At 39.5% G+C, this 61043-nt stretch overlaps 1 protein-coding gene across 6 annotated transcripts; it reads left to right on the forward strand.

Annotated features, from left to right (window-relative positions):
* The first annotated feature begins 8591 nt into the window (after positions 1 to 8591).
* Positions 8592 to 42905, forward strand: PUP5 (purine permease 5). Of its 6 annotated transcripts, none has more exons than XM_087699079.1 (4): positions 8594 to 8913; positions 8996 to 9147; positions 41331 to 41561; positions 41679 to 42905. In XM_087699079.1, the coding sequence occupies exon 4, from the start codon at positions 41684 to 41686 to the stop codon at positions 42815 to 42817; it is 1134 nt and encodes a 377-aa protein (XP_087555205.1). In that variant the 5' UTR covers positions 8594 to 8913; positions 8996 to 9147; positions 41331 to 41561; positions 41679 to 41683; the 3' UTR covers positions 42818 to 42905. The 6 variants fall into 6 exon arrangements, with proteins under 6 accessions (XP_087555210.1, XP_087555206.1, XP_087555209.1 ...); XM_087699081.1 differs by having other exon boundaries at positions 9047 to 9147; XM_087699080.1 differs by lacking the exon at positions 41331 to 41561 and having other exon boundaries at positions 8593 to 8913.
* The last annotated feature ends 18138 nt before the right edge of the window (positions 42906 to 61043 follow it).

Genomic DNA, 61043 nt, shown 5'->3' on the forward strand with positions numbered 1-61043 from the left:
CACAATACATTGGTTGATATGATGCCTTTTGTTGTTCAAAATATGACTTCTCATTACTAGGAATATTGAACCAACTATTCTTATACTTGAACCTTTAGAGTCACCAAATTGTAGTAATGCTTGAAATGATCAAACTTTAGGAAATCCCATGATAGGTGGAGAACATATCAATAATGTTTCCGTGCTTTATCCCCAAAATGGAGGGTTTTGCTCCATCCTATATACTCTTGCCACAATGGTTATTCACTTGCAATGTCCACCACAACCATTGCATGATCTATTACATGGTGTGCATTCCAAAAGCAGAGAGTTTAAAAATAATATATGAGCTTATAATAGTACTCTTAAATTTGTGTCACTTGGTGCAAACATTGATACATTTTTATGTGGTATCAGCAATGCTGATAACTTTTAGAATAGATGGCTTAGTTTATCACCATAGTTTCTCTTCTACCAATATGCAATGTTAAGAAAGACCAAGATTTGCTTAGCTTTATGTTTATGATGCAGACAACAATGAGTTGTCTAATGGGCTAGGTTTTATGCAAGATCTCTTACTAGGCTTACTTAGAAAGCCTCGATATGTGATGCATCACCAGAGTGTGTATGCATAAGCTTTTAGATCTGTGGGTAAGCAATTACAACACAATCCTCTAATGGAATTAAGGATGACTATTTTTTATGTTCAATAGAGTAATAGAAAATCTTCGACTCTAGTGGAAACTAAGATGGCAACTATCATGCTGATGTCAAGGTGATGATGATACTCTCGATTATCGAGATATTCATGATTTGTGATGTTTGTTGTGTTGTTATTTCAGACTTGCATGGAGCTTATATGCTGGTGTTGTATGTCCTTTTTCCCAAAGGTGATGATGGCTAGCATACAAAAGTACCCTATAGTAATATCAATATTCCAATCGATGTATTTTAATTAGTCAATGAGAATTGTGTCACCCAATTGCAATTTTATGCATTTCACCTCCAAGTGTGAGAAGATACTATAAACCATGCATGTTGCATGGTGGTTGACTATTACATTAGTTTATTGTTGATGCTTACTGTAGCATAGAGCAATATAGATTGGCTTGGTGCCGTCAAAATCAAATAGTCCCATGTCCAAAGTTTTTTAATGCTTTGCAAATATGGTTGGAGCAATTGATAACAATCAACACAACTTACTACTGTCTCTATGGATAAAAGGGTGGTTCTACCATCTTCACTTTACTGGTGGGCCAAGACATTTGTATCAATTGTATCAAGCTACCATGACCATAGTGCGAAGTAGGGGAAAACATTATCTTTTTATAACAATGACATAAAATGCAAAGTGGGCTTAGATAGTTGATGCGTTGTTGCCTAGAGAGTTTGCTCATGATTGCCAATATTTAGTAGCTCGAGTGTTCCATAAAAAGGGGCGTGTTTTTTTTGTGTGACTTTCAGCTATGGGAATAGATAAGCGAGATTTTAGATCAACTGACTCTAAGACAATGCCAAGACAAGGGTATTCAAGGGCATATTTAAAACTACCCTTGTCATAAAAGAACTAGACCACACATTATACTTTTACCTTGAATTCAAACAATCTTTGTAAAAGTGGGATGAACACTCCATTCCTCACAAATATCAATCGCCCACTTTGGTGGACTCATACAGTAGGCTTTTGTTATACTTCTCCAACGCGTTGCGCTTTGCATTGAAGAGGGTTTGTAATACTTCCTCATCTTATCTCTCCTCATGAAGGGCAAATGATACTCCTTCCTTGAAAAGATTGCCATCCACACCTTAATAATACGAAATGGATTAATCATGGGTACATGCCATAGCATGCTATATGTTAAACTCAATATACAAGGATGTGTTTCATTCTTATTTTTCATTCTCATATATGTACCCATTCTCCAACCCCTAGGTCATGGTCTCTTAGGTCTCTTAACAAGGGTGAGAAACCTCGATATCTCTAAGCTTTGTTGGATCAAATGTCATTATGTGGTTGATGTATTCCTATGTGGGTATAGGTTGTTGTTATGTTGGACATAAACCTATGAATGGAATCTCCAAATCTATGCTCAAAAGAGTCTAGGATTAATGGCTAGAGTTTAGGTACCAAAATGCCATGAATTCAACCTTGAGCTAATGTGGGTCTAATCTTCAGGTAATAGGCTCAAGGTAATGATACATAATGTAATATCCTTTTGTATAAGGTCTCAAGAACAATTCAAGGCCGGCTAGCCTCAAACACTCTTCAAGGACAATGCTCCAAGGTTGGAAGTCTAGGTCTAGTAGGCCTAGGAACCCAAGTGATGTGAATGGTTACAAGTTTTTTGGCTTAAGTTATTATTGGAATATGCTCAAGGTTATAGAATAAAGGTAGAATTTGGAAAGAGGGAGGCCTCCATGATAAGAAAAAGACAAGGACGGAGTGTTATGCTCTAGAAACACTTACATACAAGATGTGAAAGATCTATCCGTTAAGGCTTGGGCAACCAAATGTTATGTAAGCATCAAATTCTTGGCTTCAATGTAATTATTTTCTTGAGGTAATTGGAGATAAGCTCATGTATTTGCAATCAAGATGATCTTTTGTATGCAATGGATTTCAAGTACAAGCATGTTCAAGGCAATGCCACTTACAAGCTTAAACAGGGCCAAGATTGGGATGTGTAAGATATATCCTCGAAAGCTCAAGCACCAAGTAATGGATCATATGGCTTGAGATGTAGATCCTTGTCTTGATGTAACCAAGATTGAGGTAAAAAGTGTGCGAGATGCAAAGTCACTGCATGTATGCAACTCTGAGACCCTCCTCTTCAAGTTAAGTCCTATCCAAAGCTACTAGTGCTCAAATGGAGGGTACTTTTGTTGATGATGCAAGGGGTTGTTTGAGTTTAGATATTTGACCTCAAGATATTCTTGTAGACTCAAGGTATTAGACATGAGGAAAAATGTATGTAGGGGCCTTATAATCAAACAACAAAGCACCAAAAGGATCTCTCCAACTTCAATAAGCACACCAAGGTGGAAAATGTTAATCTTTGGGAGGTGGGGGTTAGCCAAATAATCTCCAACACAAAAACTACAAGGGCAAAGAACGTAGTAGAATATGAACTAGTATATGTAGCTTGAATTTTGGTTAGAATGATAGCAATAGGCTTAGTATATGTACTCCACATAGAAATCCAGTTGCACGATCGTAATTTATTATGTCATCCATACTGTATAGTTATGGTGGGACCAACTTGAAACTGGAATTTGGGGCAAATCACAAACCTTCCACACTCCCCCCCATGCCAAGGAGTCTTTTGAAGGTAACTCCAATTTTTTTGGTGCTTATGCAAGGGAAAGGATGTTGAGAAATGACAAACGATGTATGCTCTAGGAAGAGTTGTCTTGAATCCCATATGCAAAATGAGGAGAGTGGAACAACCCAATTTCTATAAAGCATTGTACTTGACTATCACTTTCATATGGAATGAATACAATGTCATGATGCTTTGTAGGTGGCTCAAGAGATGAAAGATGAAGAAATGGTCACTATCCTTTTGGATGACGAAAGGTGCAACAAACATGTTCACATGGAACCAATAGCATTTTACACCAAGAAATGACTACTATCTAAGTGTTGACACTATAAGCATATTGGTCACACTATTGCTACAATAAGAAAGGAAAGCAACAAGACAAGCAACATGCCCAATATGCTACTGCTAATACCTTATCAGATAGTGACCTTGATGAGCCACATACTAGTTCTAACAAGGCCCTTAATGTATCTATTGAGCCATTGTCTCTTGGTACTTTCAGTTAAGTGTCTTATCTTTGTCAGTCCTACACAAGATTGTGTTTATGAGTCCAAGCTGCCATCTTGGAACCTAATTCACTTGTGTAACAGTTTGCCTCTACTTGTCTATGTCATCATGAGTTTGGTCTTCATCTTCCACCCGCCATAGCATTTGCCATGCTCTAGATCTGCGACTTTTGACAAAGGGGAGGAAACCCCAGCCCCTCTAAATAACTGTTTCACCTCTCACCCTAGAAAAAATGATAATCCCCCCTCACTCTTCACTCAATTCACTCACCTTTCCAACTCTAATATTCAACGAGAGGCCCCAAGCCACTTAATCATGCCCAAGCGTGATGCACTTCACCCCCATGATGGCGACGCACCTTGGAGAGCCAAGCCTCGAGTGAGGTACCTCATATATATTGCTTCTCTATCTCCTTGCAAGCCCATTCTTGCAGTCCATACAAGATAATCCCCCCCTCACGCTTCACTCAATTCACTCACCTTCCCCCCTCTAATATTCGACAGGATGCCCCGAGCCACTTAACCATGCCCAAGCGGGACACACTATAGCCCTATGTCGTGACGCATCTTGGCGAGCCAAGCCTCAAGTGAGGTATCTCTTATATACCCTTTCCCCCTATAAAAAACTCGAAGCCCACTTCAAGTGTTGCAAAACTAAAGTGATGATATTTACAAGGCTAATCCCAACACTCATAGTGAGATTCAAAAAGTTGATTATATATATAATGGTACCCCTACTTAGTTATGCTCTTAAAAGGGTTATGTACATTTTGTACAAGTGGGCCCGAGGGGTCCCCTTTTATTTGCTCATCGCCTCTAGTCTCACGTCCAAGACTTTAGCCCTTGCCAATGTATTCACTCGCCTTAGACTATTCTTGATCCCATTCTGGGCTCCTTCCTCACCATGTACCCTCTCTTCTTCTCGGGGTCTCTCCAATGCATTAGTCCCACATACTTTGCTCGTCAAGAATTCTTTCCCTATCTTAGGACTAGCTTTGACTATTCCTACTAGGGCCCATTGGTTCTTGTACTGCCTTAATGGATGAACCTTCCTCACACATTTGACCTTCTGTCAAATGGTGATCTATACTCTAGATGGATATAAATAGACCAAATATAAGCCATATCGACAAGCTCTTAGTTAGGAAGAGTACATGCCAATCATAGTGTCGCCTCTCCTGGCGAATCTACACTGACTATAGTGTTGGCTCTTGTGGCAAATCTACACTAACCATAATGCTGCCTCTTGTGGCAAATTTGCATAATCTATAGTGTTGCCTCTTGCAATGACTTTGCACCAATCATAGTGTTGCCTCTTTGCGACGAATCTGTACTACATCTTCACATCCTATTTTCTTGACTTTTGGCATACATATTTTCAAATAGATCCAAAATTAGCCATATTCATATGTAACTAGAAATGGCTTTAACTGGGCCAAAACATCTTTATCAAAGCAATAATACCACCTCTAGCCTTCACTCCAACCAAGGCACTTTCACTAAACAATAAATCCATAATAATCAGTTAATAACCAAATATTCCCTCTCAAGTAGAAGTTTATTGTACGCTGAGAAAGGAGATTTATACTTCTAATATGAATGTGCTTTTCAAATCCAAGCAATCATATCAAATCAAATAGAAATTCAACTATTCAGTCCACACATCCCTAGCTAGAATTACATGCCTTTACCAATATGTACATTCTATTAGGTGAAACCATCTCAATTTTTTGCCAGTTCCACCTAATGTGTGGTTTAGTTAATATTTGTAGGCTCTTTGGGTCTCATGATTTCTAATCATTGAATGGGTATAACCATTCTATTTTCTATGAGAGAATATTAAAGACGATAACAATTCAAGATATAAATTAAAGAATTCTTCTAATTGATTATGTATTATTTTTCATGCTTGGTGCATACCTTATGCAATCGCTAACATCTTGATTTTTCCCTTATTATTCCTAAGTTCAAGATGTGTATATGTGGTGACTTACCGATGTTTTCCTTTCTTTGATCATTAAAAAAATGCTATCAAAGATGCATCCTATTTATGGGTAATTCCTATGAATTTTTTCATTAGGATACTTTGCCAACATAATTAGGAAATCCAAATAGAATATCTATTATTTCATTTATACCTCTGGCTTGTTTAAGAACTTGGAATTTTACCCATTAAAGGTGTGGATAATCTTTTATTCTCTAAAATTTTCATGAATATTTAAGCATAAAATACTTTGTTTTGGGTGTTAGAATTGATAGCATAGTTGGCTGTGATTTCCCCTGTGCTAAGTCTCGCTAAAGATGCACCTACCACATTGAAGGTCTTGCCTTGTTAGACATTTTAACCTTTTTGCAGAGGGGCATGATGGATAAGAAAAAAAGCAAGTAGATTGGACGAGACAAAAGGGTTCCCCACTTTGGCAAAGTGCTTCAAGAATTTTGGTCTTTGCCTTCTCTCTCTCTCTCTCTCTCTCTCTCTCTCTCTCTCTCTCTCTCTCTCTCTCTCTCTCTCTCTCTCTCTTAAACACTCATGTTTTATCACTCTATATCAGCCATCGTCCTGCTATCACTTGCCTCCCATGCCATTTACTCACAATCGGACTTCCTTTTATATTTGAGAAGAGGGGAGGTGGGAATCCTGCTTACATAATGGGGTCTTTGTCGGGTCAGCATGTGGCCAAAGAGAAAAAAATCTAAATGTCTTTAATGTAAAAATCCATGTGTCAAAAATGTCTTAATGTCAATTATCCAAGTGTCAAATAGGGGGGGGGTACCTTCGATTGAATGGTCATTTATGAATTTTATGGGGGAGAACACACACACACACACACACACACACACACACACACACACACACACACACATTTTAAAAATAAAAATGATGAGGCAGGGGTTGCTGATAACTTGATGAGGGGGATTTAATAGCAAGAGAACTAGAATTAAAGGGGAGTGATTTTTTTAATGTGAATTGGGAGGCACCTCGTAGGAGGGGGATGAGGTGATGATGACGATGATGATAAGTGAACACATTTTATTGCTACCATCAAGAAATAAAAAAATTACAATTTTCTTTGAAGAGAAGCTTAAGATTTGTGTGTGTGTGTGTGTGCGTGTGCGTGCGTGCGCATGCGTGTGTGTTAGGGGATGATTAGGGACCTAAAAGGTGGGGAAACTAATAAGCAAATTGGCAACCCAAAAGTAATGTGGTGTAAAGGCATATTACTACAATTTTCGGAGTGACCAAGGTGTGGATTATCTTCTTGCTATATTATTTTGGTTGCAGGAAGCCCCAAACCTCCAAAGGGCTTCCAAAACCTACGCCCCTTTTCCAAACCTTATTTTTTAAAATTAAAACCCTCCCCTCTCTCCCTCCCTCTCTCTCTCTCTCTTAATTAAATCAAACTTATTTTTAAATCAAAAGTTTCTCTTTCTTTCTCTCTCTCTCTCTCTCAGTTAGACTAAACTTGTTAATTTAAGCTTTTCTTTTAATTAAATATTTTTAAACGTTTTTTTAATTAAAAAATTTTACATAGTTTTTCACACACTTTGAGAGAGAGAGAGAGAGAGAGAGAGAGAGAGAGAGAGAGAGAGAAGAAGAAGAAGAAGAAGAATAAGAAGAAGAAGAAGAAAGAGCGGGGGTGAGATGGCGGGCTGGTCAGTGGTCTGAAACATGCCACACCCTTTTTAATTTTCATTATCCTATCCTTTTTTACAATTAAGGTTTTAAAGCTTATGGTTAAAGCCCGAATCTCACATGGCACTTGCAAGTCGATTCCTGCATGGTCGTGGCTGCTATCAGTTCTTGGGCGGTCTTTGTGACTATTATGGCATTCATACTTACATACTGCAGGGGAGAACTATTGTTGCAAAGCTGATGGGAAATGAGTATGCTCGGCTCAATCAAGGGGAAAGTAATTGTTCGAGAAGTGAATATGTCCTCCCATAAACCCACTTGCCACATGAAACATGTTTTTGAATCTCGCACCTTGAGAATCTAGACACATAGCGGCTAGGTAATATTAGAATGAAAAAATTTACATCAGGCAAACCCCATAGAGTAGGTGACAAAGCCATGCTTAGTGCATAAATCAAAACTCAAACTTTCTTAGCCAAAGCTTTATAACAAGTCATACTAGTGGCCAAAGTTTAGGCTGGTTACACACCAAATAAGAGACACCCACTTTGTAAGCTTTAACCAATCAAAACACTTATTTAAGGGTTGGGCATCCGCAGTCCTTTACAGACTGGAGAGGACATGGCCTATTGTTTACTTGCTAAACATGTGAACTCGCGGCCCACTTTTGGACAGGGAGTCTTCCTTACCCACTTTGTAAAGTGGCGGACAAGGGTGCACTTTTTACATTTGCAACCAATCAAAAAAATTTATAAGTTTATTCTTTTTTATTTTTTTACAAACTGTGTCCATTTGATGTGTAAAGGTATGATGCCCATGTCCATGCCCAACTACAAAAAGTGCATGCCCACACTGTGGTGGGCGGGGGTTGGCCGTCCATTACTTGGTGTGTAACCAGCCTTAACCATACTCTTAGAAGGGCCCTCTTTTATTCTACTTAGGATTCAAGCCCATTGAAAGACTAGTAAAGACGCTTGGCAGGGGCCCCCTTATTCTACTAGGGTCAACACCTAGGGGCAATGGGGTGAATGGGATGCACTTCTGAAGTCGCATGCATGCTTCACAAAGGCTTTTCTAATGGGAGAAAAAAAAAGAGCATAACCAAGGTGTCAGGAACTTCAACCTGATTGGCTGGCGAACGCAGGAGATCCCCTCTCGGCAAATGGAAAACGTTAACTCCGCTAAGCGCTATGTTATCTCGCCCCTTTTTGCAAGGGATTACCATGGTCATTGGTGGGGTAAAGAAACGCCACTAACCCTGCTCGCACTGGGTGCGACTGTGTGTGGAGTGGAGGAAGTGGGGTCTCGTTAACCCCCCTCTACCGGGGCGCGACCAGGCCCCTAGGTTTCAGGCCCATTGAAACAGTTAAGGCATCGAATTCTGTCGGCTTTAAACATCGAACGCACATTGCAAAGTAACGCATACGAGGGAGAGACGCAGATGATGATGATGATGATGATGAGCATCGAGGTTCGAGCTCTCTTTGCCTCGCTTTAAATCTCTGCAATCTTGTAAAATGTCTGTGTTCAGCACTAATAAGAGCTCATCTCAGGCAATCTGATCCTTCCGATCCGATTGATTTCTTCAAATCACTTGACTGTAGTTGGGAATTAACATGAATCAGCGCAAGAAATAGCCATCAGGACTGCATTTAGGCATCCAATTTTGCAAATGGACAACCAGATCAACATACCTCTTTTCAAGGTATGATTGGCAAGTGGGTTTTCTCTGCTGGCTTTGCTTCATGTAGATGTTTGTACGATCTGTGTACTTGCTAGTTATCGTCACAGCAGCAAACAACCCATCTGTTTACCCTCTATTTTTGTAATGGAACTCAATGTTGTAATTAAAGCTCTTATAAGTCATAAGAGCTTAGAGTTTAGTCTGTTTTAGTTAATTTTTCTTTCTTTCTTTTCATGTGCCTTCACGGCACCGATACCCAAAGTGGATGTAATGAATCATTTGATCTGTCCTATAGGTCAATTTTGGCCTCCAAAGGACATTAATAGAGCTTTCGTTCTTTCTTTCTTTCTTATACAAGTCATTGTTTTGCCAGGGAATCCATGAATTACACCATCATGATGATTCAATATAGTTTTTTAAAATTAGACTTTTCTTGTCACATAACTGTTGCAAATTGCTTTAATGTTCTTCCTTGTTTGGATTATATCTAGTGAAGTTCTTTCTGCTCAGTGAAGTATTCAAAATAGGACTGGAGGTGTTTAGAGGGGCATCAATGACCACTTTGGCTATGTGCATTGAGTTGCCGAGTGGTGCGAATTGGGTTAGCCAACGAAAGCTCAGTTTCACAGGCCTTTGTGAGAAGCTCTTGCGGGATTGTTGTATGGATCTCCAGGTGTTGAGCCCCTACTCCCCTCCTGCTGAGGAACCTCCACATCTATGTTCTTGTTGATGTCCCTCTAGACAGGTAGGGCCAGCCTCCCAGGCCACTCATTGAATGTGCTTGCACTCCCCAAGCAGGAAGCCTCCTCTCTAATGACCTGCTATTCCAGATGATTGGTTGCTTGTCAATCTCCTCTTGACAGCCTACACCTCACGGATCAGCAGGCATATTTTGATGTGAGATCATATGTATTGGGCTCCCTCATGTAGCAGATAGCACAACATAATGGACCTCTTCAGGCACCTTCTAGAGACACCTATGGGATAGTTGGTGTTCGAGAAGGGTCTCATACTTCATATGACTAGTGGGCCATGGGAGTCTAGCAGTTGATAGCTGGTTAGCTAAGATGCAATAAGACAGGGCTGGCCAATGATGCCTGCAGAGGCTCTTGTAGATCCCAAAGCACTATCTGTGGTCTTATGAGGCTGCATAGTTGGTTTGAAGATGAGCTTGTAGGACCCTATTGCAAGTAGACTCAGCCTTGGGATGTGTCACTTGACATGCTTTCTGCAGGCAGTCAGTTAGCTAGGGACGCCATCTACTTTGAGTCGGAGATCCATGATGACATCATTGCAAGTTCATGTGTAGAGTCTAGGCTTATAAGGTGTGCAACCAACCCAATGGCTCATCAGACTGGCGAATCAGAGCAGAATCAAGCCTTTGGGCATTCTCCCATATGTGAAGACTACAGTGGCTGGAAAAGATTATTGGCTAACCTATCTGGTGGTGAAGCCAAACTCTTATGGTACATCCTACCCTCTGCTACTGGGCAGACCATGGATTTTTGAAGCCCGAGCAAGGACGGATTGGTTCAAAGGAAGCTTGACCTTGGGTAGAGGACCCAATAAAGTGGTGTTGAAACTGTATGGTTCTCAAAAAGGACATTGATCCACCTCCTTGGAATTATCTTCTGACTCCCCTAATGAGGCTACGGATGGAACATCAGGAGACGAAGATGCTGTCAAACAGATCCTTCCCAAGAAAACAGTGGCACGTTCCTTAACAGTGGATACTGTAAGCCGACTTCCAAAAGATGCAAAGCCATTATCAATGGGTGAATACTTCCTGCCTGAACCAGGAATGACTTCTGAAATCACTTCTGACAGTGAGATAGAAGCATGGATGTACTGCTCTCCCTGTTACATGGCCATAGCAGAGATAGAGATAGAGGCAGAAGAGGAAACAGAGAATCTGTTCTTCTGTTACAGAGCTCCTACAGAGACAGAAGCAGAGACAGAAGCAGAGACAGAAACAGAGACAGAAGCAGAAGCAGAAACAGAGACAAGAGGATGAATATGATATGGACGAAGAAGGTTATGAAAGTGAGCCAAGATGCCCTACCTACCCGACAAGTATTCGAGTCCATGATGTCATGATCAGAAGTGTGGCAGATTATTGGTAGGCTCACAATGTGGCACATTTGGAAGGCCTGTTGCCAACTGATTTTCAGCAATGAGAGCCTTTTGGTATATACCACTTTGATGGACCTTTGATCATCCATTATTCACTCCTCAGAGACTACTAGGGTGGTGCGCAAATCGGATGTTGTACGTGCGTAGTGAACGTCGGAAGGTCCCCAAGAATAAAGAACTCTACAAAAGCTTCATAAAAGCAATAAGAGAGTTTGCATGACATGAGATAAAAAGACAAATTGGGTGCAATCTCCCCCATGCCTTGTGTGAGCGCTTCACAAGGCATATATTTATAGATTTATTAATCTCCAAGATAAAAATAGCCCAATTTACAATTAGCATGCTTTTGGCTTTTGTGTTTGCTTTTGCCTAAATAAAGAGTAAAGTGTTTGGGTGTCCCAAAAATCGGTCTGTGTCAAAATACAATGTCTAATAATGAAATATTAAACTGAGCGTCTATGCGCATACAAAAATAATAAATGTTTGTCAAGCGCTTTAATAAATAAGCGCGTCTAAATAAATATTGACACCACGCCTTTAGTGATAAGACGTGCGTCCATAAAGAATAATAATTCTTTTAGGTAATCTGAATACACGCCATCACCTGGTATTTCCCAACGCCACTATTGCCTGCTCTACACATCAACTGAAGCATTCACAATTGTTAGAAAATAATAAGATAAAATCCATAAAAGTGAATACCTAGCAGTCTTCAGTTACAAAATAATTAAATAGATTGGAACTTTGTTCTAACTTTAATTTAATACGAGTACATTCTAAACTCGTAAACACCCATTAATTTAATATGTATTTTATGGAATCAGCCACTGTGGAATCATTCACGTGTACATTAAATTAACCTAACATTCGAAAAGGACAGACGTCCCCATTAACTTTTTGTAGAAGGAATCCACTTTGTGTACGAGCCTCGGCAAATAAATATAGTTTTGCAGAATCCACCGAAAAATCTCATAGAATCTACCGTGAAATAAAAACCTCACGGAATTCACCGTGGAATATGCCTCCTAGCATCATACCCCTGGGGGGGAAGAGTAATTGTCCTCAATTACTATTAGCTCAATGTAGAGCGAGCAGTGAGGGGTAAGTAGTTAGGTCACAAGCGTGCATCCATTGGGTTGCTTTAACATGATGATTTTTAAATCTAACCAAATATCTAGAATATCTACGACCACTTCTAGTGGTCATAAAGTCTGTGTCTAGAATATTTTGAAGTTCAAGGATTTCAGTTTCTTATTCTAACAAAGGAGGGTTTTCATAGATAGGATGGACAGGTAATTAGCCTCTAAAAGGTCGTAACAAACTAATATGAAAATATTATGTATCTTCCAATGTTAGGGTAGTTCTAATTTAAATGCATTGTCATTGATTTTATGAATTATTTTGAAAGGTTCATAAAATCTAGATGTTAACTTAACAACAGTGTATTTTTTAACACTTACAATCTTCTCTTTTCAATGTGTAACTAATCATAATCATTAACATTGAATCTCATGACTTTTCTTTTCTTATTAGCTTGTTTAGTGTATGATTGTTGGGCTTTCGCAATCATGTCTTTAACTTAAGCAAAAATAATAGCATGCGTATTGACAATATCATCAGCAGCTTTAACTTTGTTCGACAATAATGTAATAGGTGTAGGCAATCTATGCCTATAAATGATTTAAAAAGGTGCTTTTTGTGTAGCTGTGTGTGGTGTATTATTTATTGTATGTAAATTAAAGTAGATGCAAGTGTGTGTTTCATATTTGTGGTTTTAAAATTGTATTTGCACGCAAGAGATTTAGAATTGTACTGTTAGTAGCTTTTGTTTGCTCATTGGTTTCAGGATGGAATACAGATGAGAAATCAATCTTAATATCTAAATTAGCAAATAAAGTAGTCCAAAAATTGTTACAGAATCTAAAATCATGATAAAAAATAATAACTTTTGGCAAACCATGGTTAATGAAATAGTCTTAAAAAACAATTGTGCAGTTTGAGATGTAGTTAATGTTTTTTTGCATGGTAAGAAATATGTTTATTTGCTAAATCGATCTGCTACAATCCAAATGATATCATGATTAGCTTGTGTGAGAGATAAACCAATTATAAAATCCATTGAAATATATTTCCATGGACGTTCAAGAATCGGTAAAGGCATTAACAAACCATATTGCTTACCATGGTGCCGCTTGACTCTTTAGTAAATTAAACACTAAGAAACAAAGTTAGAAATATTAGATTCCATTTGTAGCCAGTAAAAATCTTCAACCAATGTTCTTAAAGTGAAAATAATACCTCTATGGCCTTGATATGGAGGTCAATAAATTTCGTGCAATACAAATGATCTAAATTGAACAATGACACACAATCTTTTCTCATAAAATATAAATCCATCAGAACAAGACAAATAATTAATTGGAATCCAGTTATTAGCAACCAGTTTGTTCCAATCAGCTTGAAAACTGAGGTCATGGTCATAGGTATTCTTCATAGGAATAAGGAAACCAAAAGATAGAACTGAAATATTATGGATACTTGGTCTTCTACTCAATGCATCGACAACAATATTCTCTCTACCGGGTTGATATTGGATAAGTGGATAGAAACTTTGAATGAAAACAACCCATTTAATATGACAGTAAGAAATTTGTGACTGACTAAGGAGATGTTTGATACTTTGTTGGTCAGTTTTACTTATAAATTCGGGTTCCATTAGATAATGTTTTCATTGTCATAAGACTTGAATTACAGCTAACAATTTTTTAATCATAGGTGGAATACTTCAGTTCAAAGGGTTTAAGTTTGCAACTAGAATAGGTTATGAGATGTGAATCTTGCATGAGGATAGCTCCTATTCTTGATCCGCTAGTATTAGTGACTACTAGAAAGAATGATCGATTAAAATTAGGTAATTGCAAAACATGTGCATGTGTTAAAGCATGTTTCAATAAATCAAAAGACTTTTGCTGATTGTTAGACCAATGATACACATCTTTTTTTAATAATTTTGTCAAAGGCAATGCAAGCAATGAAAAGTTTCTCACAAATTTTTCATAAAAGCTGGTAAGACCTAAGAAAAAACATAACTCATGCACATTTTTAGGAATTGATAAATTTAAAATTGCTTTTATCTTTTTAGGATAAACTTGAATACCATTAGAAAAAACAATATGACTTAAGTATTCAATTTGAGTTTGGAAAAATTCACTCTTGTTAGGGTTAGTATACAATTGATTTTCTTTTAATAATTTGAAAACCAAAGATAGATGTTCATAATGCTCATTCTTATTCTTCTTGAAAACCAATATGTCATCAAAGAAAATAATTATACAATGCTGATACTAAAAAAATGTACGATTTATTATACGACTGAATGTAACTGGTGTATTAGTCAAACCAAAAGACATAACAAAAAATTCATAATGACCAAACTGAGTTCTAAATGCAATTTTAAAAATATAAAGTGTATTCAATCATACTTGATGATATCCAGATATGAGATCTATTTTGCTAAAAATAGTAGCTCCCTATAGTTTATCCATGAGATTGTCTACGCTAAGAATCGGATATCTATTCTTAACAGTGATCTTGTTTAGGGTACGATAGTCAATCCACATTGTATAGATATTATTTTTATTTTTAACTAATAGGACATGTTCACCAAAAGAAGAACTACTGGGCCTAATCAGCCCTCGATTCTTGGATCTCTTTCTCTTCAATCTGATTGTGTCTATAAGGTGCTTTACATGGTGGTTGAGAACCTGGGATTAAATCTATTTTATGATCTTTAAGACGTGAAGGTGGTAAACCAAGGGGTAAATCAGTATTAAAACCATCTTTAAATTATTTAAGAAATTGCGCACGTCTAGAACGCATCTGGTATTTCTTAGCTTCAATTTCATTCACCTATACTAAGTATGATTTGCTACATTTTCTTAATGTACATTTAGTTTGTGTGTGACTAAGCAAGGGAAAATTATCAAAGGTTTGTGTTCCATGTAATGTGATTTGTTCTTCGTTAGAATTAATATTCATGGAATGTGTGGAATAATCTATATCAGGATTATATTTGTGACGCCAAGGCATTTCTAAAATAATATTATGCAAAGGCATAACCAAGAAATTTCTGCGTTCAACATAATCACCAATTTTAATCTCTAAATCATGAACTTCTTGTGTACCATTGTATCTAGTGTCTAAGAATGTAGCTTTTATGTGATAATGAGTTGGAATAGTAGATAAATTCTTAATGCTACGTTTTCTTAATGCACGTTTAGCTTGTGTGTGACTAAGCAATGGAAAATTATCAAAGGTTTGCGTTTCATGTAATGTGATTTGTTTTTCGTTAGAATTAATATTTATGGAATGTGTGAAATAATCTATGTTAGGATTATATTTGTGACGCCAAGGCATTCCTAAAATAATATCACTAGCTTGCAAATGCACAATCAAAAAATTTCTACGCTCAACATTATCATTAATTTTAATCTCTAAATCATGAACTTCTTGTGTACCATTATATCTAGTGCCTAAGAATGCAACTTTTATGTGATAAGGAGTTGGAATAGTAGGTAAATTTAATTCTTTTACCAACTTTGCAAAAATAAAATTATGCGTGTTTTCATTATCATGCAAAACAATCTTTTCTTGACTGTGCATAAAACATTTTATTATTAATAATGAATGAGGATTCGGCATACGTAGTAAAGTATCTGAAGCATCGCTGATATCATCATTATCTTCAGTGAAGTTTGACATATCTTCATATTATTCGTCTTCAATCGCTCCCAAGTGATTGATTTGAACAGCTTGCTTCTTGGATTGCCAGTTCATTGCTAAGTGGCCATGTTGATAACACTTGTAGCAAATCATAGGCTTTGCTTTGAAAACATTATTGGTAATGACTGAAAATTTGGGTATGTTAGGATTTGGTTGGAGAGAAGGCTTAGGGTTTGAATTTGTGTTTGATGGTAAAGCAGGAGATCGAGTCTAGGATTTACGGAAAGAAGAAGGAATAAAATGATTTTGATTGAATCTTTGGAATTTAGAATTGAATTACTTTGTATCAAAGTTACCATTCGTCGAAAATTGTTGCGGTCGCTTTTCTCGTCTACGAATTTTATCTTCTGCATCACGCGCTAAAAAAATCGCATCCTCCAACGTCTTTGGCTTGAACATATTTACTTCCGTATAGAAGTGACCAAGCAAACCGGACATATACTTGCTCTTGTGGATCGCCTCAGGAACATCTTCAAGCATTCGAAGTTGTAGTAAGGCACTTCGGATACGCTTAGTGTATTGCGGAATGGATTCACGATCTCTTTGTTGCAGAAGATCCGATTATTTGATTGCTTTTTTATGGAATTGAGGTGAAATAAAATTCTACAAAAATTTCTTTTGAAAGGCCTTTCTAGTAGAGAGACAATCAACACTCTTGCGGACAACAGTCCACCATAATGATGCTCTATCTGTTAGATGGTTAGTGACACATTTAAGTTTATCTTTTTCAGCATATTGCTCTTTATAAAAATAGTTATCAAACTGACTGATGAAAGCAAGAACAATTTTGTCATCATGCTATCCATTAAAAGTACGGAATTTGAAATTTCTTTTACTTATCTTGGCTTCTTTCTTGAGAGACAATGCTTTGAGTGTCGCGTCAATTGTATGCTGAATAACATCTTCAGGTTGTGCTCCTTCTTGATTGACAGTGGATCGTTAAAGTGTAGCCAATTGTGCTTGTAAATTTTGACATGCTCTTCGCTCTTCTTGAAGCTGCATCATACTTAGATCCAATTTTTGCTGTATAGTCGGCTATGGCAAATTACCTTCGGCCATAAAATCTTCCGTGTTTTGATTGGACATCTTGCAAAAATCTCAAATAACCTCACACACTCGAAATCTCATTAGAAGGATGAGCGTAGCTCAAATTTGGATTTACAAGGCTTGCTTTTAAAAAAAAGACTTTTACGATCTTGCTTTTTTCGCGAGTACGGCAATTGATGATGGTCTTCTTTCAAGCGAAAAATTCTTCCGCATAGACTGCGTATAATAGTCTGCTTGCCGCGAATCAACTCTGCCAAATTGCAGGTGTGAACAAAGGCTTGCTGGAGTTACGAAACTGGTTCGAGAGTAACTTGCTGTGAACACCCGCTAGATAGGAGATTAATAGTTGATTTGAAGCTTTAGTATAAGCTTTAAAACTGTAAGCTTTATATAAAAAAGCTTAACTAATTCGTTTGCTCTGCGACAGGACGACGGCATTTTCTTGACGGCAACGACTTCAGTAAGTACATCCTCACGCCGTCGATCGTTGAATTTTGAAAGTCTTAGGTTTTTAAAAAAAAGCTTTATTAAGTTTATAAGCTCCAAAGTTAATAATCTTCTTCTCTGCTTCTCCGTAACAAAGACTACTTACAAAGGACCTTCAGAGGTGGTTCTCCGTTTCCTGAGTGAGATCCTTCACGATCTGAGAGCACAACAAGGGGGGGGTTCTTCACCGCCAGGAACAGCTTATATTGATGGTTCGTCGTGAGACAGCCTAAAGAGCCTGTTCATTCGTGGAGCTTCGTCTTCACGTGAGATGGTAAGCGATTAGAAGCCCTTGATCTCAGCTTTGCTTTGAAACCACTGGTGCGCAAATTGGATGCTGTATGCGCGCGTAATGAACGCCGGAAGGTCCCCAAGAACAAAGAACTCTACAAAAGCTTCATATAAGCAAGAAGAGAATTTGCACGATATGAGACAAAAAGACAAATTGGGTGCAATCTCCCCCCATGCCTTATGTGAGTGCTTCACAAGGCATGTATTTATAGATTTATTAATCTCCAAGCTAAAAAATAACCCAATTTACAATTAGCATGCTTTTGGCTTTTGTGTTTGCTTTTGCCCAAATAAAGAGTAAAGCGTTTAGGCGTCCCAAAAATCGGGCTGTACCCAAATAAAATGTCCAATAATGAAATATTAAACTGAGCACCTATGCGCATATAAAAATAATAAATGTTTGTCAAGCGCTTTAATAAATAAGTGCGCCTAAATAAATATTGACGCCACGTCTTTAGTGATAAGACGTGCGCCCATAAAAATAATAATTCTTCTAGGTAATCTGAATACACGCTATCGCCCGGTGCTTCCCAACACCACCGCTACCTGCTCTACACATCAACTGAAACATCCACAATTATTAGAAAATAATAAGATAAAACCCACAAAAGTGAATATCTAGTAGTCTTCAGCTACAAAATAATTAAATAGGTTGGAACTCTGTCCTAACCTTAATTTAATACGAGTGCACTCTAAACTCATAAACGTCCATTAATTTAATATATATTTTGCGGAATCACTCACTGTGGAATCATCCACGTGCACATTAAATTAACACGGCACTCGAAAAGGATAGGTGTCCCTGTCAACTTCTCGCACAAGGAATCCACCTTGTGTACGAGCCCCGGTAAAAGAATATAGTTTTACGGAATCTATCGAAAAACCTCACGGATCCACCGTGGAATAAAAACCTCACGGAATCCACTGTGAAATATGCCACCTAGTATCATAGGGGCAGCTTCAAGGGGACTCTCGGCATCGACGCGAGTTTAGAGTAGTTTCTTCACACTCGAGAATTCCTTCGTCTGTTTTTCACCCTATGGGACAAAAAACCTCGGTGGTGTGACACTCTACCATGACTCCTTTCCCCCCCCTCCCAGACTGCCTTGAGAGGCCTTGTACTTTGTTGTGTTTCTTCAGAGTAATATAATCAATCGCACCATTTTTCACAAAAAAATGTCTCACTATGAATCTCAAAGTGTTTACAAAGGTATAAAAATATTAAATATGATGATGTGCCAGCTATATGCTTCAATCCATTGAAGCTATTGATTTTCTTTTCGATTTATTCAAACTTAAGTTCTTGGTCAGATCATGTAGTGGAGCACCATAGTTTTCAATAGGTGAGGCTGCCCTAGTCTTTGTCTTTTTATCATGCAAGCTATGGCAGACTAGATGTAGCCATTTTGAGCTGATTGTTGCAACATTTCTCTTAGTATTTGCTTATTGTATTGTCAGCCATCTATAGTCTTGTTTCGTGGCTTTGGCAATTTTATTGTCTTCTAAGGGAGGCTATGTTTTGTTGGACAAAGAGTGGACTGAAAGAAATGCCATCTTCATTAGGTTTGCTGTTTTTCATTGAGAATTTTGGTAGAGAAGACATCTTGATTGAGAGACCTAGCACAAATATAATTTAATTCTCGGTGAGGGGAAAGGACCTTCCCTATGGTTCATCGAGGGTCCACCTCTTCTAGATCTTTTCCTTTTGGTTCCATAGATGATTGGTTGTGATGAAAAGTATCAAGCAAGTTTCCTTATTTGAGAGCCTATGGCCAATTTGATTGTTAAGGATAAAGTAATGTTCAATGTGTCTGGAGTGCTAAATTAAAAAAGACATTCAAGCTCTGTCATCATGCTAGACTCCAAGAAATGCTTCAATCCAGGTATCATGGGCATAATCCTTACAGAAGGCAAGAATCCATTGGAGAAAAATCCCCACTCCTTTTGAAGGTTTTGGAAAATAGGAGGAAGGCAAGTAACATCAGCCGTCAAAGAGGATCTGTAATAAACTGCTGAAACACAAGACAAGAGAGAAAGGGAAAGAAAGAACACAATACGGATGAGAAATCAGATGTATGCTTGGGAAATGGAATCCATATATCAGACATGAGACTGTCGCATACAACAGTGAGTCACTGGCTGCGTGGGCACCAGCACCGGCTCTTCTCTCTCCACGGGACCTCCAGGTGTGAACTAACCAACCAAGGAGGAGCAACCTAGAATAAATAGGCATAAATAATGCCATAAAATATGTCCGGTCAGCCAGTAATAAATGCCCAATATGACCATAAAACGTACAATAAAAAATGCCCAAATAGCCTAAATAATGTGCCCAAGCCCTTGCAGCTCGGACTCACACATGAGCTGACATATCTGCTAACACCCTCTCTTAGATCATGGGTGATCTGATACAATACAATGGTACAATGAGAATGAATCATAAACCATACAGCATAGAACCGCCAAGTAGAACCATGGATACCCAAGCAGTGGGTGATCAAGCCACCACCAAGGTGCCTTGGAGAGAACTTGATATCGATGTTGATCGTACCAGCTCCTGAAGATAGAGAAGATCATAGCAGCTCTCAATGTTTGTCAACAATGCCGCTGATGTAGCATATGTGATTATCCTGCCACTAATGCCACATCACATAAATGACCGTGGATCCCCCTCCTTTGACCAAACCGCCAAAGTGTCCCCTCATGTGAGCTCCAAACGAAAGCCACCTGCTCTCTGCCAAAGAACTAGCACATCTTGAACCTGGATGTCAATCCTAGCTCCAGGATTTGTATTTGCCAGACTTCGGTCGATGGGTCAGGGATGTCCCTCTTTGGATCTTGTGCATCTGTATAGAAATATAGAGGAGGCATGGCGTTGAGGAAGGGGCCACCAAGCCCTTCCCACAATCCGAAGAAGAAGATCCCTTCCGTGCCTTGGACTTTGCCTTGGCCGGAGGATTTGAGTCGAAATCTGAGGCAGATGATGACTCGTCAGAGGAGTCCGCATCTTGCTTCGTCTTCTGCTCCTAACCAAGCCTTCATCACCGCACTCCAGGTGTAGTAATCAGGTCCATAGAGCTTGTCACCAGTGGATGTGCATGGAGGAGCCATCTATAGAGGATTTAGAAGAGAAGTAGAGAAGAGAAGGTATTTGGAGAGGGAACACAGCCAAAACACGAGCACAGAATGCAAAAAACAAGAGTTTACATACATTATAACCCAAAATCTTACCAAAAGAAGACACGTTGCTGTAAAAAATCAACAAATTAGTCAAAAACTGCCAAAAACAGCAAAAACGGCTTGAAAGTACAATCCCCTAGATACAATAGAGTCATTGGTTGCGTGGACACCGGCACGGGCTCCTCTCTCCATGGGACCTCCAGGTGGTGAACTGATCAACTGAGAAGGAGGAGCCGAGAATAAATAGGCATGAATAATGCCATAAAATATGTCTGGTCGGCCAGCAATAAATGCCCAATATGACCATGAAATGACACAATAAAAAATGCCTAAATAGCCCAAATAATGTGCCCAAGCCACTGCAGCTTAGACTCATACATGAGCTGACATATCTGCTAACAATGGTTGCCTCAGCCCCAGTAGGATTTGAGAGCAATATGCTAGAGTGTAGCTTTGCGGAAGTGTGGGACCAAGGTTGAGAGAGTAGAGTGAGCATGGAGAGAGAGAGAGAGAGAGAGAGAGAGAGAGAGAGAGAGAGAGAGAGATCTGATGTATAAAGTATAAAGTATGCTGAATACAAAGGAATATATGTACACATGTGCAGTCCGTACGTCTGCGTATCTTGACCTCAACAATGTCTCCCTGCTGGACACCTCGAAGTCTGCTGCAATCTGTCCGATCTCTGCCCTGAAATCTGCAATTGCAAGAATGAAGAGAGTGTGCTGGTGGCAGGCTATTTATAGCCTGAATAAAATGCCAAGAAATAATCAGGTCGGCTGACTATGCAGAAAAACTGGCCAACTGTATAGCAGTCTGACTGGACTGCCACGTGGTAGTCAGACTGCATCCTGTATGGCTATTGCTGATGTGGCAAATCTGCTCCCCACATTGAAACTCTCTTAGATGACTGCCCGGTTGGAAAACTGCATATGTACCCACCCTAATTGAGAAAAATGCTTGTCCAAGGGATGACAATCTCTAACACCCCTTCTCAGATCTTGGACGAGGCATAAGGTTGAGGGATCTGGAATGTCGGTGAAGTAGAGCCTAGGGAAGTGCCTTCGTAAATAGATCTGCAAGATTGTCCTCGGTCTTATAGTACTCCAGATCGATGGTCTCATCCAAGAGCTTCTTCGTGATGAAGTGGTACTGGATCTCTACATGCTTCGTCCGGGCATGGAATACGGGATTCCTTGCCAAGGCAATGCAACTCTCATTGTTGCACCGCACAATAGTAGGACAAGTCTGGGGGCAGCCAAGCTCCTCCAATAATCTCCGAAGCCACACAGTCTCACATGTGGTAGAAGATGCGACCTGATACTCCGCCTCAGTAAGACAGGGCTACCGTGGGCTGCTTTTTACTACTCCAAGAGATAACACCTGCACCTAAGGTAAAGCAATAGCTTGTAGTAGATCGCCTATGGTCCACATCACCAGCCCAATCCGAATCACTCTAACCTACGAGGACAAGATCGAAAGTACCTATACCCGCTGCATAGTAAATCCCTAGGTCGGAGGTCCCCCTTAGAAACCGTAGTATCCTCTAGGCAGCTTGCCAATGCACTTGCTGAGGTGCACTCATGAACCCAGCCAACAGATCTACAACAAAAGATAGATCAATCCGTGTGTTGAGGAGCCAAATCAACGATTCAGTCAGTTGACGGTAGCGGGTAGCATCTGCCAAAGGGGGGTAACCTATAACAATCAAGTTATCAACATACAAAACAAACAACACACGATCTTCTCGTTCCAAGCACAGAAGCTTGCTTCAAGCCATACAAGGCCTTCTTCAACCTGTAAACCTTTCCATCTGAGAAACCAACGCCTGAAGGCTGCTCTACATAAATCTCCTCCTTCAAATCACCGTTCAAGAAGGCCGACTTCACATCCAACTGAAAGACGGGCCATCTCCTAAGACCAGCCAAGGCAAGAACAACATGGATCGTTGCCATACGAGTAGTGGGGGCAAAAGTATCATGGAAATCACACCTTTAGAAACAAGATGAGCCTTGTGCTTGTTAAAAGAGCCATCACTATGGTACTTGGTCTTGAAGACCCAATTGAAACCAATCACCTTCTTATGAGAGGGACGAGGCACAAGGTACCAAGTGCCATTCCCCTCAATAGCCTTCAACTCGGGTTCCATCGCTTTTCGCCAATGATCCGACTATAAAGCCTCCTCTCACAGAGGTAGGCTCTCTATCCAGCATAACACAAGACATCAAACAATATTAGAGCAAACAAGCTCCATAGAATGTGCCTGTCACGGGGACATGAAATTTTGAGATGCAATCTTGCTAGTAACATTTGATTAAGTTACTAATCAAATGTGCAAGGTTGTTTAGCACATGTGATGCACATGGCAGTTACTTCATGGGAACGGGCCAAAAACCTGGAGGATGCAGTGGGTGTTAAAGGCAAAAGTTGTGTTAAGTTATGCCAACTGGGTTTTGGTGGTCAGTTGGTGCCAAGTTGGACCCTAGGACAATTGTTTGGCCATTAAGTGTCAGTGGTGACACTAGGAACTAGCATTAATTAATTAATTAATGCTAGTCTAAGGGTCAACAGAGGTTGGGAACCACTCCATGTTGCAAATGGCCTAGCCAATTTCATTATAGATGGACATGTTTAATTTTGGGCAGGGTCAAAAGGGCTGAAATTAATTTTCAGAATTAATTAATTCTGAAAAATTAATTTAATGGCTGAAAATGCATTAGGAAGGCTGCCACTTGGCAAAACTTTCTCATGCAACTAGGGAGAAGATTGTTGGAGGGTGGTGGAAGCTGAATAGCAGCCATTCGGAGCTTGGTGGAGGGAGAGGAGGTGATCAGATTTGGATCTGAGAGGCGACGACTACTGATTGCGCGCCGCGACAGGACAGGGGGCAGTAGGTTGAGAGGAGGGCTAGCCAGCTGAGCTAGTGTTTTACCCCCCTTTTGAAGCTGTTGGTGCCATCAGATTTGTCATCAGAGCTACAAATTAGAAGATACATTTCAGCTGATTTTCTCTCTTTCTACAGCATTCTCTCATCTCCTCCAGTCTATGCTCAAGTATTCTCAGCAATTCTCAGCCATGGGTAGCAGAGTACAGCCAAATTTGGTGGATAGTAGAGAGTTTACTGCTGCGAACCCTAAATTACAGCAGTAATTAGGGTTTTGCAGCCACCTTGGGACCTGTGCCATCAGTGAAAGGTATTGTACACTGAAATCAGCACCTGAAATTCGTGGAATTGTGAGGATGTCGGATGCCAGCCCATCTGTTGTGAATTTGGGGCAGCATTTGACCAGTTGGGGTTCCATTAGAGCAAGTCCTGGGTGAAAATCAAGGGGCAATTTGCCAGAATGCTTTGCTGATTATTGGAATAGCAAGGGGCTTTTGAATCAGCCAAGGAGATCGTGAAATCTCGGCTTGTAATTTATCCATCAGCAATTGAAATTAAAGAAATACCGAAAGGGGCGCCAGTTTTGGGGCCAACAGGGTGTCCACTGTCCAAGTTTATGAAGGTAAAGTGAGCATTTCAGTTTATGTTCATTTGCTAATTGCTGTAATTAAGTGCTTAATCAGGTTAAACCACCCTATCTGAGAAGGAAGGTTGGTTTCATGGTTCCACTGTCGGGATAATCACTCAATCTCTTGATTTGATGAGGCCGAGGCACCTGATTGCAAGCCAAAGCTTTGTGCTAGTGCTGATTTTTGTGCTCAGCTGAGAAATTACAGCAACATGTCTTCATATAGTGAGATGGAATCAAGCAATGATGATGCCTCTCAGTATGGATATTCTCATGGGAATGAAGGAAATGCAATGCCTAATCTTGGACAAGGCTCTCATGATGGACAACAAGCTGAAAATGTTGCTGTTGAGCAAGATTCAGGGCCTTCAAGCCGTTATGAGGTAGATGACCAGCAAAGTGAAGTGGAATTCGATGACCAGTTCAAAAATCAGATGAGGACAGCAGTAAATCTCTTTATTGAATCGGCAAAGGATCCTCAGTTCACCCGATTTTTGAATGCTCTGAAGAAGGACAGCAAGGGCAAGAAGAAGAAGTCAACTTCTACACCTTTGGGACAGCAAGATGCACCGAAGGTAGTGCCAAATCCTTCACTTGAAGCTCCTAAAGAGGCCAATGAAGCTAAACAGTTGGTACCTATGGGGCAAGGAATGCAAATGCAAGGCCGTTATGGAAGTGCCAATCCAATGGATTTTGGACAGCCGGGCATGCATGCTATGATGGGATAGACCTGATCGCTTCACAAAAGAATGTCTTCATGCTGTACAGTGTGCTACAGAGGTATTTTTAGTTGACTTGATGAGACTGATGCTTAGTATTGTGCAATACATGCGAAGCGCATCACTATAACTCCCAAGGACTTCCAACTTGTAAGAAATCTTTAAGTAGTGAAGGATGCATTCGTTCCAATGGATGTATTTTCAACTTTTACAAAAGCAAGTGGAAAAATATGTATGTGGACTGCCCAAAGGAATCAGGGATTTTTGCATAAAATCCAGCGTGTCTAGCATGTCTCAGCTCATAGAGATTGCTGCTACAGCCGATGCTTTGCTGCGTGGAAAGGATTCGGGCTTCTAAGAGAGCGGGGAGAAGCCGAATAAAAAGTTGTTTAAGGCTGAGAAAAGGGGCAAGTCTGAAAACCAGCCCGAAAGGAGGCCAAAACAGCAAAGAAAGGGCTCGAAAACATTGGCACAATGTAGGGAATTGATGGCTGCAAATAAATGCTTTATTTGTGAACAGGAGGGTCATATTGCAAAGAATTGTTCCAATAGGCAGCAAGGTGCAAAATCAGAAAATCAGGGAGATCCTAAGGGTAAAAGGCCCAAAACATCAGTGGGATTGGTGCCCGATGTTGTTAGTGATCAGCCTAATGATGATGCTACTGAGTTGTGCAGAGCATGGGACAAAATTAGGGATCAGCATGCATTGATATTCTTTGATAATGGTGCACGAGCCAATTTCGTCTCTACTGACATGGCAGCCCGTCTAGGCATCAAAGAGGATGAGATGGGAGCAGTGGGGGAAGTTGGAATGGCATGTAAGGTTCATGTAGAACCTGTCACACCACTCATTGGAAAGCTTCGGTTGCACATACAGGGATATGTGGACAGTGAAGAGTTTTACATTGCTCCACTTGAGGGTTGTGATGTGTTGCTTGGTATGCCATGGTGCCACCGTATGCATGCAGTGATTGATTCATATGCAAAAGAGATTCCTATTCAACATAAGGGAAAGACACTCACACTTGATGTAAAGTTGAAAGGGGAATCTGTCCCTGTTGTATCTGCAGTTGCTATTTCTAAAGTAATGAAAAATCATCTTTCAGCGTATTTAGTTTTTGCTAAGGATAAGGATGATAGTGAGAATGTTGGGCTTTTTGCATGAAATCCACTTCTTGGGACATATTGTATCGACTGATGGTATTTGTATGGACCCTGCTAAGGTTGAAGCAATACGTTCATGGCCAGCTTTGAAGAATGTTTATGAGATCTGCAACTTCTTGGGTTTATGTTCTTACTATAGGAAGTATGTACGCGGGTTTGCTGAAAGTGCATCTCCATTGCATGCTTTGCAAAAGAAAGATGCCATTTAGATGGACAGTAGTGGAAATTTCAGCATTTGAAAAGTTGAAGGAAAAGATGACTTCGGATCCTATGCTTGTGTTGCCTGATCTAAGGAAGTCATTTGTGGTTCAGTGTGATGCATGTGGTAACAGCATTGGGGCTATCTTTATGCAAGATGACCGAATTGTGGCTTATGAGAGCCGAATTCTCCACGGTGCAGAGAGGAATTTACAGGTTTATGAGAAAGAGCTCTTGGCTGTAATTCATGCACTGTCTACGTGGAAACATTATTTGTTAGGGGTTGATTTTATAGTGCAGACAGACCATCAGACTTTGAGATACTTTCTGACGCAAACAAAGTTGTCAGAGAAGCATATGAGATGGGGTAAATTTTCTCTCTATGTTTCATTTTCAGATTGTACACATTGATGGTAAAAAGAATGTTGTGGCTGATGCACTGTCACGTAAGCCACAAATTTCAGCCGTCACTATGGTTTATCACACTGAGTTGGATGCCATGAAAGAGCAATATGCTGCTGATTTGGACTTTGCTAATGTTTATGATCAGCTTTGCAATGGCCAAAGGCATGAGCATTTTATGCGAAGAGATGGATTTTTGTTGATGCATGGACGACTGTGTGTCACAAAGCAATTGAGGCCTAGAGTGATCATTGAAAGTCATGCTCCTCCGTATGCAAGACACAGAGGTATTGATGCCACAGTCAAGGCAATGGAGCATTTCTTTTATTGGCCAGCTTTGAGGCATGATGTAGAGCAGTATATTAGGGCATACATCGTCAGAAGGTAAAGTATGATAGGCAAAAGATGCCGAGCTTGTTGCAGCCCTTGCCTATTCCAGATAGGCCTTGGCAGAGCATTACTATGGACTTTATCTTTGAGCTTCCTAGGACACCTACGGGGAATGATGGGATATTGACTATTATTTGCAGGTTTAGCAAACAAGCCCATTTCATTTCGATGAGGAAGGAGATAAAGGTTGATCATATGGCACGATTATTTATGCAGCACATTTTCAAGTATCATGGTATACCTGAGTCGATCATCGGTGATTGAGACCCTTGGATGACCAGTCTATTCTGGAAGGGGTTGTTTGAGAATATGGGTACCACGTTGAAAATTCTCATCATCCTTCCATCCGCAGACAGATGGTAAGTTTGAGGAAGCAAATTCCACAGTGTTGGATCTTTTGAGGTGCTGCTATGTTTCAGACCACAAGACACAGTGGGAGCAGTATTTGCCTTTGGTTGAGTTTGCATATAATAATACGGTGCATAGTTCCACTGGCAAGGCTCCATTTGAGGTGGTTGAGGGTGGCAAGAAGGTTCCACCTATTTTGCACACTAAGGATAAGATCTTTGAGGCTGATCGCTTTGTGGAAAGCTTGGATGCAACCTATGCAAAGATAAAGTATGCACTTTAGAGATCACAGGACAAGCAAAAGCGGGCAGTTGATCGCCATAGACGTGCTTTGCAGTTTGCAGAGGGCGATTATGTATTGCTGCGTTTGGAAAAGGCAAGGTTGAAAAAGATGAAGGGAAGAGAGAGGTTGTATCCAAAGTTAAGCATGAGATACTATGGGCCCTGTCAAGTGTTGGAAAAGGTTAGCGATGTTGCATATCGGCTGAAATTACCTCCACATTGGCGGATACACAATGCCTTTCATGTCAGTTTGTTGAGACCTTTTCATGGTGATGTGCCAGAAGATGTATCTGCTGAAATTCAGCCAGAGGTTGAGGAACTAGATGAGATTTTGGTACCCGAGCAGATTTTGGCACATAAGGAAAGGAAGGTCAGAGGTAAAGTTTCCAGAAGATATTTAGTGAAGTTTCCCAATTATTCACCAATGGATGCAAAATGGATGGAAGAGAATGACTTGGCAGACCATCCTCAGTTGTTGCAACTTTATCTCGATGCCTTTCAGTTAGAGCCGACTTTGGATCGGGCTTACTTAGGCTCAGTAGAGTGAGCGTTCGGAGCATTGCCTGATGCTCAAGGGGGAGGTAGCACTTCCACTCCATCGGTTTTGGACAGCTCTCGTATGTAGTGGATCTCGAATGTATTTAGCATGCATCCAAGGTACTGTGCTGACAGTATGTCTGCCATGAGGTCACTACTCGGTGTAGTAGTCACTGTGAGATACATGTATATGAGTATGGTTGTCACCGCGGCTCTGAGACTATACTTATGCATGAGTTTTTGGACCAGTTTGGCATGAGTTTTTGCCTCAATTTTTGAGATCAATTTCTGATTAGTTTCAGCTCAATTTTTGATCAGTTTGAGAACCGTTTATGATCACTTTGGGATCAGTTTTGCATCAGTTTTTGATCAGTTTTTTTTACCATCAGCTTGTGATCAGTTTGGAGTCACATTTGGAGCCATTTGTGATCTGTTCTCATGTCAGTCCATGATCATGTCATGCTCAGTTTTTAATGGTTTACAGTTGATTCCATGGACAGCCGCATGTAAACGAATGCCATTGAAAGTTTCAGCCATGGTTTATACTGAGAATATGCTTTACTGTGGTTTTGAAATCAGAACGGTTGAGAAACAGAAGTTATGGACGCATCCAATGGTTTCTAGCAACAATTTTGGACTGTTTTTCAGTTTTCTATTATGTTTTGCTGGCTGGAAATTTTCAATAAGTTTTGCGCATATGCAACGGTTCGACAACCGTGGCCAATGTTGTAGTGACTGTCATGTCAAATTGAAATTCCAGTGCAATATACTTTTGCTTTGGCTCAATGCAGTGCAATCGAGAACGATTGCAAGGTTTTCAAGGGGGAGGTCTGTCACGGGGACGTGAAATTTTGAGATGCTTTAATCTTGCTAGTAACATTTGATTAAGTTACTAATCAAATGTGCAAGGTTGTTTAGCACATGTGATGCACATGGCAGTTATTTCATGGGAATGGGCCAAGGACCCCGAGGATGCAGTGGGTGTTAAAGGAAAAAGTTGTGCTAAGTTATGCCAACTGGGTTTTGGACGTCAGTTGGTGCCAGGCTGGACCCTAGGACAATTGTTTGGCCATTAAGTGTCAGTGGTGACACTAGGGACTAGCATTAATTAATTAATTAATTCTAGTCTAAGGGTCAACAGAGGTTGGGAACCACTCCAAGTTGCAAATGGCCTAGCCAATTTTATTATAGATGGGCATGTTTAATTTTGGGCAGGGTCAAAAGGGCTGAAATTAATTTTCAGAATTAATTAATTCTGAAAAATTAATTTAATGGCTGAAAATGCATTAGGAAGGCTGCCACTTGGCAAAACTTTCTCATGCAACTACGGAGAAGGCTGTTGGAGGGTGGTGGAAGCTGAATGGCAGCCATTCGGAGCTTGGTGGAGGGAGAGGAGGTGATCAGATTTGGTTCTGAGAGGTGATGACGACTGATCGCGCGCCGCGACAGGACAGGGGGTAGTAGGTTTTCTCTTCCGCCTCAAGAGAGGCGGCGGCAGGAAAGGAGGGCTCGTAAGCTGAGTTGGTGTTTTACCCCCCTTTTGAAGCTGTTGGTGCCATCAAATTTGTCATCAGAGCTACGAATTAGAAGATACATTTCAGCTGATTTTCTCTCTTTCTACAGCATTCTCTCATCTCCTGCAGTCTATGCTCAAGTATTCTCAGCAATTCTCAGTAATTCTCAGCAATGGGTAGCAGAGTACAGCCAAATTTGGTGGACAGAGAGAGTTTACTGTTGTGAACCCTAAATTACAGCAGTAATGAGGGTTTAGCAGCCACCTTGGGACCTGTGCCATCAGTGAAAGGCATTGTACACTGAAATCAGCACCAGAAATTCGTGGAATTGTGAGGATTTCAGATGCCAGCCCATCTATTGTGAATTTGGGGCAGCATTTGACCAGTTGGTGTTCCATTAGAGCAAGTCTTGGGTGAAAATCAAGGGGCAATTTGCTACAATGCTGTGCTGATTATTGGAATAGCAAGGGGCTTTTAAATCAGCCAAGGAGATTGTGAAATCTCGGCTTGTTTTATCCATCAGCAATTGAAATTAAAGAAATACCGAAAGGGGCGCCAGTTTTAGTTTTGGGGCCAACAGGGTGTCCACTGTCCAAGTTTATGAAGGTAAAGTGAGTATTTCAGTTTATGTTCATTTGCTAATTGCTGTAATTAAGTGCTTAATCAGGTTAAACCACCCTATCCGAGAAGGAAGGCTGGTTTCAGTGCTTGATGCCGCTGTGACCTCCGCGGTCCATCTTGCAGTTGCCACTCCTCACGGACCACCTCGATCCTTGAATCTTAGAGCGTGTCATGGGCCCAATGAGGAGGAAGCCGATCTTGCTTGGGCGCTCTCTATTTGTTGAAGTTTCTAGAAGATCTACCGATGTCGTAGGAGCAATTGGTGAATTGAATGGCTGGGAACTAGGCTTCTCATGTGAAAAAGAGTCCTCAAGAGATACAAGCTTGAGATGAACAGTTGTTGGGTCCCAACTATCATCAGGATCTCAGCCCATAGACACTGAGGTGTCTGACGATCCTCCATCATACTACAAGCCATCTCGATCACAGTGTGATTTTTCCACTCCAAGATGCCATTCTCTTGAGGGGTGTTTGTATTGGCAAACTCCTGGTGAATACCATGATCTGCACAAAAATGAGCAAACTCATTAGAAACAAATTCTTCGCCCTTATCCGATCGTAAGGTCTTCAGTTTCCGCCCTGATCGGTTTTTCTCAAAGAGCAACCAATCCTTAAAGTTGGAGAAAGCCTCTGACTTCAGCTTCAAGAAATAGGCCCGCGTCATCCTAATGTAATCATCCACAATTAGCATGAAACACAAGCTCCCTCTAAGGGACTCTGTCGTCATTGGTCCACAAAGATTGGTAGAAATAAGCTCCCAGGGTGCTGAAGACAACCTCGAAGCCTTGTTGGGATCAATATCACGAGTCTGCTTCCCACAAATGCAGGATACACAAGGCTATTGGCTCACCACAATCTCCGGCAAACCTCGAACAAATTGGTCCTTAGACACCTTCCGAAGGTAATCATAATTGAGATGGCCGGAACCGAGCATGCCAAAGCTCGGACTGAGTTTAAGAGGTAAGAAGAAGAGAAGGCAAGGTCGGAGAAGACTGCAACTTGTAGACTCCATTCTCCTCATAACCTAAAGAAATAACTTGTCTCAATGCTCGATCAAGAATCCGAAAAGAATCCACATCTAATTCGACCAAAAGACCAAGGGCACAAATCTTGTACACGGAGAGAAGATGATACCCCAAAGCCGGCACATAAAGTACCTCTGATGCATGGGCACCACCACGTCCATCTGGAATAAGATGCATGTTGCCCCGTCCTTGAATAGGAAAAGAGGAACTATCACCAATGAGAATCTGACCATGGGAAGGCTGCAAAAGAGCAACACCTACTGAAGGAGTCATGTGCTAGGAGGCACCATTGTTAACAATCCACTCCCGAGTGAATGGGGCCGTCGACGCAGCATTAGAAGCCGTTAGGGTCGAATCCTCAACCACCTCCAAATGGAGGAAAGCAACTGATGAGGAAGTAGCCACTGCTTCGGAATTCTTTGAAGATTTCTCCTTCTTTTTCTTGTCGGGGCAATCCTTCTTCCAGTGACTTGTTTTGCCACAAATTGTTGGGAATAAAGGCCTCGTGCCTTTTAAATGTGCTCGGGTGTGAACACACCCTTAGCACTTGTACTTACACATATATATCTATCTAAAAACCTAAAGGTACTCTCTCGTCATTGTACCTACAAACGTGCTCTCTCTACTTTGCTCTATCTCACTCTCTCTGTCTCTCACTGCACGTAACGATTGTCTATCTCGATCTTCGTGCCTAACCCATCACTACAAACTGGTATCAAAGCGCAGGTGTTGAATGCTCCATCAGTTGTGCTTGAGTCAGTCGACAGAATCAGAGTTGCAGGTTGGGCGACAGGACTGACAAAGTCTAAGTCATCAAGTTGCAGGCGTGGGCGACAGGACTGACGGGGCATGTAGCATTGATGGACTGCTAGACAGCGTACGACAGGTTATGGATGTTGGAGATCAGGCGACAGGTCGTGGATGCTGGAGACCAGGCGATAGGGCAGTTGACTGGGCAACGTCGGGGCAGCAGCCGAAGTGTGGCGGGTAGTAGCTGACGGGTGCGCTGCACGGTGACGACGCGACGGGTCTGGAGGCGCGTTGCACGGCGGGACAGGTCTCGTGTGTGGTGGGACGGTCGAATGGGGTCAACGGACCCCATCACATCGTTCACAAAAAAAAAAGAGGAAAAATCTTTTCTTCTAAATCTCCTTTGAATTTGCCTCTTCTCCTCCGGATGTTCGCGCGCACAAGCACAGTGTGCAAATTTGTGCAGGTTTAGGCCAGAAATTTGGGGCTTTTTTAGATGGAGTGCTGTCTATGCAAAATTGAGACATCTGCGTCAGAAATTGCAGACATTGTGTGCATTTGAATCGGGATTTTTGCCAAAATTATTGAAATTTTGCTCATCTAAGTGAAATTTCTCAACGTTGGACCCATAAAATTTGGGGCTTTTCCCGGACTTGGGGATTGTGATGCAGGACAAGCAAAATTGTCTCAGAAATTGCAGGAATTTGTGACATTTTGCCTCTGACATTTGGGGCTTTTCATGTACATGCACAAATTGGGCTGAAATTTACCCAATTTCTCGACATTGATGCACATTGGACCCCGTGCAGTTTGGGGCTTTTGCAGTTTGGAAAAATCTATGCAACATTTGGTCATTTTATGTACATGCAGGTTGAATTCTTCGCAATTTGGACATCAAAACTTTGTAAAATTTGGGGTTTTGTTGAAATTTCTCTATTTTGGCAAAATTGGCCTGTTCTATGCATGACAGAGAAAATGCAGATGTGTGTTTGATGCTTTGAGCACAAAATTTTTGGGGCTTTTGGCCGTTCGTGTCAAATTTTATGCCTATGGGTATATGTACAACAGAAATTGCAGCTAAAATTTGGGATTTCTCATGTTATGTGATGCATATGCCCTGTTGTAGTACATGGTTTGGTGCTTCTGAAAATTTATTTACAGATCTGAAATCTGTGCTTCTACGTGGTCATTTATTGCTGGTTGGTACTTGTTTGTACCTTGGTCACTTGGGTGATAGTTTTGGGCCTGCATTTGCTGTTTTTTTGGTCGCATTTGGGCTGGAAATCATGGCTGGCAGCAATGACAGTAGTAATCTGATGCACATAAAGAAGCTTGAAGGCGCACATAACTTTGCAGTTTTGCAAAAGCAGTGCTACAATATCGTGTTGCAAAAGAAGTAGGTAAAGCCGATCAAAACCAAAGGGGCAAAGCCCGCAGACACAGAACAAGACGATTAGAATGAGTTAAATGAGCTTGCACGCTCAACCATAGAGCTATCGATTTCTGATGCCTTGCTGGTCAACATTGAAGGTTTGGATTTTGCATATGCTATACGGACTAGACTGAAAGAATTGTATGCACAAAAGAGTGCTGCAAGCAAAGTGTATTGGCTGAAAAAGCTTATGGATTTGTGTAAGAAAGAGGGTACAGTAATGTCTACTCACTTGAGTGAGTTTAACTCCATTTTTAGCCAGTTGGTTGCCTTGAAGTTCATGATTGATGAGGAATTTAAGGCTACTTTCTTGCTTTGCACTCTATCAGAGAGTTGGGATACATTCAGGACTGCTATGAGCAATTCTAATGTGATCCTTTTGTATGCTGATGTAGAGAGTGCTCTACTTATGGAAGAGATGAATCGGTAGAACAATGCATCCAGTAAGTCTTCCAATGCTTTACATAGTAGTGGCAGATCTCAACAAAAAGGCAAATATGATAGCAAGGGACGCAGTAAGTCATGTGGCAAAGATGTTGAATGTCATCATTGTGGCAAGAAGGGTCACTTTAAACGTGATTGCTACAAATGGAAGAAAGAGAAAGGAAAAGGTAAGAAAAGAGATGATAGCAAGGAAGAGAAGGAGGACAATCAGCCTAAGAAGAGCAGTGTAAAAATTGAAGAGGTGAATGTAGTCACTCATGACAGTGATAGTGGGAGTGACGTACTGTTTGTCTCTTCACACTTTGGTGCACATGCTTTACTTACAGATACAGATGATGACACGCATATCTGGATTCTCGATTCAGGTGCTTCCTTTGATGTCACCCCTCATTGTGAGTGGTTCTCCGCCTATACAGGGGACCGACATGGTGTTGTCCATCTTGGGGACATCTATGCATGTTCATCTTGGACAGTGTGCAATTACAGTTTCAGCATGGCTCTCTCTTTACACTTCAGCATGTACGGCATGTACCTCAGCTTAAGAAGAGCTTGATTAGCACAGGGCAGCTAGATGATGATGGTTTTCATACCACCTTTGATGATGGAAAATGGAAGATCTGTAAGGGATCTAGGGTTATTGCCAGAGGTTGCAATAGTGATACTTTGTATCCACTTCATGTATCTAGTGTGCGTAACCATGTTGTTGCCGTGACCGAGTAGCCAAGCATTTCTTTGTGGCATGGCTAGTTGGAACACATGAGTCAAACATGAATGAAAGTGCTTTCTCGTTTGGGTTACTTGCCTTGTCTTTGTTATGCTGATTTTGAGCACTGTGATCATTGTATTTATGGCAAACATGCACAGACGTCTCATAAAAAGTCTTTTTCTTTGAAATCTTCTCCTCTAGAGTTAGTACATTTGCATGTATGTCAAATGCTAGGATTATCTTTAGAGGGAAAGAAATATTTTGTCACCTTTGTCGATGCTATACGGAAACTATGGATTTACCCTATTCGTAGCAAGGATGAAATGCTTGACAAGTTTAAAAATTTATTGGCATTGGCTGAAAATCCGACAAATAAGACACTTAAGTGCCGTCGCTTTGACAATGGTAGGGAATATGTGTCCAAGGCCTTTCAGGCATTTTGTGACAGTAAAGGGATAAAGAGGGAGCTCATTGTCGCTCATAATCCGCCCCAAAATGGAGTTGCAGAGCGTATGAATCGGACCATACATGATAAGGTCCGTACGATGCTGTCTCATGCTGCATTACCCCATGGTTTTTGGGCAGAGGCTGTTATGACAGCCATTCACTTAATTAATCAGTCACTAAATAGGTCTTTGGGGTGGGAGAGTTTCCCAAGAAGCGTGGTGGGGCAAGTCACCTTCATATGCTCATCTGAAAGTGTTTGGCTGCGAGGCTTTTGTGCACATTCGTAAAGAAAAACGCAGCAAACTTGAGCCAAAGTCCTGTAAATGCATTTTCCTAGGATATGGTGACGAGGGTGAAATGGGATATAAATTGTGGGATCCTGAGAAAAGAAAAGTAGTATGCAGCAATGATGTTATCTTCCGGGAAGATCACATGCACCAACAACTCGAAAAGATTGAGGAGGTCTGTAGGGTTGTATTCCGAGAAGAAATACCTTTTGGATAGCAAAATGTGCCCGCTGTACAGCAGCAAATACCTGCTGTAAATGAACTTGTAAATGTAGGAAATGATGTTGGAAATGATCAGCCAGCTATTGCCCATGATAATGAGCCACTACATGTGCAGGAACAGTCAGGACAGCAAGTTGTTAATATTGATTTGCAGGTTGAAATGCCAGGACAACATACTGAAAATGGAAATTTGCAGAAACAGCCAGCAAACAATGACCATTGGGTTAGGAAATCGTCTAGGGCTACTAGACAACGTGACAGATTTGTTCCTGGTGCAATGTGGCTGATTATGTCATGTTGACAGATTGTGGTGAACCATCTTGCTTCAAGGAAGCACTGGACAGACGGACAACAAGAAATGGTATAAAGCCATGTTGTTAGAGATGGAATCTCTTGCGAAAAATGGCACTTGGGACTTGGTGCAGTTGCCCAAGGGGCAGAAAACACTTCCATGCAAATGGATTTACAAGATGGTCACTTCTAGTTCCTCTCCAAAGTACAAAGCAAGATTGGTTGCAAAGGGGTACAAGCAGGAGCATGGAATTGACTTTGATGAGATTTTCTCTCCTGTAGTCAAGATGACTACATTGAGAACCCTTTTAGGCTTGGTTGCAGTTGAGGATATGGAGCTTATACAGATGGATGTAAAGATTACTTTTCTACATGGTGATCTGCATAAAGATATCTATATGCAGCAGCCCGAAGGGTTTGTTGAACAAGGGAAATAAAAAATGGTATGTAAACTCAAAAGGAGTTTGTATGGGCTCAAACAAGCACCGAGAGAATGGTATCATAAGTTTGATACATTCATGTAGTCCCAAGGCTTTCATAGAAGTCAAGTGGATCACTGCTTGTACACCAAGAAGGCAGTAGATGGCAGTCTGATTATCTTGGTTTTGTATGTTGATGACATACTGATTGCTGGCAGGGATACTCATGCCTTGGATTCATTGAAGCAAAGTCTTCATGGCAGCTTTAACATGAAGGATCTTGGTGATACAAATCACATTCTTGGCATGCGAATACTCAAAGATAGATCGAAAGGCTTACTCTATCTATCTCAGCAGGAGTATATCTCCAAAGTTTTGCAGTGTTTCAATATGGAGGGGAGGAAAACAATTAGGGTTCCATTGCCTCTATATGTGAAACTTAGTGCAGAGGACAACCCTACATCTAATGATGAGAAGGCTGAAATGGCCAATATACCATATGCTTCAGGTGTTGGCAATTTGATGTATGCTATGGTTGTTACACATCTTGACATTGCCTTTGCAGTGGGAGTGGTTAGCAGATACATGGCAATCCCTGGCAATAAGCATTGGGATGCAGTGAAAGGTATTATGAGATACCTCAAAGGCACAAAGGAGTTGTGCATTTGCTTTGGAAAGAATAAGGCATCTGTTGTTGGCTTTACGGATACAGACTATGCTGGTCATGCAGACTGCAGGAAGTCCACTTCTAGGTATGTGTTTACTTTCACATGAGGAGCAGTCTCTTGGATCTCCAGGCTACAAAAGTGTATTGCATTGTCTACTACAGAGGTAGAGTATGTGGCTACCACTGAGGTATGCAAGGAGGCTTTATGGCTTTCATGTTTGGTAGGAGAGCTTGGCATCTCAGAATTACCTGTTCTCCATTGTGATAGTCAGAGTGCTATCATGCTAGCACGGATTCTTGTCTTTCATGCAAAGACAAAGCACATACAGGTGAAATACCACTTCATTAGAGATGTACTTGACAGCAAGAGCATTGAGCTTGTCAAAGTGCATACAGATGATAACCCTGTAGACCTTCTCACAAAGGGTCTTCGAGCAGAGCGGTTTGCTCATTGCCGACAGATGATGAGAGTTGGATAGATATATGTATTTCAGCTTTGTACATAGCTAGACTTAGCTGATTCTTCTCCTCTTAAGGCACATTGCCTTTAGGTGGAAGGTTGTTGGGAATAAAGGCCTCGTGTCTTTTAAATGTGCTCGGGTGTAAACACACCCTTAGCACTTGTACTTACACATATATATCTATCTAAAAACCTAAGGTACTCTCTCGTCATTGTACCTACAAATGTGCTCACTCTTTACTCTACTCTATCTCACTCTCTCTGTCTCTCATTGCGCGTAACGACTGTCTGTCTCGATCTCCGTGCCTAACCCGTCACTACACAAATGTGACAAGTAGACTCCTTGTCTTTGTCCTTCTTAGATTTGTCTTCCTTCTTCTTTAGGTCCTTCCCCTTCTTCTGAGAGGATTGACCAACCAAGGCCTCATATTTCGAAGCATTGGTTCCTTTCAGTTGCTCCACTTGGTCCAAGACCGTAGGAACCAACTCTTCCCACAGAAGAGTCTCAGACCGCTCTGAAGCAATCAAGGTGGAATAAAAGCCATTGAAGTGAGGTGGTAATTGTGAAAGGAGAGTTATCGCCATGTCTTCAAAAGTGATCACATTCCCTACGTTTTCAACCTGCATATGAAGTTACCTTAGCTTGTTGATATGCCCCCACATGGATGATGACTTGTCGACACTCATGGTCCGCATCTGCACTTCCAAAGAGACTCGCTTCATGATTGTCATCCGATTATGCATCTGATCCAACTCCAGTCATATCTCTCGAGCCACTGTCAAACGCTCGATTTGAGAGATAACAACTGTAGTACATGAGAGAGATAAAAACAAGCGAATGCGAGCATTGAGTTTATCCCAATGTCAATGTGCATGAGCCTTTGCCAACTCCACCTTCTCAATGGAAGAGGGTTTGGACTCATTGCGCGAAGAAGGATGATGGATGGCATCCTTAACAAGCTCCGCCAAATCATAGGACTCCAATATGGCAAGCATCATGACTCGCCAGATGCGGTAGTTCTCACCATTGAGCTTTGGATTTGATGGAAGAGTTGGTAGGACGGGCCAGCATTGTAGGTGAAGACATCTTTGTCTCAGCCTCAGAAGACATCTTCACCTACAATGCTTGCACAAAACACAAAAATAGCCCCCTTTGACTGTGAAAATACAGCTTGCTAGGATTATGGTTCGCTCGTTCCGCTCCTCCTTCACCCACCGGAGGCGATGAAAAGGTAAAATCTGCACTTGAAGGCCAAAAACTAAGCCTTCCTCCTCTTGGAACAGTAGCAAACAACAGTAACTTTACCAACTTTGATCCTTTCTTGCACGCCCACGCTTGCTTCAGCCTTGTTTCGATGTGCAGCCCTCTCGCTTGCCCTCAAATGCTGGAAATGCAGCCTTGTGTCGCGCTGAAATCTCCTCTTCAGATGGGTTCTTCACTCAGTCAGTTTGTCTTCATTGCTCTGATACCATGTCAGAGTGCAGCGGTGCGGAAGCGTGGGACCAAGACTGAGAGAGTAGAGTGAACACGGAGAGAAGAGACAGAAGAACATGAAGATTTGCTGTATAAAGTATGCTGAATACAAAGGAATGCAGATATGTACACGGGTGCAGTCCATATGTCTGTGTATCTCGACCTCGACAATGTCTCCTTGCTGGACACCTCAAAGTCTGCTGCAATCTGCCCGATCTCTGCCCTGAAATCTGCAATTGCAAGAATGAAGAGTGTGCTGGTGGCAGGCTATTTATAGCCTGAATAAAATGCCAAGAAATAATCAGGTTGGTTGCATTAAATGCAGCCGACTATGCAGAAAAACTGGCCGACTGTACAGCAGTCTGACTGGACTGCCACGTGGCAGTCCGACTGCATCCTGCATGGCTGCTGCTGATGTGGCACTGCTGACATGGCAAACCTGCTCCGCACACTCAAACTCTCTCAGATGACTGCCCGGCTGGAAAATTGCATATGTACACACCCTAACTGAGAAAAATGCCTGTCCAGGGGATGACAATCTTTAACACAGTAATGGTTGGGTGTAAGGTATTATCATCCATTATTGCAATTGGTGGACAGCAACTTGAACAACATGAGATACATAGGGGAGAAATTCACAAAGCTTTTGTACTATGGTAGAAGGCATGGATTTCTGTGAAGCTCTCATTTTATCAGACAATTTGAGCTTACAAGGCTGAATCAGCTGTAATCAACAAAGGGAATTACTGATCTTGGTTCTGGGATGGATTGCTTCAGCTTCCTGATGCCTTGGAATAGAAGTGTTTGACATTGTGATTTGCTTTCTTGACTTTTGAATATAGCCTTTTAGATCTTTAGTTATTTATCAACTTTATTTTGGGCATTAAACTGTTTGTAGCAGTTGGTGCACAGCAGGTTTTTTGCACAAGCAAATCTCAGATGTGTTAGATCTGCAAAGTGGCTGCATATCTTGGGACTGAGCTGCCTCTATTAAGATCATAATGTTCCAGTTTCTGCAAATGTTGAAAATATGTTTTGCTAGACTTAGTACACACAGTATAGTTGAATTGCCCCTTTTAGCATCTTATCTGTCTCATGGTTCTGGATCAGTCTGTTAACTCATGATTCCTCAATCCAGCTGTAATAATTGAATATGCTGCACTTACGACCAAAGTTGAATACCAATTGTTTAGGTCCAATCACTGATCATAAATCCCTAGGCACTTTAGGATCAATGTCATAACATTTTTGATATGGGGATGGTCTTCTTATGTCACACACATCGCTGACATCTCTGGTGTGAGATCCACACACTGAAACAAGCTTAATATCAAGTTTAATCACTGAAATCACCTCACTTTTCATCACTCAAGAGAATGGATCTTCATAATCTATCACTTCGTTCATAAGAATTTGTCCAAAGTAGTGCAATTTTCATAATCCAAGGTTGAAAAGATAATACATGGATCAATATTTTAATGTTCTGTACATGGACATTGGATGCTGGCTCCTATTTCTTCCAAATCCAACCACATCCACATTAAATAATAAATCAAGGGAAAATACTTATGATCTACAAATCACAACACATTAAACATGAGTGACATACATTAGACTCTGTTATTATAGGTGCAACCCTGTATGCATTCACATTGTGGTCAATATCCTAGAAATAACAGACAGAGTCTGTTAGTCACACAGATTGTGCAACTTAATTGGAGGAAATTCCTCTGTTCAATCTCTTACAATTAACCATCGAGTTGACATTTGTTGTGGATAATTTGAGTGGCTAATCCCAGGCACTGAATAAATTTGTTATGTCCCAAAACATTTATCTCGGTGGTCAAGTATTGGTAGATCGCTATCCAAGATATTTAACGATTTGTTGGTCATCCTTCCCAGTTAGCTCAAATGCTCATTTTGTAGGCCCTTATCTTTTTCTTCATTTTAGCATTGACTCTTCTTTACTGACGCCAGGTTGGGAGGACCTAAATATGATACAAAAGAACTGCCTATACTGCAAATGCTCATGTAATGAGTGAAATATCATATCCATGGAAGTTGTCCTTTTCCTTTGCAATCAAATAATAACCTTACAAGCCACTGTGGCACAAGATGTGGATTATGTGCATAACACTTTCTGGGAATAGGCAAACTGCAATTGAAGCTATCAGCTACATAATGATCCAAAATTGTTCTGGAAAAAGGGTACAATTTGCATGAAATGGTGTTTTTATGCTGACTTTATAGATGCAAGGGAGAGTTTTTTGTTGTGCTTCTATAATCTGTGCTGAGGTCAATGTTGATTCATTTTGATGTCTGCAGGTTGAATGATTGAAATGAGTGGTGTGACAGAAAATTTGATGACTACTGCGCAATCTGATAGCTGGTGGCAAAAGGACTTGTCAAAATGGTGGGAAGTGTATAGAAAGAAAAATGTAGCATTCTGGATACTTTTGATTGTGAGCTCTTTGGGCATGTTGACAGCCTTTCCGGCTTCAAGTATCCTTTCTCGCCTCTATTACCAGGATGGTGGCATGAGGAGGTGGTTAATAGCATGGATAGCAGTGGCAGGATGGCCTTTGTGTGGTCTTGCCCTGATACCGTTTTATACCAGACCTAACATATCTCCCACACGCCCCACATGGGGGTTGTTGTTTGCTTATACATTCTTGGGATTGTTGAGCGCAGCTGACAATTTGATGTACTCATGGGCCTACTCATATTTGCCAGCATCAACAGCATCACTTCTCTCTGCTTGCTCACTTACATTCACTGCTATTTTTGCCTATTTTCTGGTAGGAAAGAAGCTCAATGCTTTTACCTTCAATGCTGTGGGAGTTATCACTGCCGGTGCTGTTATTCTAGCATTAGATTCCAGTTCTGACAGACCAGCAGGTGTAACCAGCAGGCAATATGCAGTTGGATTTATCTTAGATGTTATGGGATCAGCTTTGCATGGGCTGATTTTTGCTCTCTCTGAGCTAGTCTTCATAAAATTTTTGGGAAGGGAATCAGTGCATGTCATCCTGGAGCAGCAGACCATGGTTTCCCTCTTGGGCTGTATTTTTACAACATTTGGTGTCATTGCCAGTGGTGATTTCTCTGCTATGAAATCTGAGGCTAGCAAGTTTACTCTTGGGCCTATTTCCTATTATATGGTCCTTGTTTGGTCCGCTATAACCTTCCAGTTGGGAATACTGGGCAGTGTTGCAATCCTGTACTTGACATCCACTTTACTAGCTGGAGTCTTAAATGCAGTGCGAGTCCCCATTACGAGCATTGCAGCTGTAATATTCTTGCATGATCCCATGGATGGTTTCAAAATACTGTCACTGCTTCTCACTCTTTGGGGCTTTGGATCCTATATCTATGCTGGCTATTTGGATATGCAACACATTGAACAATCCAACAGCAATGAAGAGGATACACAAAAAGATCTGGACAGGAGTAACTGGGCATGACAGTTTGGGTCATGCACAACTTCAATTTGCAGAATGATTATTCTTGTACCATGACAAAGCAAATTGTAAATGTAAAGTTATTGTAAAAGACATGATGCAATGCTTATAATAATTGACCTTCCAGACAATTTCTTACAGCAGTCGACTCCAAATCCTTCTGCAATGACCCCTTGGGGTGCAACAGCATGGACAAGATGTTACCATACTGATGTAACCTGGTGCCCATTAAGGCCATAGTCATAGCCTAGCTGTATACAAAAAATGGTAATTCCATGAGCAACTTCAGCAGTCATCAGCACTTGCAGAGTGGAGGATGCAATGGCATCATCTTCTCTCTTTAGCATCATTATCACTCCATGGCAAGTTCTTACTCATGGGTCTGATGGTGATGGTGCAACCTTGAATGAACTCAACAATTAAACGTTTTCTTCTAGGTGCACTAGATAACAATTTAACTACAACGAGAAGAAACATAGAAATCAGGTTTTGTTTGAAAGCATGTGTCTATTTTAGATTGTGTGGGTCTCTTTAATTATGTGTCAATGGCGAGCGATGATGGCTCAAATCTATAGAAGGTAAGGATGTCAAGCACAATGATGAGGCGATGGGTACCGTGATCTATGAAGTGTGGCTACCTAGTTTACTATGACCCCTTTGACTCTTGGACGAGCCTTTTGGTATACACTTTGGTAGACGTTTGCTCATCCATCATTCACTCCCCAGAGTTTGCTAAGGGTAGCTTGAAGGGAACTCTAGGCATTGATGGGAGTTTCAATAGTAGTTTCATGGCACCCCACGAAGTGTGGCTATTTGATCTATTGTGATCCCTTTGACTTGTACCATTTTTGTGGAGCTTTGCAAATCCATTAGTCCCCGTTGCTAGGGGTAGTTGGAAGGGGACTCTAGGCATTGATAGGAGCTTTAGTAGTGCTTCTTCCCCCCAACCCCCCTAGATTGCCATGACAGACCTTGTAGATATGTGATCTTATTTGCATTTAGATCCAACTAGATTGTTGAGTGCTTGTAATTAAAATGTATTTCTTCTTAGCAACATAATCAATCTCACCATTTTTCACCCCAAAAGAAATCTTCACAATGAATCTCAAAAGTGTTTAGAAAGATACAAAAATATTAAATATGATGACATACTAGCTATATACTTTAATCTATTGAAGTTATTTATTTTCTTTTTAAAAAAAAACTTTGGTTCTTGATTAGATCAAGTAGTGGAGTTGCAATCCTTTCAAAATTCTTCATGTCTCTCAATCCATTAGAAGAATGCCCTTGAAAATAATATGCTTGTTGAATCATAGTTTTTGCCAAGGGACATGTGATGTTTGCATCAATGGACTAGATCAAGCTATTCTAAGCTAATTGTTGCAACATTTCTCTTAGTATTTGCTCATTGTAGTCTTGTTTCATGGCTTTGGAAATTTGATTACGTTGTAAGGGAGGCTATATTTTGGGAGAAAGAGTGTGAACTCAAAGCTCTCAACATATCCATTTAGTGACATATCAAGGAAGAAAACCTTGAAAGAGTTGAGGGGCACGCTAAACATGTGTGCAATGAAATGAGAGGAAAAAGATGTGGTCTCCATTTAACCAAAGAAATGCTAATATGTGGTTCAATTCTAATGTTTTAGAGGAGATCTCTAAGGTTATGAATGGGTAATCTCATGTTGAACACATCTGCTATAAATTCCCATGGATGAGTTGAGAAAATAGCATTTCAATTGTCAATGTAGATGCTAGTCATGTGGTCTTGTGAAACCTCTACCATGGGAGACTAGAACATAGGATGGTTCTCTATCAAAAGTTGACACTTAAGAGAAATGGCAAACTCAAAATCCTCCAAAGTGGCTAAAACATTAGTTATTGCAAAATTTGGAATTTGAAAGAAGATTGTGTCATCCAAAAATGTGTCTTGTGTAGGACTACATTGGCCTACTCTAAGGACTTGAACTTAGTTGGCCCCTCGTGAAACTTGATTGAAAATGGATCATCCCCCTTTATGAACAAAATGGCTCCCATATGAATAGGCATGTCCCCACTTAGAGTGGAAAAAGTTGCCTTTGGACTTTGAATATGTCCCTTTGAAATGCAAACTTTGATGGAGTGTCCTTTGTTGTAGTATTCTCCATAGATGAAACAAGAAACAACTTATATGTAACCTTATGAAAGCAAAGAAATTAGAAGAGGTCAATTCTCCTAATGACAGTATCAACCACCGCTAGATGTGGATCCTCCTAAAGATGGCTAAAAACTTGTCAATAATAACATCTAACATAGCTGAGTGTTCTCTAAATATAACTAATACAAGTGACCTCATCCAATGGAACATTGACATTATCATTAACACATCCTCAAAAAAAGTTGAATCATGAGTGATTCATTCCAATGAAATGTTACAAAGAGGACTAAGACAAGTAGGAATAGGAATGGAAAGACAAAAGAAGCCAAAATCATGATGGATCAATTCATACCATGGGGGAATAGGTGTTGGAGAACAAATTCCAACTAATGTGTTGACACTGAAAATAGGAGAATATGAATGAGGTGAATGTTATTAAAGCTTGGTAGGATGAGACGACTTGGTTTGTTATTCAGGAAAAAGTAAGGGAGAGGATGGTGTAATGATGCGAAGGAAATCATGTTGTGGAGATAGGGTGGAGCAACATATGACTAAGGCTAGTTACACACTATCCTAGATGTATGGGGCAAGGTAAAAAGAACAAGAGCGTAACACCATCATGCCAACACATCATCAAGGCCACTCTTTTTAGGCAACGAACGCATTTGGGTGGAGGACATCCCCCAAGGCTGGCATTGGCACCCAAGTCAACTAGTAACAAGGCTCATTTATTAATTACAAAATATTTGATTGACAAAACTTGGACTATTGAGAAAGGCTCTCATAAATGATGTTCATTATGGTTTCTCATCAATGCCAAAAGCATAAGTAGCTAGGAAGCACACAACTAGGAATTGTAAGTATTCCTCAAGAACTTTTGTAAGAATGATGTCATGCAAGCCTTGGGAAATTATGATGATGTGTTTGGGCCTTTCTTGGGAAAATTAACACATCAAAATTTCAATGGGACTCGGAAGGGTTGGTGGAAGAGATTGTAAAGGGTGTTTCATGGCAAGGTAGTTGGGAGATTACTCAAGAACTCAAGAAACTGTGAAGTCTTGAAAATTTTTTATTATAAGAACACATTGTTTTGAGCTTCAAAAAGGGCTTAACCCTTGTAGCATGTGAATGATGGTTTTGATAAGAATGAAATAGTAGTTTTAACTAAACCTATTAAAGGCTAATGAGAAAAAATGAAGGTGATTTGTGTATGCAATGATTGCGTTGACTTTCTACTAATCTTCTTGGTCATGATTGGTAGTTTGATCATAAAATGAAGCATGAGATGGATTTGGAAAGTGAGTTGGAGGATTGCAAGTATTCTAGGAGTGGCATATTGACATGGTAGCCACATGGCCTACAAGCATGGATAGCAAGTGTAGTCTTGCACATCAATTCAATTGACAAAGAAGCATATTGAGAGCACTATAACTAGTGGATAGAGCTTGTTTAGTGGGGGGTAGAGAGCCAATATGGTGCATACATTTTGCATCCCTTCCTCTCATTACTTCTTTATTCTATTACATTGATACCATGGGGAAATGAAGCTATTGTCCTTCTCTTTTTATGAACTATTTTCCTTCTCTTCTCCGCTCAAAATATTGTGAAATCTTTAAAGACTGATGAGAATTAGAGTTTTGTGTAATCTAGAGTATTCAAGTAGTTGAGAAGACCAATAAGAGGAGGCCATTATAGATTGAATTCAAGTTATCAACTTTTCAAACATAAGTTGATGTTGTCCCAATTTCTTTTGGCTTAAAGCTTCATAAGTTTAGTCTATGGTCAACTAAAATGTTCCCTACTCGTACTCTTATTGGTCGATCATGAAAAACCTTTACTAATCTTCTTTTAAATCTAGGAAGAAGGAAGAAAAGTAGACTCAACCTTCCATTGTTAAACACTTTTCAAGAAGGTGGACTATTTTAGTTGGAAAGGGGTGATGATAGAAGGCTACTGGTCTAAGTAATTTGTTGTTGGGGAGAGTGTTTCCCTTGATCTTTCAAAGTGAGGGAATTGAAGTATATCCATGAAATCTTGATGTGGAATTTAAGAAGCTTGCTTTACAATGATCCTATGGGCTTTTCATGAGTCTTTGTATCAAGAAAAGCTATAAATGTATGCAAGTAACCTATTTATTTGATCATGTGTTGAACCTTGAGTTTGCTTTGTTTGTGTGAAGGGGATGCCCTTTGAAATTGTATAAGAAACACACTCTTATGTATGAGAATTTTATAGTGATAAAGGCCATGCAACCACGAGCTCATATTGTGATCCCCAACACCCTTCCAAGTGGGATCATCAATGTAATACCTTCCATGAAGAGGTGCATGTGTGATGCATTTAGCATGTTATAACAATATCATATTTTGTTTCAATCTTCCTAATAAACAATTGTGAAAGATGACTCTTTACTTGAACCTAGCTTTCTCTCCTATGTGTGACGCATTTAGCATATTATAACAATATTTCATTTACTTGTGAGCTTCCTAACAAACAACTGTGAAAGATGGCTCTTTATTTGATCCTAGCTTTATCTCCTATTCTCTTTGCTGCGACACTCTTTGGATGACTATGTATTGAAGTCATTTCCAACAATTCTTTGATTATTGGAGTGGGCATTCACTCTAGAGTTGCCACCTTATGTCCAAAATGTCATGTACTTGAAAACTTGCATGAGGACATCTATGGCATCTCTATAGTGCCAAAGGAATGCACAAATATGGAATAGAGGCCTTCCATTGGAAAAACTCCACATCACCTTTCTTATTTCATATCAAGGCCGATTGGTTTTGCCAAAGAAGTGAATTGTAATGTGCACATGAATCCATAATCCTGAGAATGTGCAAGGACGAAGGCATAGAAATAACACCCGATTTTTAGTGTTCTCATCTCCAATAAAAAAAATCATCAACATCCTATCAAAACATGCATATCCTCAGCCAAGATTGTCAAGTGCATAAACCAAAAACAAACAAAAATCTTTGCAAAAAATGGAAGTCTAATTACTCACCAAAAATCCTAGGCTTCAAGAAAAACTACTAGCTATGGATGACAATAAAGCACAATGTATTTTATTTCTTGGGGGATTTCCATGTTTCCCAAAAAAATCATAACAACATATCCTACATGTAGGACCTAAGTGTATTTTCATATATATAGCTAGAGAATTTTTAGTTGAGGTTTCCTAGGAGTGGCCTTGGCCCTAATGCATACTCTCAACAAGGCAATTAATATCCACATCTTGCGAGGTCTCATCTAATTGAGGTGGAAGCAAAGTTACTCTCCATAGTTACAATGACCCTCTTCTTCGCAAGTGTATCCAAATCATCTTGTTCTACATTTATCTCAACTTCTTTCTTTGTTTGGGTATAGAATATCTTAACAAGTTCCTTTACTTGGGCTTCGCTGCTCATTGCAACAACTAGGGAATCCGTGCCTTCATCTAGAAACAAGATAAATATGGCAATCCATGATACATAATGACTTCCAAATTTTTTGTATTCAACTTTTTGGACCTCCTAGGTGTTGAGATTCCTATAAAACTTAGAGGAGAAATTCTTTCATATCACGCAAGCCAATTTCAAAAGTCTTGATCTCTATTGATGTATGTTAAGAGATTGCAAGAAATTCATTTTTCAAATATTGTAAAGGATTTTTCAATCAATGTGCATGCCAAAGCATTATGTCATAGTAGTTAATGTTGGGGAGAAAAGATCTCATATAGGTCCATTCTCCCAATGAACTCTATGACTACAATAAACTATAAGAATCTATCATAGGATGTATGAATGGTCACAATAGAAGGCATGCCAAGCTTCTTTTGGACTCAATATTGGGCCCTTTAAAAAATGGCACATTATCAAATCCTTGGAAACATGAGGAGCATAGTGAACCCTATCAATCTTACATCAAGACCCTATCATATGACATTTCATTAAAAGTCCCTTAAGGAATGCAATCCAAGTCTACAAGGTTTGACAAACTTTGGTAAACTCAAGTATACTAGGTATTCTCACCTTAGCTTAAAAACTTGCTATTAGGACTTTTTGAGTCATTTTTTCTACATCCTCCACAATGTACATCCAAACCTAATTATGTTATACATCAATGAAAGCTCTTGAGAAGGAGATTAGAAATATCTAAATCCTAATAAGTTTCTAATTGATTTGTAAAACTTTTACTGTAACCTCGTTTTTCAAATCAAAATATGATGCGGCATTTCTTGGAGGGCCTACATTCGAGTCCAAAATAAGCCTAATGGCAAAAAAGTGGGTGTGAAGGGGGATACATTGCCAAAGAGAGGTATGTGGATGAAATGTTGAAAGTGAAAATGAGATGTGGGTATGGGTTATATAAAGATAGAATCGGTGCACATTCACATTGGACTTTTAAACAAAAATTATTAATATCATGAAAATTATTTCATTAAGTCAATGCATATACTACTAACAAATTAAATTACAAAAAACCAAATGAAAAGTGAAAACAGTCAATATCTTTATTGTGAATTTGAGATAATTCTCCAACTCTATACAAATAGTAACTTCTCGCAAAGCACTTGAAACCATGTAATTCCTCTCTATTAGTTTTTCCATCTAGACAAGCTAATAATTTTTTATAATTTTCAAAAGATCATTTTCCCTACATAGCAAACAATATACAAAATAAACAAACTCGTCTTCTTACCTCCAATTCAAAAGTTAAAGCTCTACATACATATGATTTCCACTAGTATTAGCTCCAACAATTGCTCACTATGACTAGTGTTCCTTGTAGCATATGAATTTTAAAATCAAAGGATGACCCCATGCCTTTAGTGAACTTTGGAGGAATCTATTGGCATAACCCTCTTAATCCACCATCATTGGTAATAGAAGCATTTTACAAAAATGAATGTGAAATTATAATGTGTAAAACTAGGAACCACCATCGTACATTAGTACACCACCTTTATGTACCTCATCCACCTTATCCTTCCCTTCTTCAAAGTTGGAAAATAAGAAAGATTTAACCTATATCCTTACAATCCAACATAGAGGGATAACAATGTAGAAAAGTGGACTTGGAAAATATAGGAAAATATGAACTTGTACAAATCATGATACCCATAGATCTTGAAGCTTTTCCAAATTGTAGGAAATTATGGATGTCCTATAACATCTTTGACTTCAATAATTGAAGTGACCACTCATCCAAAATGGGTATTTCAATAGAGTCAAAACATAAGCAAGGAAGTAGTTAAATTGCACCATAGTTATTCATTGATGTAGTCATTGTAAACATGTAGTTAAAAAATCTTAAAATTTGGAAGACATGATTTCCATTCATTTTCTCACCCACCTTGATACATAGAGCTTTGGATGTCCTACTCAAGCTTCTCATAGCCTAATCCAACATGATTTGAAGGAAAACTGTTTGATAGGAGAAAAAAGTTAAAGTTCTTAATAAGTTGAGATAATAACTTGTCAATAAATTAAAATGACATGAATAAAAAAAAGTGGCGATTTACAATTTGAAGGAAGTACATGTTGAGCACTTCCAAGAGGCAACTTCAACATGTTGCATAATTGTAACAAGCCTACAATCTGAAACCCTGAAACCTAAGTAGTCTACCCTTCCCCAATACGCCACAATGAAAAACTTAATGAGGCCCAATTGCAAATGGATACATGTATATCGAGGAATCTTTCTCAAACATTGCACCTTTCCATTGACCATCTTCATCATGTATATAAGTGGTGGGTCCAAGGGAAAGAAGGAAGTGGATAAATTCTGCAAACCATCACCTCTCCCATTGGTCCACCTCAAATCTCTTGCAATTCAAAAGGTCATTAACTCCTAATCTAAAGGGCCCTTTTTGAGTCCATATTTCTCCTAACGATTGGTACCTACACTTTGCAATTTGACAAGTTATGTGCCCTCCTAAATTTTTGCTAGTAGAGTTTGTGTATTTGTGTATTTTCACTCTTTTTTGTTGTGTTTTCCTCAATATTGATTCCAAAATTTAATGATGAGGTTTGTATCCAAACTTATCCTAAATATGTGCGCTCTCTACTAGGAGCTCATCAAAAGTACTATTCCACTCCTATATTGATTGTGTTGCAATGTGAAAATATATTGCTATACTAAGTAGGTAGCCTTGTCTACCCTTATTTCCAACCTCCACATTAGGTAACACAAGACTACCCACAATCCGTCATCATTGAGTAGGTGGCCTTGACTATCATCATATCATTCGTCTCCAAAAATGTATTCGCCACATTAGGTAACTGCTCACAACCTTTGTTGGCATTAGCTAGAGAAGCAGCTTACGAAGTCCAAGTTGGTAGGATCAAATATTAGTGAGTAGTTATAGATGTTATATGATTTGATAGAACAACTGGTGAAGGCTTGTAAGAACTCCTTGGATAATGATGATCTTATTTTCATGTCTTCAAAGACTTCTATTCATGTACAATTCAAGTTACCAAAACTTTTCAATAGTATGTCTGGTTTTACAAGATATTATTTCTTGTATTATCTCCAAGTTAATGAGGCCTATATTTTCTTCTAGGGGCTAGGGTTCAAGGTGCAACAAGAACTGAAAGAATGGTAGTCATGGTGCTGATGATACGATAATGATGATGAGGCAGACATTGTCCCTCCTATAAGAAGAGACCCCCACATGCAATTGTTGTGGTAAGAGATGCCACCATTATAGATATTGATATCATTGTATCTATTGATTAGGTTGAGTTTGATTCTCTTGAACCTCAAATGGGTCTTCATATGGAGACAAAGTTCACACTGGACAAGCTTGTAGTCATGGACATTATTAGGCTAGTTACACACTAACTTCAATGGTGATTGGGGCTATTTGAATAGCATTGATGGGAGTCAACAGAGCAACACAAACTTAATCTCTATAGCTACTTTCCCTCGAACTTCCATGCTCCCCATGCAAATTAGAACTCAAACAATAATCCAAAGCATACAATTTTATAAGAGTTGTCAAGAACTTGTTTCTAAAGGATTGAATCTTTTGTCTTTCCAAATATGTGCATCACAAGGGAGGATTCAATCCTCTATATTTCCAAACATGTACATCACAAGGGTCTTCTCAGGTTGCATTTACAAGGGCTTCTCATAAAGTACGAGGCATATATATCATGTGGATCTTTACAAAGTAAACTTGCTACATTAATCGAAGCTTCTTTGGTACTTTGATAAAGCCACATGAATATGACTTCATTTGTAATGCTCTTTTGAGGAAGGGGATCTTGAGGTGCATAGCTTCATGGGTACCCCAAGCAAGGCTTGATAATTAACTTGCCATTCTCAAGAACAACTTTGTTTGGGTTTTTCGATTGCCCGTTGAGAGGCAAGACAATATTCTTTAGCTTGTAGATTATTTTGGGAATCTTTCTTGTCTCAACTCTATCGAGTTAGTCCTTCTAGAGGGACTGCAAGGGTTATTGTTTTACTTCAATGGTATGAATGCACCTTGTTCTCATATGAGATTTTTAAAGGGAAAAAGAAGAAGAAAATTTTCAAAATGGATGGTTAGAAAAAAAATTTAAAATGGAAGGTTTTAAAAAAGAAAGATAAAGGTGATGTTGCAGTGTTTTAGAACACGTTAGGATAGCAACAATTTGCAAAAAACATTGCAACAAAAATCATGAAGACCCATAATTTGAGATGGCAAGATATTTATAAACAAGCCATCATTTTTTGATTGGTCTTCCTTCAAGTGTGAATTTGGAGAGTTGCAATGCTTCATCGGTGGGCGACTGTGACGAAAAGACATTATCAATGTGATGGTCGTGACTACAACATTGAGATGATCATTTCCTAGAAGGAGTCATCATCTGCAATTTTGGGCTTAATTGATAGGTGTTATTTCTAATTATGGAGGATTTTTAGTTTACTCAAGGTCATTTCCAAGGGCTAGTTGTTGATTTTTGTGAGCAAATGCATTCTAGGGATCTGTGATCATAGTAGCCGAGTGCTGCAATCAAAAATTTGAAGACCACCAAAGCTGGATGAGACTTGAAGAGGACAAATGTTGAACTATAGTGTTGTGGGGCACCATGGCCACATTGTCATCAAGAGCCTTGCAAGGCCAATGTCATTCTAGTAAGGCTACAATACTTCTAAAGTTAGACTAACGATGTTGTCATGGGGAGCTTTTTCCCTTTCTAGCATGAGTAAACTTTGGCAAGTTCAATGATCTGGTCGGTGTCTGGCTAGTTTGAAGTTGGTCGACCAAATTGTGCAGTAGTTGAATCAGCATTTGTGAAGTGAAAGCTAGGACCTTGCAAAGTTGGCTTCTACTACAAAGGTACATCATAATGGTATCAATGGTGAACTAGGGGAGTAGCTTGTTGGAATAATGGGCTACTTTGGCTATGAGGGAACATCCACTTGTTGGAGTAACAATGTTATTTACCAAAAGCCTTGGCAATATTGAAATGACCTACTAGATATAGGGTCATGCTAGCCTTGTGAGACCACCTTTTGAGTTTGCAACATGCAACTTCTCTTATTCTTCTGTGTTTCACACCCAAAATTGGCAACTTTTAGCTTTTTGTTAACTGTAAGGTCTGTTTCTAAAGACTTTTGATTATTTCTTTATCATATTGAAAGAAAAAAATTATATTTTTGTATATAGTAGAAAACTTTTTTGTGGTATTAGAATTGAATATTGTGAAGTGCTATGACTCAGTTTAACCAGCAATTAATGCTCCTTCTGCTTTCATTCTCTTCTCCTTTATTCCCCATTCAGTTGCATGCCAAGAATGGCTACAATTAACTATGGGGCCAATGAGTTTTACTAACTTGCCACGTGGGCTTGTGTGCTGATGTTTGGGCATGGGTCCCAACAGGGATACAACACTTCCTCCTCAAAAAAGGGATGAGACATGTGTGGTAAGGGTGTACTCTATTTGTATGACTAGGCTTAGAATTCCCATTGATGTCTTTCGAAGGGAATCTTTGAGTGTTTATTTCCCCCTTTCACTTGTTCATACACTTTCTAAGCCTTCTCTGCATGCTTTCATCTCGATTGTTTCCTTTCCTTGAGATCTTACTTGCATGATGTTTGTGTCCTTCTCAAGAGCCTCCTTGCATACACGACATAAAGCAGTGATAGTCATCTGTCTAATACATGCTACCAACATCTTGCTAGGTCCAAGACCATGAGCTGCTTGTGGTTGTTTCATTATTTTGTGATGCATTACTTCCTCTAACCTTTGTTGGTCAACAGGTTGGGACACTCACAATTGTGGACACTTTTTGAACTTTAATCTCTTTTTCATTATATGTGTGTTTCCCTTGTCGGTTCCTTGTTGACACGAACTACGTCATGCCATCTTATTCATCTTCAGCTCGTCTAGCATTTTGCAATGTTCTATGGGATTCATATGCAGCTTGTCTAACATATTGTCATTCTCTATTCTCTAATAGTTTCATTTGATTTGCTTGCTATTGTGCTTGTGCATCTTGTAGAAAGGGTCTAAAATTTGGCTTGATGCCATGGACATGTACATATGCTACTATGCCCTTTTGGAGGTGCTTTGGTCTATGTGTGTATTCTCAGATTTTATTAATTATCTAATAGGGGACTATCCACTTATGCATAAAGGATTTTGAGAGGCTTGGGCATCTAATTGGGTAGTAGATGCTAACCAAAGCCCCTTATTTCTGGTATGTTTTATGCTTATTATTTGTGTCATATCTTCTATTTTGCCTCTATTGAGCTTTTATGGAGTTTGTGATGTATCATTGATATGATTAGTGGTTGTTTCTTTGATAGGTCGACATACCATTCTATGGCATTTGTGTATTGTGGTTGAATGCTGATTGTTGACATTTTCAATGGGAAAATCGGGCCTCTACCATACATTGCCTTGAATGGGTTGACCTTTGTTGATGCTTGTAATGATGTCATGTATGCATGTGTTCATTGAACTCGATGTGTAGTCAAGGTTGATATCATATGTGGGAACTTCTTTGCTTGTTGGGTTGTAGATAGTGCTTTCGTTGTCTATCACTCATTTGTCATCTTTTGTGGTGCTCCAATTGAAGAGTGCACCTTGACTTTGGCTAGATTGTTTGAGTTGACTTTAGAACAGAAATCATAGCCTATCCATTCCTTGAGTTTCATGGAACCAAGACCCAAGATCCCTAAAGGCTCATAGAAAAGAAACTTGAGCTAGGTTGCATCATGCAAAAACCTACCACGAAACTTTGGATCCTAAGGTATCAATTGTTGCATGAGGACTGTAATTGGATACAATACTTTAAAAAATTCTTAGATCAATAAAGACCCCTAAGACTCATAGCGTATGAAGCCACAAAAGGGGCATTCATAATTAGATAGAAATATATAAAGATCTCCAAGACCTATGGAAGAAGATAGACATTTGCCAATGAGAGGAAGGACAAGCTATTAATATATTTGCCTTTGAGGATGAGACCATCGGAACGCCTCACTTCAGATGGAAGAAAAGACACTAGACATGCTAAAGGTGAAACATTTCATAGAAAAGCTTCATGAAGAGGTGAGGAAAAAGGTACAAATAAAGGAGCTTGATGCTTTTGAGGAGGCAATAAGAATTGTGGTTGAGAAAGAGAAGAAAATTAGAATTTTGAGAGAAAGGGGAAATGAGAAAGAATTTGAGAAGAAAATCAACATGTTAAAAATGGAGAGAAAACCTGGGAATATACTGAAAAAACTCATTGAAAACTTAGAGGGGTCATGTAGTAGTAGTCAACCAAGCATTTTGCGTAAATTTTGAACTTCATCGAGATTAATTTATGGGATTTTTTTATTTTTCAAAGGGATAATATAGTTAAATTTGTATTAAATGGAGAGCCACGCTCACTCCCATGCAAGTTGTATTGATTTCCATAGACTAATAAGGTTACATAATTTTCCATCATAATGAGCGTGGTGGATCTTAGAAGGATCATACAAGTAGACTAGAATTGGTGGTCATAAGGCCATAAAATGGCCATGATGCCCAAGAGGTTGGAAACCCTAGAAATTTTATACATAAGTAATGAAAAAGAATAAAACAAGTTATTTACATGTATACAAAGTTTTAGTCTTCTTTTTCTTCTTCTTGCTTTTATTTTTTGCTTGAAATGGCCATTAAAGACATCTTCTTTTCACTTTGGTAGAGTGGCATCGTGTAGTCATTTTCATTAGTAGTGAGCTAGCCTACTGCAATTCAACATCCTTATTATCCATCCTTGAGATCCACAAAATCAAAGCATCTAAAGAGTTGCTCCATCCACTATTGCTAGGGGACAAGATTCTGATCAAAGAAGAGCTTCACATCACTAATTGCTTTAATGGGCCCTCACTGCTTAGTGATCTCATATCCTACCTATGCGTCCTTATGGTTCAATCAATCAACTTAGATGCACATACCAAGCTCACCTATAACCTGAATACTTGCAACTAATGGATTCTTAGAGCTCCAAATGTAAATAAAGCAAACCACTCTTGATGCATATACTAAAATAAAATTGAGACCATTGACTAAAAAGCAACTCAAAAAACTTCATACACACTAAACCTAAGTGTACAAGGTTGAAAGCTTCTATTCTTTCTACAAGGGAGGAGAGCTTCAGGCTACTGTCCTTTGTCCAACTCCTCCTAGCAAGGGAATTGGCCATCAAGCATACCTTTGTTAATATCAAAAACACATGGTATGTATTTGGGGGATTGCACAAGAGCCACACTACCTAAGTTAATTGGTTTATCATATGGTTGTATCCATCAATAAAGGGAGAGTCTCTCTACACCCATTACACTATGTGAATCCAGTTTTGCCACCTACCTTATCACACCTAGAAACCGCCACAGGTAAAAGCTACCTACCAAATCCACCACTCTAAACCACTACCCTAAACCACCTATTTGTAAGCCTTTATAAAGGCACCTCATCTTCATGAATAATAAGTTCATTTTGCCTTGCTTTTAAGCTTACTCTATTGCATGGTGTACTCATTATCTCTTTTCTCCATCTCTCTTTAAATATCTCAACATGGTATCTTAGAGCGATGATATGTATGGATCCTTGAGCTCCTACTACCCACCTCTTCAATATCACTACCATTGCTGCTAGAGGAATAGATAATTCAAGGCTGCCTCTATTAGATCTACCATTGTTTATGGCTGTGGAGCTATTATTTTTACTAACGTGGAGCTATTGAGATGTATCTTGCTGCTCTACATCGGAGTTATTACTAGTCTGGATTGGACTCTATCAAGCTTATCTAGTGCTATGGGATATTCTCTATCTTTAATGAGATGCCTACTCATTCTTCTTAGAAGACAACACAATTTGTGCTTATTTGGCAAGTTATAGATCACATTAGCTAGTGTTTGGAGCTAACAGAGTTGCTGTCATTAACTATCGTCAATCATGACTAAAATAAAGCATTAACAAGCTACTTCTCATTAAGTTAATGGCTACCCGAGTATACAAATCTACATGTGTAAATATGAGTTATCATGTATTCATGTGACTACAGTTGAAATTGCACTTGTATCTCCTATGGCTAGATCGCAATCAGTTTTGAAATATATGCATAAATCACATTGTTATCTATTTTCAATGGGCTACAAACATCAAGCACCACGTCTCTTCGAATCACATTGGATCTTTTACTATCATGACTCCTCCAGTTTACCCGAATGCATTTTTCATTACAACTAGGGTAATGGCCATTTAGCTTAATACAAACCATCACTACTAAGCTACCTTTGTTAAGCTAATGTCAGATCAGACACCATTCTTGCTAAAAGCACACCAATAAGAGCTATTGAATCTGTGCTTGATTTCGTGGTGGTTATGACTTCATTAAGTTGCAAGCATTGTTCCAACTATGGGTTTCTTCTATCAAAATGAGCAGTGGATACCCAAGACAATACTATTTTTGAGTTGGTCACACTGATTTCTTGGAGCCATTATTAGCTTCTGAGCAAGGCCACATCTTCCAAGAATCATGACTTGTTTGTAGCTAAAATGTTTCCCCAAATAAGTCCTTGATGAGCTACTCATTTCTCTTGCAAGTCATATCACATTTGAAGCTCTTATTTGTTGTCCAAAGCTCATAACTAGGCATATCTACTCCAAGTATGGGTTGTTAAAGGGAAGTTATATCTGCAAATCAACTATCATGTATTTGATATACGTCTGGAAGCATCCTAAGGTTACATTTTAAAGTTATAATCAATGGTATTGATTACTCAATGCATTTTAAGGTACAAAGCGATTAGTCTCTTTATCAATCTGCTATTCTATCCTACTTCAAGAATAGACCTACTGCTACTACTCATTATCACGAAACTTGCCCTGAGGAGAAAGAGTGCTCTATTTTAGCTGAATACAAATCTCATTATTATCGGTGTTCTTCTCCACTAAGTTTCTACTCAAATTTGAGTAATGAGTCAACTCTTGATTGCTTATTCCTATTGGTAATGATAACCATTATTACTCAAATCTGAGTTAGGTATCTATCACAATATCATTGTTCAAATCTGAGGGAGCCAGCTCTTGAAGCGTACATGTACTTTAGCATACCCTAATAAAGAACATGCCATGATACTTCCATAACCGAGCACCACTACTATCATTAACTATTGCATCCAAATTTGAGAATTGTTCAATTCATCTCTCTATTATCTAGAGCTACACTAAGGTATCCAAATCCCTATTAAGATCTTGTGGTTCTAAACATAGCATCATGACTTTTAATGGTGAAAATGAATCCACCATGTTCAAAGGTTATGTATTTTATACTTTGCAAAAACAAGAATCAAATTAATTCTCATGAGATTTCCCAAGAAAGTGAAGAGGAAGCTAAAGAAGACAAGGAAGAAGTTGAAGCTGAAGAAGAAAAGCATGAAGCATTATCCATGACTTTTAAGAAGAAGAAGAAGAAGGTACCTTAAGGAGGCTCCTTCTATGTTTCAACTTATGAAGGATTGCTTTAGAAAGTATGCATTCTCTTTTGTAATTCTCTCAAGTTATGTCATGCAACCTTTGTAAACTCTACTTGTATTAGCCTTTGCTAAAGTCATATTATCTAAATGCAAAATTCAATAAACCATCCAAATCTTTAAGCCATAACTGATTAAGCAAAGAATACCTCTAATCATCTTGAGTAGACAAGCCAATGTGCCTCTGAGCTGCTTAAGGGTGGACATGTCCCTAGTAAGTCATGTGGTGACCAAGATATTGGTCATACACAAAGCTGTGTACATCATGAGTTTGAAGGGGCATGTTAAAATCACAAACACATGATATGTATTTGGGGTATTGCACAAGAGTCACACTACCTAGGTTAATTGGTTTATCCTATGGTTGTCTCTATCAATAAAGGGAGAGTATTCTTATACCCACTGCATTATGTGAATCCACTTTAGCCACCTACCTTATCCACTTAGAAACCATTGGCTGAAAGCTACCAACCAAATCCACCACTCTAAACTAGTACCCTAAAAAGCCGCCTACTTATAAGCCTTTATAATGGCACCTCATCTTCATGAGTAATAAGTTCACTTTGTCTTGATTTCAAGATAACTCTATTGCATGGTGTACTCATTTTAAATATCTCAACAACCTTGATCAACTTATAATCAATTTTTGTGGTAAAGAAGTTAATCAAATAAAAGCTGATAAGTGAATTCTATGTTTTTTTTCTTTGTGGATGATTCTAATGAGTATTAATTATTTTCTGCAGATGGCAGCCTAGCATGCCCTTGTTCTTCCTATGCTACCCATTCCTTGCCTAACACTAATCAAAGATCCCCTCATTAAGGACAAGCATGTGGAGAGTAGGATTAATATGATTCCATATCTTGATAAATTTGGAAGATTGATCAACACATACCAAACCACAAGGGAGTTGATAGCCAAGTGTGGCTTAGCCAACTATGTATGGGCTATGGATAACAATGTTCACTTTATGGCATGCTCGATTCTCCTCAAAAATTACCATCCAAATACTAAATTCAATAAGTTCTTCTATGTTATAAAACAAGATGATAGGATTGTGGAGAGGATATTAAACTTTGAGCTCAATCCATAATTGATAAAAGAAACTCTTGGCATAAAGCTAAAATAGGAAAATATGCAATATGACACATAAAACACCACAGGTTGTACAAAGGTGGAATGACATTGTGATAAGCAATGAAGGAGTGTTGTTAAAAGCAAAGAGCTTCGAGTCACAACACAAGTGTTCTATCACCTTTTTACTTATAATAAAGCCACCACCATCCTAGTCAAAGTTCGAAAGTGGTTATTTGGAAGATATCATAACAATGAATATTGCCAATAGGACTTAAATGCCCTCTGATTGGAATGTATAACTAATTCCTTAACCAAGGCCCATAAAGTTCTCATGAAAGATCCAAATCTAAAACCAAATTGCATAGAAGTACATAAGAGTATTATCAACTATGGCAATGCACTAACATGAGTCATCACAATCAATATCGGTATGCCCTTACAAGGCATTGTGCCCTCAATTTTGCAACCCAACAGTAGCAACCACCAAAGGAGAGTATTGGAAAACACAACACCCAAGAAAAGGAGAAGAGCCAATGGGGGGAAGCTAAAAACCCAAACCCTATCATGAGCTAGAAACATGAGAAGAAACAAGGGGAAGATATTGAGATAAGCTCGTCGTCGTCATCAAGAGAGTTAGATAAAGGAGAAATAGAAGAGCAACAAATGATCATAAGCTCTAGAAAGAAGAGATCAATGAAAGAGTGGAAAAAACTAAGAACAAAATGAAGCAAAGCCAAGAATAACATGAGAAAGCAATTAAGGCTTTCCTAGAGAAGGTGTTGTGCAAAAGGTATAATATTAGCAATTGCACCAATTCAATATTAAAGCTTTAACACAATGGTCATGACCACATGGCAATGTTATATTGTTCAATGGTGCCTTTCAATTTAAAGAGTGTTTGTCTTCAAAGGAGAGTATAGACATTGATACATTGAACACTAAGTATGCACTCTTTATTTTTCTTTGATAGCATGATCTCTCATGACTATTTAGGATCTTACATTCACTATATGTACTTGACTTT

Source organism: Lygodium microphyllum, chromosome 18 (assembly GCF_053477565.2).
Source record: "Lygodium microphyllum isolate KBCC chromosome 18, Lygodium_microphyllum_v1.1.10, whole genome shotgun sequence".
Taxonomy (NCBI): domain Eukaryota; kingdom Viridiplantae; phylum Streptophyta; class Polypodiopsida; order Schizaeales; family Lygodiaceae; genus Lygodium; species Lygodium microphyllum.

Bases quoted from the DNA above. Each gene is read 5' to 3' on its own strand.
- PUP5 (XM_087699084.1), top strand. From the start codon at position 41,684: ATGATTGAAATGAGTGGTGTGACAGAAAATTTGATGACTACTGCGCAA.